General features: G+C 38.0%; 6 protein-coding genes and 1 pseudogene across 6 annotated transcripts; all 7 read left to right on the plus strand.

The window, feature by feature from the left end:
* The first annotated feature begins 9850 nt into the window (after window positions 1-9850).
* LOC136668747 (olfactory receptor 52D1-like) lies at window positions 9851-10773 on the plus strand (annotated as a pseudogene).
* Window positions 10774-25432: 14659 nt separating this feature from the next.
* On the plus strand, window positions 25433-32928 carry LOC136668748 (olfactory receptor 52D1-like). Its single transcript, XM_066646430.1, has 2 exons — window positions 25433-25682; window positions 32003-32928. The coding sequence occupies exons 1-2, from the start codon at window positions 25433-25435 to the stop codon at window positions 32926-32928; spliced, it is 1176 nt and encodes a 391-aa protein (XP_066502527.1).
* A 2504-nt stretch (window positions 32929-35432) lies between these two features.
* On the plus strand, window positions 35433-36658 carry LOC136668749 (olfactory receptor 52H1-like). The gene is made up of 2 exons (XM_066646431.1): window positions 35433-36325; window positions 36613-36658. Exons 1-2 carry the CDS (start codon window positions 35433-35435, stop codon window positions 36656-36658), a joined length of 939 nt encoding a protein of 312 aa, XP_066502528.1.
* Window positions 36659-37703: 1045 nt separating this feature from the next.
* On the plus strand, window positions 37704-38669 carry LOC136668752 (olfactory receptor 52D1-like). The gene has a single exon (XM_066646439.1). The coding sequence runs from the start codon at window positions 37704-37706 to the stop codon at window positions 38667-38669; it is 966 nt and encodes a 321-aa protein (XP_066502536.1).
* A 2690-nt stretch (window positions 38670-41359) lies between these two features.
* On the plus strand, window positions 41360-42313 carry LOC136668753 (olfactory receptor 4B13-like). Its single transcript, XM_066646440.1, has one exon. The coding sequence runs from the start codon at window positions 41360-41362 to the stop codon at window positions 42311-42313; it is 954 nt and encodes a 317-aa protein (XP_066502537.1).
* Window positions 42314-47874: 5561 nt separating this feature from the next.
* Window positions 47875-48804, plus strand: LOC136668754 (olfactory receptor 2K2-like). The gene has a single exon (XM_066646441.1). It carries the CDS (start codon window positions 47875-47877, stop codon window positions 48802-48804), a length of 930 nt encoding a protein of 309 aa, XP_066502538.1.
* Window positions 48805-54724: 5920 nt separating this feature from the next.
* On the plus strand, window positions 54725-60738 carry pold3 (polymerase (DNA-directed), delta 3, accessory subunit). Its single transcript, XM_066646077.1, has 12 exons — window positions 54725-54857; window positions 55434-55489; window positions 55568-55670; window positions 56172-56211; window positions 56376-56508; window positions 57252-57507; window positions 57879-57948; window positions 58038-58218; window positions 58460-58569; window positions 58764-58849; window positions 58959-59034; window positions 59796-60738. Exons 1-12 carry the CDS (start codon window positions 54801-54803, stop codon window positions 60005-60007), a joined length of 1380 nt encoding a protein of 459 aa, XP_066502174.1. The 5' UTR covers window positions 54725-54800; the 3' UTR covers window positions 60008-60738.
* Window positions 60739-65425: the final 4687 nt, after the last annotated feature.

Genomic DNA, 65425 nt, shown 5'->3' on the forward strand with positions numbered 1-65425 from the left:
TACTGCAGGTGTTCCTGCATCCATATATTATAAATATTTTTTAAACAAACAAAAGCCCGCTTGGTTCCGGAGCGGCCGCTGCCGCCAGCTTACAGAATGTGCTGGCAGCCTCTCTATGATGATCTGATGAACAAAATAAACATACGTTTTGTTCAAGGAATACCCGACTCTTTGTGTGATGATGAACTATTTCCACCACACAAAACAAATTTATTGGTAATTGATGATCTGATGGAATCAGCTAGCTAAGAACGATGAGGTAGAGAAGGCTTTTACAAAAGGTTGTATTACGTAAAGCTTCCTCAGATCTCATATTAGCCATCTGCGAATTAGCCCTAAATCTATTGAGAGGAAATATTCCTTTAACGTCTCGACAATATCATTAGTTTAAGACAGAAAAAATTAATTAAACTATTTGCTAATAAAAGAAAATCTTCGGAGGCTACAAGAAAATCTGTTAATCGATCCGGAGGTTTTCTTCTGCCTTTATTAAGTGTTGCAGTCCCCTTCATCAGCAGTTTAATATCATCTGTTCAGAGATAACATGGAAACCGCTGATAAGATATATTTGGTGCCTCAACACTAATTAGATAAACTTAAAAACATGACGAGTGGAAAAGAAACTGTAATGGTGGAAAATGATATAAATGATGTGATGCGTCATATATTGAACAGATCTGATTTGATTCCTTAGGAAAAGGCTAAACTTTATGCATCAGCCTTGCAAAGATTTTTAAACATTGTCAAACAGGGAGAAGAGGAAACATCTCAATTAACCCTTTCCCTACCTGCTGAAAATAAGTTGTTGACGGAGGCAACAGAGGATTTACAAACAACCAAAGATGAAATTATTAAAGAGGTTATAGCAAATGTTCCAGTCCGAACCCGAAAAAATGCTTCTTACATCATGGAGAAAATATTAAAGTCTAATGATGTAGCTTCATGGAATGATGAAGGAGAATTTATTTTCAAAGGTCAAACAGTCAAAGAATCACACGTTGGATTTAATTAAACATTTCACAGCTCCTCAAAAAGTAACAATGTTGTCTGCAACAAACAGATTCAAACCTCTGAACTTGTTCTGAGTTATGTATTTTTTCCAGACAGTTCTTTTAAAAAATAAATAAATAAATAGATTCAGGAAAGATGGGGGAATTGGGGTGATTTCCATATGAATCAAAAAATATCCTGTGACTTCATTGATGAGACATAAAGCCAACCAGTGTTCCTCAGGCATGTGACTCGGGTGAGTGTTTATGATGAATAACGCAGGAAACTGCGTCAATCTATTCTCAGGTAACTCATCTCTAGCAAAAACACAGTATAAGACTTTGCTTAGAGCAGGACAACTTCTCACCAACTCTGTAAGTTCTCCGGTATTCATGGTTATTGATAATCTATGAGAACATTTCGACAACTGTTGATTTCCAAAATTGAATCAAAACTGGCATACACAATTAGATTCACAGTCCTCGGAAGAGGGTTTTGAAATCTGAGTTCCAATCTCATATTACCCGACTTTATTTTAGATAGATGCTGCCCGCAGTCATCATCGGGGGTCAGGTTAAATGCGACCAGAGTGTAACCTTGGGTGTAGTCTTGTCTGTTTATAGACAACCCCTGATCTTTAAGTTGTATTCCTGAAGCTAAAATTAACAAATGAAACTCATGGATGACATTACCATTTTGAAAATCCGGCTGCAATGGCTTTGCAGGGTGTTGTGTTCCGTCTACATAGAGAGCTATAAACTCTGTATCGTAATGTTTAAAATTAAACGGATTTTTATTGTATGCCCCGCTGAAAGCGTCATAATCGATCATTCCAAAAATTAATGTTTTAGGAAGGGGTTCAAGGAACAGATTCTCTTGGGTACAGATACGTCTGCCAGCGGGTAGACTGAAGGTTTTCATAGAGACCCTCTCTAACGTATATTTAGCTGTAGCGTTAAGTAACGCCTGCACATGACCCAGTTTGACAGCCGGAGAAACTGTTACTTTTTTCACAAACAGTGATGCTGAGAGAATTTTCAGTTTGTAATTTCTCGGTCCTTCTTTCATTAGACAAAATTCCTCTTTACTTCGAACCATTTTAATTTTTAAATCAACTCCGTTTAGTAAAAGTTTATCTTGAAAATATATATCAGATTGGATGTGCCCGATTCAATCAAAGGTTTTACTTTCTGAGCTAAAAAGAGCCCTGTTTTTTAATCCATTATTACAACCTTGAGGGTTGGTTACATCCATCTGACTGGCTGTATCATTATAAAACATTCCGGTTGAAAATTGTGTTTGCAAGGCGTCTGCGCCATAATTCAAAACACACTCCATTATTGATCTGTAGGGGTAAGTATTGCTTGATTGACTGATGAGGCGATCCCGGAGCATAAGATCTATTTGTGCAAATAGAGATGCTATAGGGTAGTTAATAATTCCGACCTTGGCATCGTTAACAATATTTGACCCATCAGGATTTGTGATCTTACATCTTAGATGTAAAAAGGTGTTGTTCAGGTAATCTTCCCCATTTCCTGCTATGTAAAACTCCAAGGGTCCGACATCCGTCAAGGTGGAAAGTGGTGGTATTTCAACATAAGCATATTTTTCAATACCTGTTTGGGTGTAAGGTAACGTAAAAATGTCTAGTTCAGACTTGGTGCATTCAGTTGAAAGACTGTGTAAGAAAGCCATTGTGTTAGAAAATGTTCAAACTTCTTCACTTGATAGAGGAAGAGGAGGAGGAGGAGGAGGAAGCATGCTTGTTGTCTCTTCATTTGTTCTTTTTCACTCTGCCCTTGCTCTCTGTGAGCTTTCGCTTTTTATCTATAATTACAATATGCCTCCTAGGAGGCCTCTTAACATTCTTGCGCGCAATCGCAGCAATTCCTGATCCATCCTGTTTTTGATTCTTGCTAATAATGTTGCTCACGACGTCACTTATTATACCTTGTGCAGCTGTTTTAAAATGTGGTTTTACAATAGATATACCCCTTTTAATAACAGGCACAGCCATCCTAAAAAGCGCTTTGAAGATTCCGCCTAACCCAGAACCATACATAGTCTGTGTTCCTTCATACCCCGGCAGACCACTTCCTGCTTCATTTGTATAATATTCTATAAGATTTCTGGGGTCCGTGTAGCTTATACCGGTAATTTTTCAAACACGAAATGAATGTTTTGTGTAAAGTGTAAAATGTAAAGTGAAGTTCAGCAATGAATTTTCCGTAGAGAAAAGGAATATGTTGATTCTTGTCTGATTTAATTTCAATAACTATATCGGTTATAAAACTCTTAGTCACAGGTACATTATGTGGCTTGCCGTAAGTTATTGTGACAATTCCGTTGTTTATTTATTTATTTATTTATCTTTACACTTATATAGTGCCTTTCTAGACACCCAAGGACGCTTTTACAATCCACACTGCTCAGAACGCTCAATCCACACACACACTGGTGAGAAGCGGCAGCCAAACGCCCACAGCGTACTCTCGACCAGGAACGACCGTCCACCTGGAGGACGGCACTAGGGTTTAACCCAGGATAGAGCGCCAATCCATATCTGGGCACACACATACAGACATTCATTCACACACCAGGACATTTATTAGAGAAGCCAATTCACCTACCCTCCATGTTTTTGGACTGTGGGAGGAAACCGGAGACCCCGGAGGAAACCCACACAGACACGGGGAGAACATGGAAACTCCACCCAGATGGGACTTGAACCCAAGATCCCAGCGCTGGGAGGGATCTTGCCACCGTGCCGCCGTTGTTCTCACCAGTTATATGTACACATCTCAACAATGGTACAAAACTATCCCCTACCCTTTGATAATGAATAATATCTGTATACACGTTTTTGGTTCCAGACCTAATATAATTGATAGAATCCCCTGAGCCCCCAGCGAATAACTTTTCTCAGTTACCATACGTATTTTGTTGGTATTAACATTATATTGGATTTTTATTTCAAGAGCTAACTTTACCACTCTATTCATTTCCTGAACTAGAACATGTATGTTGCTGTAATACCCCAAACTCATTTGACAGGTATAAAATTCTTTTGTTATTTCCGTCACCGAATCGGACAAAAAATATGCTTTCTCACGCTGTCAATGAGTACCATGAATGAGGATATTGTACTTCCGTGAGGGCCACCTCCCAGTCACCTGTCAATTCAATAGGCTTGGCAAATTTGGTGGTGTAACATGAAATCTTGTTTTCAGGATAGATGTCTTTGGATGCGTTGCTCGGGAGAGTCGCATAGAACCCGGTCTCTTCCATGACTATATGATTATGATTTTCAATGTGTTCATATCAAATCTTTTTAAACTTTGATGTAAATCAAGTCCTTTGCAGGCCACCCATTTCACTAAACACACCTTTCTCCTATTTAGTTTTTCATCTAAAATGTTCTCAATTTTATAGGTTTATTTTTTCCAACTATAAATTTTGTAGCTCCTGTTCATAAAATGCCCCATCAATGTTTTCACCATCCATTTTTTGCAGCTTGTAAACTGGAGGATCTCTCGGTATCTGTTCCGAAACCATGAAATTTTCATTTATATAGTTACGCTCATATCTTTTTTCAAAATGTCTTTTCACACGTGAAATCTTTACAATGTCACTGATCTTAAACTTAAAACGTAGTTTCTTGGTTCTTGAAGGAATCAACCCGTACTTTTTAAAAACTTTGAATGAATTTGTTTCATTAACGGCGGCGCAGCAGGAGAAATCAAAATTATATTTACCAGTCAACTGCCATTATGTGGATCAACTACAGACAAACTTTATGGTGATGACTGGTCTTTTGTAAAGCTGTCCTGTATTTCAGCCACAACAGTCAATGGCGTTATGCTTCTCTCCATATTTATGGCACATTCTGTAATTGTGCTGTTTTCCTATCAGATGTTAAAAGTTGCTTGTAGAAATTCTAGTGACAACAAAAAGACGTTCATACAAACCTGCAGCCCACATATAGTGTCGCTACTAAATTTTACTATAGCTGTGCTTTTTGATTGTTGTTCAGTAGTTATGGGTTGAAAGACTTTCCAGAGCATCTATGAAATGCTTTTCAGTTTGAGATTCTTTTCATTCCACCTCTTCTTAACCCTCTTATGTATGGTCTTAAACTTTCAGCAATTCTGAAGTGTAACTTTTTCTGAAGTGTAAGAAACATAAGAATGAGTTTTCTGTACATTCAAATACCTGCTGTAGAATACTGGGTTAAAAAGTTAATTGTGACTTTTTCACTATTTTTCTATAAGAAAATAATTCAGTTTTGCATAACCTGCTTGTGAGTGAGCATTTGTTTCCTTAATATTATACATGCAGATATTATATAAACAATAAAACTATATAATAAACACCAAATCAGTCACTTTAAAAACTCACGTTTAAAATAATGGTGTATATAAATAAAAATAGTATAAAAATACTTTGCATCAGTAATCATTGCAATCTTTTCAATTTAAACATATTCTGTGACACTGATTATTATTATTCCTTTTCTTATCTTATTCCAGGTCAGCTGGTTATTGTCTTGAGTGGGAATTCCACTGAATATATATTCTAAAATATCTACATAAATAAATTATGTGATAAATTAATTAATTAATAGTTTATTTGATGTGAAATGTCCCATTCAGGGTAAGACAATTTCAAGAAAATTTCACAAATACATGGTACAGGTTTATTATTACATCCTCAAGACTGTAAACTGTAGTCTATCACCAGCTTTATAAAACACTCTGATACATTTCTGTACAACACATAATTGTGACATCAAATTCCTCTTCATAATCATCATCATTTTCTTTTCCGCTTCTCCATTTCAGGGTCACTGTGGCAACAGGGCGAGCAAAGAAGCCCAGACGTCTCTGTCCCTTGCAACTTCCACCAATTCCTCCTGGGCGATCCCAAGGCGTTCCCAGGAGAGCCGGGAGATATAATCCCTCCAGCATGTCCTGGGTCTACCTCGGGGCCTCCTTCCAGTTGGACGTGCCTGGTATACCTCCAGTGGGAGGCGTCCAGGAGGCATCCTGATCAAATGCCCAAACCACCTCAATTGACTTCTCTCAATGCGAAGGAGCAGCGACTCTACTCCGAGCTCCTCCCTAGTCACTGAGCTCCTCACCCGATCACGGAGAGTATGCCCAGTGACCCGTCGGAGAAAGCTCATTTCGGCCGCTTGTATCCGCGATCTTGTTCTTTCGGTCATTACCCAAAGCTCATGACCATAGGTGAGAGTGGGGACGTAGACTGACCGGTAAATTGAGAGTTTTGCTTTATGGCTCAGCTCTCTCTTCACCACAACGGTGCGGTACAGTGACCGCATTACTGCAGACGCTGCACTTATCCTATGGTCAATCTCACCATCCCTCTTCCCATCACTCGTGAACAAGAACCCAAGATACTTGCACTCCTTCACTTGGGGCAGGTTCTCACCCCTTACCTGAAGGGAGCATGCCATCTGTTTCCGGGAGATAACCATGGCCTCAGACTTGGAGGTGCTTATCCGCATACCGACCACTTTACACTCAGCTGCAAACTGCTCAAGTGAACGCTGGAGGCCTCCGTGCGAAGAAGCCAGAAGAACAACATCGTCCGCAAAAAGCAGAGATGCCACCTCCTGAGGTCCTCGACGGAAGCCCTCCTGCCCCAGGCTATGCCGCGCCACCCTGTCCATGAATATCAGGAACAGGAGTGGAGATAAGGCACAGCCCTGACGGAGTCCAATGCCCACACCGAACAAGCTTGACTTACTACCAAGGATGCAAACACAACTCAAACTCTGAGAGTACAAGGACCGTACGGCTCGCCGGAGCGACCCTGGCACCCCATACTCCCGGAGCACCTCCCACAGAATCTCTCGGGGAACACATATGCCTTCTCCTAATCCACAAAGCATGTGTAGAGTGGAGTAGCAAATTCCCACGCCCACTCAAACATCTGTGCAAAAGTAAAGAGTTGGTCCATAGTTCCATGGCCAGGACGAAATCCTCATTGTTCCTCCAAAATCCTAGGTTCGACTATCGGATGGATTCTCCTTTCCAGCACCTTGGCATAGACTTTCCCCGGGAGGCTAAGAAGTATAATGCCACGATAATTGGCACACTTTCTCCAGTCCCCTTTTTTTAAAATATCCCTGAATAAAACAATATCCATATGCAACAGTGAGAGAAGTAACAGCATATTCTCCTCCCTTAAAACATATCTGAAGTACCCTTGAGCAAGACTTTTAACCACGAACTGCCCCCAGAGTGCCAATGTGGCTGCCCACCACCCCAGGTGTCTGTGTTCACTGCCCCACATCACTAGCAGGGGCATAGCTGGTGGGCCTTTGTGGGCCACTGGACCTAACTGCATGCAGTCAGAGAGTATGTAAGGTCATGCATGCGAACACACTCTCTTACCTTGCTGCTCAGTACACATCCACTGGCTACTGAACTGTCAAATGTCTGTTGTAGCTAGTGCTATGAGAGTGTCATAGATTGAAATAGAGCTCATTAAGTCAATAGACCTTCTGAAGAAGGTATGTATCTGTTGCCAAACCAGAGCAGATAGAGCTTTAAAACTTTTGTTGGCTCTATATTTTCTACTAGTTAAAAAGCCCATTGCTCATGTTTAGAGTCAGTGATGTATCTAAGCATTCAGAAGGCCTTCTGTTAGACTCCCGAAGTCGTAATCTTGAAATGAGCTTAATTCGCTGCATATACTGAATGATAATATCTAAATTAATAATCTTCCTTTTGTCATTATAAGACTTTGATTACAATTGTAACAAATTGTAAGATAGGGTACAGATTTGGATATCAAAATATTTACTCAAGATATTTCTTAGATTTTAGAACCCATCAGTTGTAAGAGGCAGAGGTATTATAATTGAATATGATAATAATAACAAGGTGTTCTCTCCGTGTCCGCGTGGGTTTCCTCCCGGTGCTCCGGTTTCCTCCCACAGTCCAAAAACACACGTTGGTAGGTGGATTGGCGACTCAAAAGTGTCCGTAGGTGTGAGTGTGTGAGTGAATGTGTGTGTGTGTCTGTGTTGCCCTGTGAAGGACTGACGCCCCCTCCAGAGTGTATTCCCGCCTTGCGCCCAATGATTCCAGGTAGGCTCTGGACCCACCTCGACCCTGAACTGGATAAGAGGTTACAAATAATGAATGAATTAATGAAAAATAACAAGGGATTTTGCAAGGGTTATAGAGGATGCAAGATATGCAAGAATCCCAGTTAGACAAGGTTACAGTATGAGCTGTTCTAATAACAAATGGCTGTTTCTCTGCATAGTTCTGACATACAAAAGGCTAAAAGTCAGCATTTTTTTCCAAATGAAAAATTATTTTTACTGATTTAATTGATTGCGTTTTGTAAATATAAGCAAATTTAGAATTTGCTACCTGCAGTACACAAAAAGTTGGGACTTCAACTGTTCAAACGTAAGTGGTCATTTTTGTGTGATTCTTCTCTGTGTGAGACTCGTTGATATGACTCAAGACATTGTTTTTCATCATTTATCTGCGATAGATGTGGACTGCAGGCAAACTAGTCAAGCACAGATATTCTGTGTCTTCAAATCCTCACTGTCTTAGCACATACAGAATGAGGCCCAACATTGTTTTGCTGAAATAACCATCGAGTTCCCAGGAATTACCTGAATGGCAGCTTATGTCTCTCTAAAATCCCAATAAATACCTCCACACGAATGGTACCTTCCTAAATATGTAGGTCATACACATTCAGCAGCTGTTTTGACCATTTGAGTTGAACTTAGGGCTGAGATCTCTGCAGTATATAGTTGGCTTTCTCCTAATATATTTCCAGGTCAAACTTCTTGAAGTAGCAGTGGACTGCATTAAGTGACAGAAGTTTTCCAAACTACCCATAAGTCAATGTGACTATAATTATCACAGTAGCAAGATACAATATTATATCAAACAGATTGACAAATAGCTGTTAGCCACAACTTTGCTAACATGTGAAGGAAGCTTTGGTGAATGCTTATTTATACCTTTTATATTCACCCATTAATATAGGATAAAAAAATCTAATTTTTCCAAATGGTGTAACCTGTTTGATTTCACATGATGTTTTTGTCCCTTTATTGTACCGTTAAGCCCAATTTTATTTCAAAAATACAGTTAACTCTGTCAATAAAAACATAAATGTTCTCTTTGTACTTTTTCAGTTAAATAATTGTTCACTAGAACAAACAAATAGTACATTCTTGTTTCTATTGCATTCTACAAAATATCCTAGCTTTTCCAAAAGAGGATTAGTACATGAGTAAGTAACCTTATGCTTATGTCACATTTAAGTCCTCCAACAATGTGCTGGTGTGCTTAAAATGATTAACAAAAGAGATGTAAAAAGAGGTGTCTCTATGTGCTACTTCCTAAACCATCAATAGAGAATGTACATGAAATAAAAGATTATCCTGCCTTCTTCATTTGTCTGTAAGAAACACAAAGCTGTAGTGTCCCATTTTGTTTTCAGAAAATGCTCAGTATTTTTTTAAGTACAAATGAGGACCAGTCCGAACAGATGGTTTTGTTTACAGCTGTCTGACCAACCTGGCACAGAAGAATATATTCAGATATGAGTTAAAATGCAGTTAATTAATTATTTAATAACTTGTCACTAAGCAAGCAGAGTCATGTGTCACTGGTTTGACATGGCATTTACGTATATAAGGAGTCAAGAAGCAAGAGAAGAACATTTACTGATGCCATCGCACACACACATGATGAAGCTTTTTTTCCCCCCACACTTTCTAAAATCAATCATTTAGAAAAGAAGGTATTATGTTAAGTATTTTATGATTGTTTTTTTTCGTCAACTTTCAGTGATGACTTCAGTGTATGAGAACACATCATACAGTTTAATGTTGACCTTGACTGGAATGAAGGATTTGAAATTTAAATATGTGCTTATTTTTTTATCTTTTTCTGTTTACCTCTTAATAATTCTTTTAAATATCATGTTGATTGTAACCATTATACTGGACAAGTCACTGCATACACCAATGTATATATTTGTCTGTAATTTGTGTTTTAATGAAGTTTATGGAACAACAGGGTTTTATCCTAAATTTATCCATGATTTATTTTCATCATCAAATGAAATTTCATACAGTGAGTGTATGACACAGGTGACTATTATATATTCATCTTTCATGTGTGAGTACACAATGTTAGTGATAATGGCTTATGACAGATATGTGGCCATATGCAAACCTTTAGAATATCACAGTATTATAAAAACCAACACAGTGACTAAAGCTCTGATATACTCCTGGGCTTTTCCTTTTATTATAGGGCTCCCAACTCTTTTGCTCACCATTCAAATGCCATTATGTGGATCAACTATAGACAAACTGTATTGTGATAACTGGTCTATAGTCAAGTTGTCTTGCATACCCAGTACAGCACTCAATATATATGCCTTTTTTCAATTTGTGTATTTATGGCACATGCTTTGGTTGTTCTGCTTTCCTATCAAAGACTGGTTGTTGCTTGTAGAAATTCTCGTGATAACAAAAGGAAATTTATTCAAACCTGTGGCCCACATTTACTGTCTCTGCTGAATTTTACTACAGCTGTGCTGTTTGACTTAATGTTCAGTCGCTATGGATCAAAGGATTTTCCAGAGTCTCTGCGCAATTTTTTTCAAGTTGAAGTCTTTGTCATCCCACCTCTTCTTAATCCACTTATGTATGGTCTTAAGCTGTCGGAGGTGCGCAGGAGACTTTTTAAAGGCATAAAAAACTGACTTCATTTTAAAGGTTGTGAAGTTCTGCATTGCTATAAACTTATTTTTTTTATATCAGCAGGGTCATTCCCAATCACTGTGTATGTCTTGTACCTGTAAAATCCCATGTGTGATTATCTGTCCTTGTCCAGAACGTAGTCCCTGTACCTATGCCTGTTAATGTTCCTTGTTGCTGTACAGCTAGATCTCTTTCAGGGGCAAATAAAACAATGTGACAATGCTCAGATAAATAATCAATTTGTTTCATGTTCCATATATAATGTATATTTGAATAATTTCTTTCCTGATATCACTGAACAACAGCTGACAGAGGTCCATGACAGAAAACTTTAATGTGCTTCAAATCACATCAAACAAATTTACACCATAATTCACTGCAATCCTTATGTCTAAAGCACAAAATCATTGATCCCATTAAGATTATTCACTGGTGAGTGAAATATGCATTACTAAAAATTGCAAAAAACTATATAAAAACACTTTTAAGCATTCAGTATTAATGTATTTAAAACACAATAATTGAGTTAAACACTCAAATAAAAAGACATTATGTGACTGTGCTCAAATAGAACTAATATTTCATTATTTGTTTCAACACAGAGAGTCTGTGGCACTTAATTGGAGTTATATAATAACATAATTTTGGGAGTTGGGCCACGCCTGAACTCCTCCCTCTATATACCCCGCAAATTCACGTCATTTCTGCATTGGACAAACTTGCTTCATCTAGTTCAGGAGACGGATCTTGACTCAACTGCTTCACTACGTCAGCTTGCTCCTCCGTGCTGGGTCATTCCTGCTGATCCCCATATTCGGAGCCGTGCTCGGCCACTATTAAGCCCACCAAGCACCCTGTTTAAAACTTGCTCCGGCTAAACAGCTATGGGACTGCCTGGTATTTCAAGTTACGTATTAATCAATCAATCAATCAAATTTTATTTATATAGCGCTTTTCACAACAAAAAGTCGTCACAAACAGCTTTACAGAGATCCGGGTCCAAGCCTCCTTTGAGCAAGCCAGGGGCAACAGTGGCAAGGAAAAACTCCCTCAGCACACGAGGAAGAAACCTTGGAAGGAACCAAGACTCATACGGGGAACCCATCCTCCTCGGGTAGACACCGGAGAAACAACAGAGAACAGAAGTAAAAGTGAAATGATGACCGATGAAGGGGTTATAGTAATATAAATGTAGTATATTAGTGATGATGGAGAAGCAGAAAAGAAAATGATGAGAATGATGATATTAGTGATGTATGAGTCTGATGAAGGAGGAGGTGATCAGGGATTCTGTGTGAGTTAAAATTAGGTGCAGAGTTAACCTGAGATAAAACAGCATGGACAAGCATGATAGTGTAGATGAGACAAGGCCAGCATCTTGTACAGGACACGGGCTGGATCAGGGCAACACCTGGAGAGCAGCAGGACATCTCAAAGCATGAGAGAGAGACAGGAGAAAGAAAGCCAGACAAAGGGAACAAATAAAAATACAGAGGTTAGTAGGGTCATGGTAAAGAACGGGCAAATTTGTCCTGCGAAAAAAGCTTCCATTGGTCAGGCAAGAGAACCCAGCGACAGACAGCGTGTTGGCGGTTACTACAAAGCTAACTAAGAATGCTGTAGCTATGGTGATATGACAGGGTTAATACAGAACAGTGATAATATGAAAACCAGCCCGAACACCAATATAGAAGGAGTAACCTGAAAGTGAGTGATTAACCAAAAGCTTGTTTGAAAAGGTAGGTTTTTAATCTAGATTTAAAGATTGAGAGTGTGTCTGAGTCCCGAACAGTAACCGGAAGGCTATTCCAGAGTTGAGGAGCTTTGTGAGAAAAGGCTCTTCCTCCTGCTGAGTTTTTCTTAAAGCGAGGAACAAAGAGTAGATGGGCATCCTGTGAACGAAGTGTACGTGACGGGCGATAAGGTATGAGAAGTTCAGTAAGATACTGCGGGCCTAAACCATTTAGAGATTTATAAGCTAAGAGGAGTATTTTATAGTCAATGCGAAATTTTACAGGTAGCCAGTGTAGGGACGAGAGAACTGGGGTGATATGTTCGAATTTTCTAGCTCTAGTGAGCACCCTGGCTGCTGCATTTTGAACTAACTGAAGCTTGTGTAACGCTTTGCACGAGCTCCCTGCCAGGAGTGCATTGCATTAGTCTAGACGTGAAGTTATAAAAGCATGCACTAGTTTCTCTGCATCTTTTAATGATAAAATATGCCGAATTTTGGCAATATTGCGTAGGTGGAAGAAGGCGGTTTTGACTGTATTGGATATGTGGGTATCAAATGTGAGAGTCGAATCAAAGGCTACCCCTAAGTTTTTAATGATGGCATTGTGTTTTACTGTTGAATTATCAAGGTTAATAGCAGCATTTCTGAGTGAATGTATCTGAGTATCTGCACCTAGTAACAAGACCTCAGTTTTATCAGAATTTAACATGAGAAAATTTTGAATCATCCAGTCTTTAATTTCAGTTAGACATTCTGTTATTTTATGTAGACAAGCAACATCTGGTATGGTCATTGTCGCGCCTGCAAACCACTTCGACTGTTCTGTGCTCTGCGGTCTTTCCTGCTCTGCATCAGTGCTCCTCTCTCCTGCTTCTCCTCCCACTGTTACTGACCTCCTGAGTGACCCCCGCATCTGCATCAGATGCTGGCGCACGGCTTTGAGCCTCCCCTTACCTTCATCTCCGGCTACACTGCTACGGGACTGCTCGTGTTTGGTAACGCAATCTACCATAGTCATGGCTGCTGCTCCACTGCTACGAGCTCTACAGCGCCTTGAGACTCCCATTTTCCTCCTCTCTGGCAGAACAGCCTCTGTGTTATATGCTCCCTGCTGGAGCATTCTTCGTCTTCCTGTTACCCTTCCTGATCGTGTCTAAGCTGGAGGCATTAGCCTCAATGTCTTATAGTCTTTGCTGTCTCACAAGTCTGTGCCTTAGAGGGCTGTTTTGATAATAATATAATAATTATCGATCAAATCCAAAGGTGCTGAAGAGCTCAAGCAGGGGGGTAAGGTAGAAAGTTGACTCAAAGATAGCTAAGATGCCTAGATGGTGATGAAAAACAGGTGCCAGAGAAGAGGCAGCATGTAAGATGGTGAATTGAATTTGAGGTTGTGTCAAGTGCCTGGGTGCTGGTCCAAGGTAGCACCTGAGGAGAGAGCATAGGCTGGAACGTAGGGGCTAGAAGCAGCATGGTTGTGAAGAAGACAGATTGAAGGCCTACAGTGCCTGGAGGAATCAGTGCAAACGGTACCATAGGAGGCAGGGTGAAGTGCATTTGCTAGCAGAGAGATGAAAGATGAAGGTCCTCAGTGGCACGAGCTGGAAAGTTAGAAGCTGAGATCAATGTGGCTGCCAAGAGGAGAGAATGGGACGAAGGTCCATGGCAGTACCTGATACAGAGTAAGAGCTGAAAAAGATAGTTGCAGCATAATCGGAAAGAAGAGAGGCTGGGCCAAAGGTCTGCAGTAGGAGAAAGCACGAGCTGCAAAGCTAGAGCTGTGAGAAGCTTAACTGCAAGCAGAGAGGCACAAAGTAAGATCCAGCAGGAGAGAGTGCGAACCGTACAGTGGGTGCAGGGAGCTGTTTGTTTCTGAGAGGAAGGCATATGAATGAGAGTCCACAGCAGTTTCTGGGGAGAGAGCGCAAGCTGTGAAGTTGGAGGAGGGAGGTGCGGCAGCAAAGCTAGGGGTTGGGACGAAAATCCGCGGGATGAGAGAGGAGGGCTGTAAAGGAAGAGGCAGGATGCAGCGAAACCGCAAGGTGAAGGGGATTAGGATGAAGGTCCATATCAGGAGAGAGGGTGTGCTGTAAAGGAAGAGGCGGGGTGTGGGACAGCCGCAAAGGGTTTAGGACATGGCCCGTAACAGCACCCGAGAACACGATGAGCTGGAAAGTCAGAGACTGGGAGTAGTGCAGCAGCAAACAAAGTGGGGGATAGAGGACCACCGAAGCACCTGAAAACAGAGCAGGAGCTGGAAGCTGTAGAGTGTGAGCAGCAAGGTAACACAGGAGAGGGTCCTGTAGATAGTCCACAGCAGCATCTGAAAAGAGTATAAACTGGAAGCCGGAGTGTGGGAGGAGCACAGCAGCAGAGGAGTCAGGATGAGGGTCTGCAGCAGCACCTGAATAGAAAAGTGAGAATTGTAAAGTTAGAGGCAGGGTAATGCACGGCCGCAAATGGAAGAGATTGGGATGAGCAGCCACAAAGTACACAAGCTGCTGATGTAGAGGCTGGGAGAATGAGATGATAGGATGAGAGCAAATCTAGGATGAGGAAGCTGTGCAGCAAGGAGATTGCATAAAGTGCCCAGAGGGCTGGGCAGGAGGCAGGCCAGGCAACAGTAACCTGTAGAGGGGGTGCGAGCTGGAACGTATAATGCATAGAGAGGCAGCTGAATATAGCTCAATATGAGCTGTTCTAATAACAAATGTCTGAAGTTTCTCTGCATAGTTCTGACAAACAAAAGGCTGAAAGTCAGCATTTTTTTTCCAAAGAAAAATTATTTTTACTGATTTAATTGATTGCATTTTGTAAATATAAAAAGGAAATTTAGAATTTGCTACCTGCAGTACACAAAATGTTGGACGTCCACTGCTCAACAGTCAGTGGTCACTTTTGTGTGATTCTTCTCTGTGTGAGACTCGTAGACATGACTCAAGATATTGTTTTTCATCATTTATCTGTGATAGATGTGGACTGCAGGAAAACTAGTCAAGCACAGAGCAGTGTAGCAGAATGTAGCAGTGTGATGCTATTACACTAGATTATTCTGTTCTGGGATTTTGATATCAGCATGAACTTTTAATTGCTGGAGCAATTCACAGAGGACAGAGAAGGGTCGGATTAGTTTGTGTGAAAATATATTTATTTTTGTTGTATTTTTTTATTGATTTATTTGTTTATTTTATTTATTGTAATTTATTTAATTTAAGAAATGTTTCCTCTTTAGAAATGTGCCATTGTCAGAGAAGGTATGTGCTGGCGCAGCTCCGTAATGGTAGCTCAAAAGATAAATGTTTCACTTTTTGGATAACTCAGTCATTTGGTAGTTAATCATACACTTGTTATGTTTGTGGTAAAACACTCTTCTATGTGTTTTTAATATGAGCTGCCCACTGTTGGGCCTGAGTTATGTGCAGATGGGATTTTAAGGTGGAATGCTAATTAAAACAACATGTTCGGGAGGCATATATATCTTTTTCTTACTACGACAGAATTCAGAGATGCATGTGATGGTTTTAAAAGAAATAATGTAACTTTTTCACAATTTTAGGATTTAGTTCGTAGTTAGTAGTTTATGCAGTGTAATGGTGTTGATATAATAGTGCCTGGTGTCTAACAGGTGCTGTTGAGAGCAAGAGGGAGAAATAAAATCTAATGAAGCCTGTTTATTCATCTTTTGTGCACTTTGTGCATGTATATTGAATTATACTTAAGTTAAATTGTCAAATATATGCATTTTTTACAATTATTATTGTCATTGTTCTTTTTCCAATATGCAATTAATGAATTGCTCGCTCTTTGGAAATGTGCCATTGTCAGAGAAGGTGCAGCTGAGAGCAAGAGGGAGAAAAAAATCTAATGAAGCCTGTCAACTTTTGTGCACTTTATGCAGGAAGATGAAATAAATACCCCTTCATGTTAGCTGGTGCGTTGGTATCTTTCTTTCCATCATCCTGTATTCTTACACAACGCAGATATAAAGATGTTACGAGTGTTGCCATGACCGTGTTCGATAATTGGTCAGCAGACAGCCGACCACCGTGTGTGCTGCCAAGTGATGACTGCTCTGTCTCAAACTTCGCAGATGAGGAATGAAGATCCACGAGGCTTCTAAAGTTATGGTTCAAACTTTGCGGTCATAGGGACTTTTAAAAAAATAAATCAATTATTTGGACAGTAACATTTTCTTTCCTGTCTCTTGCTCATTTGAGAAATTATATTGCATTGGTAGCAAGTGTTTATTTATTTATTTTGTTTTCTTTCTTTATCTCCAATTTTTACTACAGTTACTAAGTTGATTGTGGTTAACTAAGAATGGAAGGCAGAAGAGGTGAAGAGTCTAGGGTGATGCTAGCAGGCTGAGTGGTGGGCGGGGCAGAGGGTTACTATTTTCGACACCATGCACTGAGAAAAATGTCATATTTGCTAGCCCTGAGCTCACAAGTAGAAGAAGGGGGAAATTACCTGATTTATCTGCGAAAACTGCTTCTTTTAGCACTAGCCCAGAAAATGCACATGATCAATATTAATCTGATCACAGTTTGTCTAGCAATCATATTATAGACCTAATCCAACAGATAGGTTCTGAGATTGGTGCATCCATTTGAGCAAGTCTGTCAAGTAGATCAAAAATTGATCCAGTCTTAACGACTCATTATGAGCCAGGCACACCAGCTCCTAGCGCTGATCAGCTGAGTGCTACTGTTATTGATGCATCCAAGCTAAATTTGGTGCTCAAGTCAGATATCTGTGCACCACCATATTTCCTTGGTGATGGCATAGATAGGTGCACCATATTCAAATGGGAAGAGTTAATGAGAGCTTACCTCAACAAACGTGATTGCCCTGAATTGGAGTGCATGGGAGAAATACTGAATAGGCTCATGGGTCATGCAAGAGACATAACAAAGATCTGGATGCGAAATAACTAGGGTGTTACTGATGCAAATGAAGTTTTTTAGATTTTGAGGCAACATTTCAGTTAATCTATCAGCTCAGGATTACGTCTAGCTGATTTTTATGCAATAAAACCACATGCTAATGAGAACCCATTAAATTATTGGATATGATTGAATCAAGCCACAGTAGTGGCTGAGCAATGTGTTAAAAGTGAAGGGAGGGCTATGTTTAATCAGAGTTTGGAACTAGCAGTTATGTTCATTCAAAACTGTCTGGACAAAGATCTTGCCATAGTGTTTAAGAGGAAATCTTTGCATTCTTGGACAGCCTGTGAAGTACAAAAGTGCTTGGATGAATTCCTGAGGCAGCGCAAGGTGAAGAAGTGTCACCTAAAACTAAATGTGATGGATGTCTCAGAGGAGTCTTGAGGGGGAGAAAGTAATAATAGTCAGATGGACTTGGTGCACAATAGTGACAACTGTGATTTACAGCAAGTGTTCTGTGTTGCAAAAGAAAACCACCCTTGATAGAGTCTTGAATATGCTGGAAAAAGCCCTTATGAGTAATTCCCAGTCTGCCTGTCATACACTCCCTAAAACCCCAGTTAAATGATCCAGAGAGTGCAAGGTCTGTAATAGTTCAGTACACAACACAAATGCTCACTGCAGAATGTGTAGCGTGGTAACAGTATTTGAAATATTTCTGCTTAGTTGTGATTATCAATTATAAATTATTATTATTATTATTATTATTATTATTATTATTATTATTATTACTAATTTTAGATAATAACAATATTAATAATTTATCAGAAATTGGGATACTATTCATGCTAGGGAGTGAGTTTCAGGATTTTCAGACTTTATGAATAAACTCTACGCAGTATTATTTCAAATCAAATAATACTTTATTGAAAAGGAATAATAATTATTTGATACATAGCATAGTTATCAAATCTTAACGGGGATCAACAAAGGTGAAGCCCATCTTATGACTTAATAAATGGCTAGGCTATATGACTTGTGACTAATATGTGTTGCTAAATGAAGTTAATTGATATGTAAATTTACCAAGAGACTTAATTAGACAGAGTGTTGTGACATTAGTTGAAGTATTTCCTCTGGCTCGCTGTCCTGGTTGGGATTCCCCAAAATGAGGGTGCGTCGAAGTAAGCGCTGTCTGTTTTTTATAATTTTCAGAAGAACTAAATATTCACCAATCTCAGAGGTGGTATGTTATTCTGGCCAAAAATAAGTTTCACCTGCTTTGATCAGTCGTAAAATTAAGCTTTGATTGGGCTAAAAAAAAAAAAAAAAAACAACGAACACAAAATAAATTGAGACTCACTGACGGAGTTATTTCTACAGGCTTTTATCAGACTCAATCACTATTAAGCAATGCTAACTGACACAAGGCGTCCCTTGTTTGGTTGCATAAAATTTGGTCCTTTAGAGTCAGAGTCTCATTGATGGTGGAGAGTCGGCTCTGTTCAGCTGTTCCGAAGTGACTCTTTTCTTCTGAAGTGACTCCTTTATTCTGCAGCGACTCTTTCCTTCCGAAGCAAATTCACGCCCTTTCAGCCGTACCTCTGTTTTCTATGTGGTGCTGTTACGCCCACTTGGGAGGTAGCCATTCTCTGATTGGCTATTGGGTTTGGGAAGTACACATGACCGTCTCAAGTTTCCCAGAGAACAAAATGCTTAATGCTGCTTGGGCGAATAGAACATTCTTGAATTAATACCTCGTATATACTTGAATATTACATATTGAGTATACTGATGTAATTACACCAACTATTCTGGTTATTAGAGATTAATTAACATTCTTTTAAATTGAGAAAGGAATTGGTCTTCGTGATTTGGAAATGCATGTTAATTCATGTCACTCAATTCATGTTAGCATACATTCACCCGAGAATAATATATTATCACACGATTCCACAATAATAATGATAATAATACATTTGACAATAAATAACTGGATTCAGAAAAGCATAGTGTCAAAGATTACTTTTGGGACAGAGATAATAAGAGAGAGAAAGAGAGAGAGAGAGAGCTTTTGGTGGCATATGCTTTCACAAATGTCCACTTGGAGGCACTGTTGGTCCATGCTGTTCCAGCTGGGTTGAACTCCGATTGGAGAGAACAATATTAGCGGCATTACCTTGGGGCCATCTGGTGATTTCCTGATAAGACTAAGCTCGAAGCTGAGTGATAAATGCCCCAGGAGGTCTTGGGTCTCCTCACGTGGTGAATTTTATCACAGTTCCCAAGGCTGTTTGCATTATCGTTGATTTAATGATGTTTCCTGGTCATCATAAAAATGGAAGAACCACACAATGTCAGTATCCTTCTGTCCAGAAGAGTCCTTCTGTGAGCCTCTCAGGTTCACTGGAAAAGGAGGTTTTACAGCCTTTCATTCTCCAGCAGAGTATGTGGGTGTGTGGAATGTGAGGTTTTGATAAAAGTTTGAATCTTAAAATTTCTCCATTTCTTGATCTAGATCCAGAGTCTTAAAAAAAGGTTCCACATACATGGGCCTTCCTCCACTACAAATGTACAAGCTTTGTTTTAAATGCTTTTCTCCTGAACATGTCAGCTATAACTGTGTTTCTGACGCCAGCCAAACCAAAGATTCGAAGCAGACTGAACAACCTCAGGAAAACTAGAGAGCCTCCTGTTGGGGGAGGTAAATACGGGGTTCATTAGCAACACCTCCACTGATGATATTGAATCTGTTTATTCATGCTACTATGGAACGGTGTCAAGAGACAAGGCAGTGATTTTTCAGAATTCATTGAGGACGGCTCAAAGTGACAAATTATTCTACACCACAGTTCTAGTGCAAGATAAAGTTGAAATGCAAGGGATGTTGGATAGTTGGTCAATGGGTACCACCTTACGTGCAGATATCATCCCACAGCTAAGAAGCGCAGGTGTGTTATAGATGACTTTTGCCTCCTTCAGATGTTGTCTTGGTGGGCTGCGGTGGAAAACAGACTAAGCCAGAGGGTATCTGTAACCTGAAGCTTGAGCTATATGGATTCAGCTTTGTTGTCCCTGTTCTTATTGTGGATGGGCAGGTTGACAAGTAAATTTAGGCACTAATGTTTTGAAACCTTTCATTAGACAATTCAAGATAAATTATAGTTACTGGAGAGTCATGAGTAAACCTGATATTTCATGTCAAGCTGCTAACCATCAGTTTCTATGGCTGTTGTCCAATCTTGAGAGGCGAGACTATTCCAAATAAAATTGGAACAGTGAAACTGAAGAGTGCAGTAACTCTTAAGCCATTGAGTGAACATCTGGTATGGGCTCGCTTGCCACCAAGGTCCATACTCTCTATTGGTAGTACTGTGGTTGTAGAGGCTCGCTCTGTGCATCGCAAAATACTGGTTGGTAGAGTATTTTCATCTATTTGGGGGGATGGTTGGCTGCCAGTAAAAATAGTAAATCCAACAGCAACCAAAATCACTCTAAGGAGGAATGATAAGGTTGCAGATGTCTTCCCTTGTATCGCTTTGGAAGATTTTGGCTTGAATGACTCAACTCACCAGAATGTGGTATTTCTGCATTGTGGCACTTCAGAGGCAAGCCTTACAGCTGAAAGCTCTGTGAAAGATCTCAGTAACAACCACATCAGTAAGTTGACCAGTCTTGGTCTTCAGGACATAAATATTGATGATTGTCAAGTGTCACTATTCTGGAAAAGTAAACTTGTTGACCTTATTGTTAAATATGAATTTTCCAGACATGGATTGTGGGGAAGCACAGGGTTTTAGTCACAGGATATGTCTGATTGATGATAGACCATTTCGACATCCATATCGGGGGCTTTCCCTAGCTAACTACCAAAAGCTACGACAAACATTAGATGAAATGGAGGACAAGGAGATCATTAGAAAGTCATGTAGTGAATTCGCATCACCGTTAGTTTTGGTATGGAAGAAAAATGGCGAGTTAAGGATTTGCACCGACTTCCGATGGTTGAATGCACGCACAGTGAAGAATGCACACCTACTTCCTCATCAAGCTGATGTTCTTGCCACACTGGGGGGTAATTCGTACTTTAGTACCATGGATCTGACATCAGGATATTACAAAGTCCCCTTACATGAAGATGATAGGAAATACACAGCATTTTCCTCACCTTTAGGATTGCACGACTACAATCGTTTACCGCAAGGGTTGTGTAATAGTCCTGCCTTCTTTATGAGAATGATGTTGACGATTTTTATTCATTCATTCATTATCTGTAACCGCTTATCCAATTCAGGGTCACGGTGGGTCCAGAGCCTACTTGGAATCATTGGGTGCAAGGCGGGAATACACCCTGGAGGGTGCGCCAGTCCTTCACAGGGCAACACAGACACACACACACATTCGCTCACACACTCACACCTACGGACATTTTTGAGTCGCCAATCCACCTACCAACGTGTGTTTTTGGACTGTGGGAGGAAACCGGAGCACCCGGAGGAAACCCACGCAGACACGGGGAGAACACACCAACTCCTCACAGACAGTCACCCGGAGCGGGAATCGAACCCACAACCTCCAGGTCCCTGGAGCTGTGTGACTGCGACACTACCTGCTGCGCCACCGTGCCGCCGTTGACGATTTTTTTCGTGATCAAAATTTTTTGAGTCTCCTCTGTTACTTAGATGATTTGCTGGTTTTTGGAAAGTCAGAGGAAGAAAGTTTGCAGAGACTTGAGATGGTGTTTCAGCATCTTGGGGAACACAATTTGTAACTATCTTCATCTAAGTGACAGTTTTTGAGGAAGTCAGTACAATTTTTAGGTCAGTGTCTGAAGATGGTATGAGAGGTGATTGTGAATGTGACAGAACAGCAGCTTATGGAGAATGATGGCTTCACTCCTTTGGCAAGAAAGATAAGATCGTTTTTGGGAATGGTTATGTATTATCAACATTTTATTGAGCACTCTTCCATATTAGCAAGACCATTATTTCAGCTGTTGGATGGTCAGAAAAAGCCTCAGAAGGGCAAGGGCGGCAAGAAATCTACCCAAACTCATAAACTAACTCCAGCTGACTGGACCATTGAGTGTGAACAAGCTCTATTAAATCTGAAGGAAGCCTTACTTAATCAAGTCTTGTTTGCTCATGTTGCCAGCGCCAGGTCTAGGGGTGGCAGGGCCAGCAGCAAAGGATACACAGACCAAGCAGCACTGTGCATCCTTAGAGTCTATGGATCTGTGAATCAGTGAAGAAACACGACCGCAGTGAAAAGCTTAGTCGAAGACAGCGCAAGTTTATTTCTGAACTGCGTATGCTCAGAGTCTAAATGTTAGTGTGTTCTCCATGCAACTCAGTGGGATGAAGCACCATCTAGGGGTTGCGTGGTGTAACACTATATAAAACAAACAAGAATGGCTTCAAAAGCTTTTAGAATATGATGATTTAGAATTCTGATGATTAAAATAATAAAAATAAAAAAAATGTGTGAGGAGGGGGTTGCCTGTTGTAGTGGAGTATGGATCAAATCGAGAAATGAAGAATTCTGAGTGAGGAACTCTCCACTCTAATTTGTAACAGAATCCCACATTCTTTTGTGTATGTGTGTGCGCAGACCCGTTTTAACACACACACACAAACTCACATCAAAGACTGAGCAGGACACTTTCCAGCAAACTCCTCATCTCCGCCATAAATGAAAGATGACAAACCCAGTTGATTATGCTTTTAGGAAAAAAGGAACTTCAAACAAAGTGAGGAATAACTATGAGTAACAATCCCGTTTTATGACGAGTGGCGCCTAAACGACTGAATGTTATCTCCTGCCAAATAAACAGATGGCCCCAGAATTGACCTTGCACTGAACTCCTGGAAACTCACTCGCAAAGGACGAACGGCATTGACCAACAGCAACCCCAAGTGGACGTTGGCGAAATCACGTCTCGCCTGAGGTCGCCTAGGTACATAACGGAAATAATCAAATTCTAATAATATGTGTATACGATATGTATGAGTGTCACTCTTTGCTGTCCTCAGATGAACATCTACCAACCAATGCAGTGATGTGTATTACTGTTTCAATCATGAAAGAAAGTTTCTGTCTCTAATTAAGAAAACGAATTAATATCTTCTAACATGATATTGTAGTGGGACGTAATCATAACGTACCCAAGATACATATATATATACGTAGATGTTTGATATTAATAATCCAGGACACTCATTGTGATATGTCACAAACATGTGTAAGGAATTTTGGGTATACACGAATTTTTCCTCTCTCTCTCTCTCTCTCTCTCCTTTTCTCTCTCTGAAACGTGAAGCAAGTCACGTGAGCCTCGGACCCAGGATCCAATCAAAGGAAGGACACCTCCCAATAGGGCGTGACCGCGCTACCTTTGAAAAGAGGGTGCCGACTCATTTTCGTTCTCTTTTTTTTGACTCTTCCTTTCGACTCATTTTTCACTCTCTTACTTCTGAACGCTCTTACGTGTTCTCTTTGTTTTACACTCTCTCTCTAATTTTCAACCTCTCCAAGCGAGACGTTTTTCTTTTCTTTACGCCGATGAACAAAGACTTTAAAAGGACCTCACTCAGCTCCCCAGGAGACGTCTTGCGCTAGCTAGAGTGTAAAAGATAATTTACCAATAACGTCGAGCGACTTGAATACCTTCTTTTCTTTTTATTGTGTTTATGTTTTATCGCCCAATTTAAGTTTAATCTCACGACGGATCAAAGCAGGTGAACTTATTCGTGGCCAGAGTAAGAAACACCGCTGAGATAGAAGAAAGTCGTAGAATAAGTATAAGCCTATTGAATCGATTTTCAGTTCTGGATCTGCAGGAACTAGCAAAACTTTTGTCCAAAACGTCCATGTGGTTGGACCCTCCTGCTCAGGACAGTGAGCCAAAGAGAGAAACCTGTCGTCTGCGTCACCACGCTCCGAGTACGCCCGAGGCGACTCGACCAACGAGGAAATAACTCCACGCTGACCCAGCCTGGAAACTTCCACGGGAGAACTGCGGAACCAAGCGAGACGCCATCACTTCCAGGACCTCAAAGAGCCTCTGTACCCGTCGAGTGGTGGAGAATCGACGAAAAAGTAAGCTAAACCTACGCATTTCCAGAGCTGAAAATTGAATTAAGTCTCTTGATATGTTTATAGGTTAATTAAATCTCAATTAGCATCATATTCATATTGCCTAGCTTATCTTTAAATTCGAATCGGCTTCACCTGCATTGATGCCATGAGATTTGAAGATTATGCTATGTTAAGTAAATATTCTTTTTCTTTTTAATAAATATTTCCATTATTTGAAATCACAGTGTGTGGAGTCTGTTCATTAAAAGTCTGAAGATCCTGAAGAACTCACTTAGCTTGGCCATTATTCATTCTCAAACTAATTGCTAACGTTTTAATTACTTAAGTCAATTATAAAATTTTAACTATTATCATTAGTCAAATATCAGTAATCACAAGAGTTTGGATAAGGTCAATGCTACAAACACAATATATATATATATATATATATATATATATATATATATATATATCACAGTGTATACACAACATACACTACACTGTGTTAAATTGACTGTAGATGGAGGCAATTTTCTAACCCTCTACATTCATCCAGATTTTTCAAAGCCGTTTTTACTTTTGGTTAATGCCTCTTCCAGTGGCCTTGGAGCTGTACTTTCGCAGCTTCAGGATGGTTGTGACAGGTTGTTGTAAGGCCTATAGTCTTTGCCAGCAAATCTCTTAATCATGCACAGTCAAAGTATCCAGTGCACAGCCTTGAGTTTTTGGCCATGAAGTGAGCCATACATCACAAATTCAGTCATTGGTTACATGGACACAAATTTTCAGTCTGGACAGATAATAATCAAGTATATGCTGACAAAGGCAAAACTTGATGCTTGTGAGCAAAGGTGGGTAGCAAAGTTAGCCCCCTTTAACTTTGACATTCAAAACATTCCTGGAGTTAGGAATGTTGTTGCAGATGCACTGAGTTTAGAGCCATTTGTTGAATCAGAAAACATGAACAGACTGACTAGAACTCTTTATGATGTGCTGCTATATGAAGCAGGGTCGCTGATGGTGGATGTTCAAAACATGTTCCGATTATCCTGTGAGCTACCTGAAGAAAAAGAGATTTTTGAGGCCTCGATATGTGATGTAATGGTGGCATCTAACCTGGTGCTGGGTAATGCTTTTGGGAGGTTCCCAGAAGAGGTGTCTGCAGTGTTACAATCACAGACCCGCTGGGAGGAAGGTGTCAATGAGAGCTGTTTGTCATGTGCAACATTTAGAGGAATTGATGGCGGTGGGGACAAACACACTGCCTGTCTTTTCACATGAGGAATTACTTGATAACCGGTGTCAAGACCATGTCATTAGTAGAGTGAAGTTTTTTGTGGAGCGAGGGAGGCAGCCTTCCAGGAGAGAAGCGATCCATGAGTCTAAGGAAACCATGCATACTTTGAGACAGTGGGGAAAACTTGTGATGCGCATGGGTATATTGTATGGTTTGTCAAAACACCCAGCATCTAAAAAGAACATGTTTCAATATGTTGTCCCTACAGCTCTGAGAAATCATGTCATGAAGGGGATACATGATGAGGCTGGTCATCAAGAGCAACAGCGTACATTGTGGCTTGGAAAACAAAGGTTTTATTGGGCTTCCATCGAGAAAGATGTTAAATAGTATGTTTCTCATTGTAAGAGGTGTATTCTGGGGAAAACACCAGAACCAGAGGCTAGGGCACCGCTTGTTTCTGTGACAACATCCGTTCCATTGGAGTTGGTCTGTGTCGACCTTTGGTGTGCAGAGGGTATAAATAACAAGTCTATTGATGTACTTGTGATAACTGATCACTTCACAAAGCTTGAGTGTGCATTCCTCTGCCCAAACCAGTCTGCAAAGACAGTTGCCCGGCTGTTGTGGAATAATTTCTTTTGCGTATATGGCTTCCCAATTCAGACAGGGGTGCAAATTTTGAAGGCTCTTTCATAGCGGAGTTACTACAGCTGGCAAGAGTAAACAAATCGCACACCACACCATACCATCCTATAGGCAATGGTCAAGCAGAGCGTTTTAACCGAACGGTGGGAAATTTGATTCAAACCCTCCCACCTAGGTCCAAAGCCAAATGGCCCCAGTTGTTGAATACTCTGACTTTTGTGTATAACTGCACTGTGCATGAGACTACCGGCTTTCCTCCTTTCTTTCTCATGTTTGGGCATACTCTTTGGTTGCTCATTGACGTTATGTTTGGGAGCGTCCTCTTGGATGCCTGAGTCGATGTGGATAAGTATGTTCAATCTTTGGGGAAAGATCTAAAAGAAGTGATGTCCCTGGCCCAGCAACATGCAGAGCAACAACAGAACAAACAAGTGGAAAATTACAATAGTAACTCTAAAGGCCAATCACTTGAGGTGGGAGATCAAGTACTTATAGCAAATAAAGGAGAGAGAGGCAAGAAGAAATTAGCTGATCAGTGGGAGAGTACAGTTTATGTAGAAGTAAGTAAGAACAACTCACTGAATGTTTATAGGATTCATAACACTAACACAGGACAAATAAAAACTGTTCATTGAAATTTACTAATGCCAGTAAATTTCCTACCTTCTTGGGGCAAGTCTGATAGTCAGGACTCTTATGTCACTGATTCTGTCAGTTATAACCTGTCCATATTTGATGATCAGACTGATGGATGTGATGACAGGACAAGTCAATGGGTCACTGATTTGCAAGAGATTCCAGAGGCGAAACTAATTGGAGACATTTGTATAAGGAGAAAGAGAGGGGAAACCTTGATTTTGGAGAAGGGGGAGGAACACGGCTAGAGAGTGATCAAGTTGACCCCAGGGTTGATTCAGCTGAAACAGCTTCTTGGTTTGCAAAGATCTCTCAGGATCAGCCTCAGTCTTTGTCACACCATGATGACTCTGAGCATGCTGAAGTTAGTGCTAAGAGCAGTGGGTCCGGTGAAAATGTGATATCTACAGTCCCTGTATTAGAACTCTCGCCTTCAAATATTTCAGAACCAACCATTGTTTCTTCTAAGGGTACCCAAACAAATAAGATGTTCACTAGGCTAGGAAGAATTATTAAACCAGTGAATAGACTCATTCAAATTTTGGCTGCACAACGTTTTACACAAATAGTCAACCGTTATTAATGGGGTGTTGAAATTATTTATATATTTTATTTTAATTAATTAATTAATTAATTTATTTATTTTGTTCTTTTTTTCTTTTTTTCTCTCCACATAGTAGCCTACTTAGAGTGTTCTTTGAGATGGAAAAGTCTTATTTAGACTGTAGTGTGTGAAATATTGGACACACAATCTCATCTAGTACTGTAGTCTACATCTAGAACTATGTACATCGCACTGTTTTCTACAGTCAAATTGGGAGTCAGCTACCCCTGGTGTGTCTTAATCCCTCATGGGATAGCTTTGTGGCTGAGTAACCACTTTTGGTTTCGTACTAAGGGATTACAATCTAGTTTTGAGGAATTTATGGATTTTATTTATTATATTTTTATTTATTTATTTGTTTTTGCTTATGTATTTTGAATATTGAAGGGTGCTGTGGAACACTAGTTCATAATCTAGTGTTTTAACAATAGGAGAGAATGTAGCAGTGTGATGTTATTACACTAGATTATTCTGTTCTGGGATTTTGATATCAGCATGAACTTTTAATTGCTGGAGCAATTCGTAGAGGACAAAGAAGGGTCGGATTAGTATGTGTGAAAATATATTTATTTTTGTTGTAATTTTTTAATTGATTTAATTGTTTCTTTTATTTATTGTAATTTATTTAATTTGAGAAATGTTAAAAAAATAGTTAGATTTTTCCTGAGTAATTTACATATGGGTGGAGTTTTAGCAGCCAGGAGTGAAGTAAGCTGTGCTCCTGCCTTTCGTCCTCTTTGGAAATGCGCCATTGTCAGAGAAGGTATGTGCTGGCACCGCTCCGTAATGGTAGCTCAAAAGATACATGTTCCAATTTTTGGATAACTCAGTCATTTGATAGTTAATCATATACTTGTTATGTTTGTGGTAAAACACTGTTCTATGTGTTTTTAATATGAGCTGCCACTGTTGGGCCTGAGTTATGTGCAGGTGGGATTTTAAGGTGGAATGCTAATTAAGACAATGTGTTCGGGAGGCATACATATCTTTTTCTTACTATGACAGAATTCAGAGATGCATGTGATGCAGTGGCGGATGCTGGTCTTTCAAGGAGGGGAAGCTTAATTTCGGCCAACATCATAAAATGTGTCGGTTTATTTATACATAAATTCTACCCTCCGTTCCTTTTCAAGAAAATGATCTGTGATCCTGTCGTACCAACAAGGCATCTTTTCCAGGGACTTGACGAGTGTCCTCTCAATGGCCAGCAGAGCTAGGCTGCTTAAACGGCCTTGGCCCATGTGAAGTGTGTCCGCCTGTTAGTGCTTTTTGACGGTGCAGGGACTCGCTCGTCAGAAACTGCGATAGAAGTCAGAAAGAGTGATAGAAGTCAGTCTCCAAACACAAGCAGCTACAAAAAAAAACACCAGAAATAGAAGCTTGATTTTTCGCTAGTCGTTTTTAACAAAGAAAATGCCACTAAGAGGTTTAAGAAAGTGTCCGGTTCAACTCAGAACAGAATGAAAATGTAATACTCCCATGGATCTTTACACCAAAGGATCGCTGATTCACTCATTTCGCTGTCAATCAAAAAGGTATTCAGCCTCAGACAGATCATCCAATCATCATGCAGAAGCTGAGCTGCCCCATAGACCCCCAGAGACACTGAGCGTCCGATGTGCGGGACAAAGCCCAGCATTTATCCAATGACTCGTCTCGTTTTGCTGCCCTTCACTGCTTCGCTATTGAACTCTGTGGACGCTCAGCATCCACACTGTTTAAAGCACTGTGAGGCTGCGGGAATGATTGAGAGGAAAGCCGTGTCTTTACCAGTGATAAGAAGCTGATTCTGAACAAAAGTTGAGTGCATTGTAGTGCATATTTATTCAATGACATGTACACACATAAGTATATATTTGATCATAAAACGGGAAAACTCCAGCCACACAATGTCAGGCAAACCTCTAAAATGAGCAGCCAAAGCAAAAGGATGACAGTCCAGGAGGCTCTGGAAGTCATCATTTATCATGACAGTGAAATAGAGGAGGATGTATCTGAAGACAAAGACTATCTTGAGCTAAATTCTGATTCTAAAGATTCTGATATCGGGGCAGCACAGTGGTGCAGCAGATAGTGTCTCAGTCACATAGTTCCAGGGTTCTGGAGGTTGTGTGTTCGATTGTTGTGTGTTCGATTCCCGCTCCGGGTGACTGTCTGTGAGGAGTATAGTGTGTTCTCCCTGTGTCTGCGTGGGTTTCTTCCGGGTGACTGTCTGTAAGGAGTGTGGTGTGTTCTCTCTGTGTCTGCGTGGGTTTCTTCCGGGTGACTGTCTGTGAGGAGTGTGGTGTGTTCTCCCTGTGTCTGTGTGGGTTTCCTCTGGGTGACTGTCTGTGAGGAGTGTGGTGTATTCTCCCTGTGTCTGCGTGGGTTTCCTCCGAGTGACTGTCTGTGAGGAGTGTGGTGTGTTCTCCCAGTGTCTGCGTGGGTTTTCTCCGGGTGACTGTCTGTGTGGAGTGTGGTGTGTTCTCCCTGTGTCTGAGTGGGTTTTCTCCGGGTGACTGTCTGTGAGGAGTGTGGTGTGTTTTCCCCGTGTCCACGTGGGTTTCCTCCGGGGGACTGTCTGTGAGGAGTATGGTGTGTTCTCCCTGTGTCTGCGTGGGTTTCCTCCAGGTGACTGTCTGTGAGGAGTATGGTGTGTTCTCCCTGTGTCTGCGTGGGTTTCCTCCTGGTGCTCCGGTTTCCTCCCATGGTCCAAAAGCACACGGTGGTAGGTAGATTAAGTGTCGATAGGTGTGAATATGTGTGTGTGTGTGTGTGTGTTGCCCTGTGAAGGACTGGTGCTCCCTCCAGGGTGTGTTCCCACCTTGTGCCCAGTGATTCCAGGTAGGCTCCAGACCCACCGCGACCCTGAATTGGATAAGCGGTTACAGACAATGAATGAATGACAAATCCTCTGGGGTCTCTGGTTCCCTCCCACAGTCCAAAAACATGGAGTTTAGGTGAAATGGCTTCTCTCATAACTGTCCTGATGTGTGAGTGAATGAGTGTGTATGTGAAAGAATGTCTGTATGTGTTAGCCAATGTGGATGTGCCCAGATATGGACAGCGCTCTGTCCTGAGTGAAACCCTATTGCCAGACGCAGTCCTCCAGGTGGGCGGTCATTCCTGGTTGAAAGTACACTGCGCGTTTGGCTTCCACTTCTCGCCAGTGTGTGTGAGGAATGAATGTTGAATGAGTGTTGATTGTAAAGCGTCCATGGGTTTCTACAAAAGCACTATATAAGTGTAAAGTTAAATAAAAGATATTTAGATGCATATTTGGGGATCATCATCCTAGCTGGGGTCTATAAGTCAAAGGATTAATGGACAGCCTGTCTTTTAAAAGTAATAAAGTGGTGAAACATTAAAAAAGTTATAATTTTTATGTAAAACGTGAATTATTCAACCATTACTTTGAACGATTACCTGTTAGAGGTAAGGATTACCACTGCACTAAATATTGATTGAATAATTAGTAATGGAGTTAGTAATGACATATTCACACTGCTTGTTAGGATTTTTTTGGTTTCAGACAACTTTTGGATAATTAAACATGCACTGGGTCAAACTGGGAACCCGGGAACACCTGGGAACACCATTGCTGTTCCAAAAAACGAACATAACAGGAGGGTTAATAGAGGATAAAAAAAAATAAAAAATTTCCAAATGGTGTAACTTGTTTGATTTCACATTATGTTTTTGTCCCTTTATTGTAGTGTTAAGCCCAATTGTATTTCAAAAATGCAGTTAATAAAAACATAAATGTTCTCTTTGTACTTTTTCAGTTAAATAATTGTTCACTAGAACAAACAAATTGCACATTCTTGTTTTTATTGCATTCTACAAAATATCCTAGCTTTTCCAAAAGAGGGTTAGTACATGAGTAAGTAACCTTATGCTTATGTCACATTTAAATCCTCTAACAATATGCTGGTGTGCTTAAAATGATTAACAAAAGAGATGTAAAAAGAGTCTCTATGTGCTACTTCCTAAACCATCAATAGAGAACGTACATAAAATAAAAGATTATCCTGCCTCCTTCATTTGTCTGTAAGAAACACAAAGCTGTAGTGTCCCATTTTTCTATTTTGGTTTTCACAAAATGCTCAGTATACTTTTAAGTACAAATGAGGACCAGTCAGAACAGATGGTTTTGTTTACAGCTGTCTGACCAACCTGGCACAGAAGAATATATTCAGCTATGAGCTAAAATGTAGTTTATTAATTATTTCATAAATTGTCACTAAGCAAGCAGAGTCACGTGACACTGGATTGACATGGCATTTACGTATTTAAGGAGTCAAGAAGCAAGAGAAGAGCACTTGCCATCTCACACATATGATGACGCTTTTTCCCGCCACACGAGTCATTTAGAAAGGAAGGTATTCTGTTAAGTATTTTATGATTGTTTTTCTTCAACTTTCAGTGATGACTTCAGTATATGAGAACACATCATACAGTTTAATGTTGACCTTGTCTGGAATGAAGGATTTGAAATTTAAATATGTGCTTCTTTTTATGTCTTTTTCTGTTTACCTCTTAATTATTCTTTTAAACATCATGTTGATTGTAACCATTTTACTGGACAAATCACTCCATGAACCAATGTATATTTTTGTCTGTAATTTGTGTTTTAATGAAATTTATGGGACAACAGGGTTTTACCCTAAATTTATCCATGATTTATTTTCATCATCAAATGAAATTTCATACAGTGTGTGTATGACACAGTCGGCTATTATATATTCATCTTTTATGTGTGAGTACACAACTTTAGTGCTAATGGCTTATGACAGATATGTGGCCATATGCAGACCTTTAGAATATCACAGTATTATAAAAACCAACACAGTGGCTAAAGCTCTGATATACTCCTGGGCTTTTCCTTTTATTATAGGGCTCCCAAATATTATACTCACCAGTCAAATGCCATTATGTGGATCAACTATAGACAAACTGTATTGTGATAACTGGTCTATAGTCAAGTTGTCTTGCATACCCAGTACAGCAAACAATGCATATGGCTTTTTTGCAATTTGTGTATTTATGGCACATGCTTTGGTTGTTCTGCTTTCCTATCAAAGACTGGTTGTTGCTTGTAGAAATTCTCGTGATAACAAAAAGAAATTTATTCAGACCTGTGGCCCACATTTACTGTCTCTGCTGAATTTTACTACAGCTGTGCTGTTTGACTTAATGTTCAGTCGCTATGGATCAAAGGATTTTCCAGAGTCTCTGCGCAATTTTTTTCAAGTTGAAGTCTTTGTCATTCCACCTCTTCTTAATCCAATTATGTATGGTCTTAAGCTGTCGGAGGTGCGCAGGAGACTTTTTAAAGGCATAAAAAACTGACTTCATTTTAAAGGTTGTGAACTTCTGCACTGTTATAAACTTAATTTTTTTTATTTATCACCAGGGTCATTTCCAATCACTGTGTATGTCTTGTATCTGTAAAATCCCATGTGTGATTATCTGTCCTTGTCCAGACTCCTATAGTCGCAGTTCCTATCCCTGTTTATGCTTCTTGCTGCTCGTGTTTCTCCCTCTGTGTGTGGCGGAGGTCATGGTCTGTCACAGTGTTCTTTTTCAGGTTCCACTGTTATATACTCATTCATCTCTTTTGTTATATCTATCTATTTCACAGAACCAAAACCATCCAAGTAATAATTTCAATAGAGGATCTTGCATAAAGGAACCATTATGCAAACAACCATAGGCATGATATGATGAACATGTGTGTCATTTGATAGAGGATGACTATAATTTACCAGAAATGTGCTGAGTCGAACTTAACAATAAGTAACATGGTGTGAATAGTGCAATGCATCTCTAAGAGCCATTGTATTAGAGTGATTAATAAAAACTCCTATCTACCACTGGAACAGAGAGGATCCTTTCATGATCCATATATTAAATAATAATATAATGCACTATGTAACTTTTGAGGGCGGCACGGTGGCGCAGCAGGTAGTGTCGCAGTCACACAGCTCCAGGGGCCAGGAGGTTGTGGGTTCGATTCCAGCTCTGGGTGACTGTCTGTGAGGAGTTGGTGTGTTGTCCGCGTGGGTTTCCTCCGGGTGCTCCGGTTTCCTCCCACAGTCCAAAAAAAACACACGTTGCAGGTGGATTGGCGACTCCAAAGTGTCCGTAGGTGTGAGTGAATGTGTGTGTGTCTGTGTTGCCCTGTGAAGGACTGACGTCCCCTCCAGGGTGTATTCCCGCCTTGCGCCCAATGATTCCAGGTAGGCTCTGGACCCCCCGCGACCCTAAATTGGATAAGCGGTTACAAATAATGGATGGATGGATGGATGGATGTAACTTTTGGAGGAGGGTCCACTTTTTTATTTTTTGCTGCATTTTCAGAAAATGTTCCAACTTTTCTGGAAATCGAATTGGTACAACAGGTTTGCTCAATTAAATGTGAACTCAACCAATTCTTTAAAGGAAAATACCAGTCCTTTGATGAATTTAGTGACCACGTGTTGATCAAACTGGCCAGCTGAAGACACTTAATAAAAGCCTGCATGATAAAGATGGACTCATGTCTCAAATGTGCATACCACTGTACAGCTAGGTCTCTTTCAGGGGCAAATAAAACAATGTGACAATGCTCAAAAAATAATCGATTTGTTTTGTTCCATATATACTGTATATTTGAACACATTTTTTTTCCTGATATCACTGAACAACAGCTGACAGAGACCATGATAACAAACTGCACTGTGCTTCAAACACCACCAACCAAATTTACACCCTAATTCACAGCAGTTCTTATGTCTAAGGCACAAAATCATTGATCCCATTAGAATTATTAACTGGTGAGTGAAATATACATATCTAAAATGTAATTAATTCCTTGTCTGCAACCACTTGTCCAGTTAGTCAGTTGGGTCCTGAGCCTACTTGGAACCACTGCAAGCCAGTCATTTGCAGGGGCGACACAAACTCACACATTCACTGAAACACTCACACCCATAGACACTCTTGGGTAGTCAATCCACCTACCAACATCTGTTTTTGGACCATAGAAGGAAAACCGGAGCACACAGTGGAATCTCACATGGACACAGGGAGAATACATCAAACTCCTCGACAGTCATCCAGAGTGGGGCTCGAACCCACAAACCCAGGACCCTGGAGCTGTGTAATAGCAACACTACCTGTTGCACCACCGTGATGCCGATATTTAAAATTTGCCAAAACAATATAAATCACTGTCAAGCATTCAGTATTAATGTATTTAAAACACAGTAATTAAGTTAATCACTCAAATAGAACTAATATTTCTTTATTTGTTTTAACACAAAGAGTCTGTGGCACTTAGTAGCATTTATATTTTTTTCCATCTTGTCCATAACAAGAAAAGATATTGTCATCCCTTATTTGCACCCATTAGGGATATAACCAGCAGAGACATTTTGATAGCATATAAACACAGAGCAGGGAGTTATAGGGAGTTAGGGTTAACACTGTTAGGGAGTTATAATCAGCCGAAACATACTGGTACCATATAAAGGCAGACGTAGTGCTAATCTCTGAACTTCTGGTGGTGAAGGAAAAACCCTGATTCTAATGATTTTTCTGCACTCAATTCAATTCATTCAGCACTGTATAAAGGGATTCTCCAAACAGCACCCAGAAGAATCAACCTGTCATGAAGAGTTACAGAATAATTAGATAATTGCACTGAATCAAGAAACAAACATAAAAATTGCAACCAGCAAAAATCTGACTGTTTTTATGGAATCTCATCATGACAGTGCTTAGATCTTCTCTTCTGAAAATATTCAAAAGAAATGCAGTGTGATCTGTACTTGATTTTTGATTGTTTGCTTCTATATATTTAGTTTGTAACAATGGAAAACGCCACGTCACATACTTTTGTATTTGATTTGTCTGGAATGAAGGGTTTAACACCAAAATACCTTTTTGTTGTTTTGTCTCTGTTAGTTTATCTTTTAATCATTCTTTTAAACATGATGCTGATTTTAACAATTCTCTTAGAGAAGGCGTTGCATGAGCCTATGTATTTTTTTGTGTGCAATCTCTGTTTCAATGAAGTCTATGGGACAACAGGCTTTTATCCCAAATTTACTTATGATCTGTTATCAGCTTCATCTGTGATAACATATATTGGGTGTTCTACACAGTCATTTGTGATTTACACATCTTTTATGTGTGAGTATACAACTTTAGTGCTAATGGCTTATGACAGATATGTGGCCATATGCAGACCTTTAGAATATCACAGTATTATAAAAACCAACACAGTGGCTAAAGCTCTGATATACTCCTGGGCTTTTCCTTTTATTATAGGGCTCCCAAATATTATACTCACCAGTCAAATGCCATTATGTGGATCAACTATAGACAAACTGTATTGTGATAACTGGTCTATAGTCAAGTTGTCTTGCATACCCAGTACAGCAAATAATGTATATGGCTTTTTTGCAATTTGTGTATTTTTGGCACATGCTTTGGTTGTTCTGCTTTCCTATCAAAGACTGGTTGTTGCTTGTAGAAATTCTCGTGATAACAAAAGGAAATTCATGCAGACCTGTGGCCCACATTTACTATCTCTGCTGAATTTTACTACAGCTGTGCTGTTTGACTTAATGTTCAGTCGCTATGGATCAAAGGATTTTCCAGAGTCTCTGCGCAATTTTTTTCAAGTTGAAGTCCTTGTCATCCCACCTCTCCTTAATCCACTTATGTATGGTCTTAAGCTGTCGGAGGTGCGCAGGAGACTTTTTAAAAAATATAAGAAGTTGGCTTCATTGTAAAGGTGTCGTGAACTTCTGCAGTGGAACTTCACAATAAATGGCATAGTGTGAATACTGCAAGACATCTAACATATAGCCAATATATTAGAGTGATTAATAAAAACTCCTAACTACCACAGGAACATAGATGATCTTTTCATAAAGCAAACTTTGGAGAAGATTTCTAGTTTTTATTTTTTAATACATTTTAGAAAGTGTTTCAACTTTTCTGGAAATGGCGCTTGTACAACATTGTTTGCTCACTGAAATCTGAAATAAACTTATTCTTCAAAAAATATACCAGACCTTTGATGAACTGAATGAACCAGTATTGACCAAACTGGCCAGCTGAACACACTTAATAAAAACATACATGAGAAAGATTAACTCGTGATTCAAATATACATGCAAACACAATCATTACTGTACAGCTAGGTCTCTTTCAGGGGCAAATATGTGACCCTAATGTTCCTGCTTTGAGAGACATAACTCCAGTTTTCCAAATGTACTGAAATACAATGTGACGATACTCAAAAAAATGATCAGTTTGTTTTGTTCCATATATACTGTATATTTGAACAAATGTTTTTTCCTGATATCACCAAACAGCAGCTGAGAGAGGTCCATGACAGAAAACTGTAATGTGCTTCAAATCTCAACAAACAAATTTACACCATAGTTCACTGCAATCTTTGATCCCATTAGGATTATTAAATGGTGAGTGAAATATACTTTTCTAAAATTTGCAAAAACTATATAAAAACACTGTTAGGCATTCAGTATTAATATATTTCAAACACAGTAATTGAGTTAGTCACTCAAATTAAAAGGCAGTATGTAACTGTACTCAAGTAGAAATAATATTTCTTTATTCGTTTTCAACACAGAGAGTTTATGGCACTTAATTGCATATATTTTCTCCATCTTGCCCATAACAAGGAAAGATTTTGTCATCCCTTATTTGTGCCCATGAGGGATATAATCAGCAGAGACATACTGGTAGCATATAAAGGCAGACATAGTACTGATCTCTGAACTTCTGGTGGTGAAGTGAAAACCCTGATTCTAATGATTTTTCTTGTGAGGGACTTTATTATGTTGCTTATATTTAGGAAATTTGAAATTCATTCAGCACTGTATAAAGGGATTCTCCAAACAGCACCCAGAAGTATAAACCTGTCATGCAGAGTCACATAATAATTAGATAATTGCACTGAATCAAGAAACAAACAAATCTGACCATTTTTATGGAGTCTCCTAACATCATCATGAAGATCTTATCTCTTCTGAAAATATTAAGAAGAAATGCAGTGTGATCTGTACTTGATTTTTGATTGTTTGCTTCTATATATTTAGTTTGTAACAATGGACAATGCCACGTCACATACTTTTGTATTTGATTTGTCTGGAATGAAGGGTTTAACACCAATATACATTTTTGTTGCTTTATCTCTATTAGTTTATCTTTTAATCATTCTTTTAAACATGATGCTGATTTTAACAATTCTCTTTGAGAAGGCTCTGCATGAGCCTATGTATCTTTTTGTGTGCAATCTCTGTTTCAATGAAGTGTATGGAGCAACTGGATTTTATCCCAAATTTACTCATGATCTGTTATCAGCTTCATATGTGATAACATATGTTGGGTGTTCAACACAGTCGTTTGTGATTTACACATCTTTTATGTGTGAGTATACAACTTTAGTGATAATGGCTTATGACAGATATGTGGCTATATGCAGACCTTTAGAATATCACAAAACTATGGGAATGCAAACAGTGGCAAAAGCTATTCTTTACTCATGGGCTTTTCCTTTTACTGTTGTAATACCAAACATTATACTTACTGGCAGGCTGCCTTTATGTGGATCAACTATTGACAGACTTTATTGTGATAACTGGTCGATTGTAAAGCTGTCTTGTATTCCAACCCCAATCATTAATGCATTTGGCCTTACTATTGTCTCCCTATTTATGGCACATGCTTTGATCGTCCTGTTTTCCTATCAGAGGTTAATGGTTGCTTGCAGAATTTCTAGTGACAACAAAAAGAAATTTATACAAACCTGTGGTCCACATTTACTTTCTCTGATGAACTTTACTATAGCTGTGCTTTTTGATGTAACCTTCAGTCGTTATGGATCAAAAGATTTTCCAGAACATCTACGAAACGTTTTTCAGTTTGAGATTCTTGTCATTCCACCTCTTCTTAACCCTCTTATGTATGGTCTTAAAATTTCAGCAATTCGCAAAAGACTTTTTCTGAAGTGTAAGAAACATAAGAATGAGTTTTCTGTACATTCAAATAACTGTTGTAGATTACTAGGTTAAAAAGTTAATTGTGACATTTTCAACTGTATTTCTTTAAACAAAATAATTCAGTTGTGCATTTCCTGCTTGTGAGCGAGCATTTATTTGTTTCCTTAATATTATAAATGCAGATATTATATAAACAATAAAACAGTATATTAATCACCAAAAAGGGGTCGCGGTAGGTCCAATTAATTTTTTTCTTCAACACATAATTTGACACCATATTCCTCTTTGAATCCTTAATAAAATGTGTTTTTAAAACAGGTCAAATATAATTCCATAAAATATTACTACATGGTGCTTATATCTTAATTAAAAAATACACTGACTGAAATGCAGAGGCCCCACACAGCTCCAGGTTCCTGATTTCTAAACTCAGCTCTTATCACTGAATCTGAGGAGTTTAGTTGTGTTTTCCCATGTCTGAGTAGTCCTCCTCCAGGTGCTCTGGTATCCCATCACAGTACAAAAACTCATGTGAAATTATTGACAGGCTTCCTCCCAAATCATTAACTATATCTCTAACTCAGAGATTTCCAATCTCTGGGCCATGGATGGGTACCCAACTGTGGACGTATGGTACCGGATTGCAGCAACTGGCAGCTGCTGAATAGGGAAGTAGCAGCATGAATTATTAAATAGGTTTTAATAATATAACTTATTTTGTCATATATTTGCATGCAATGTTTTTCCATTAAAATATTCAAATGTGTTTATTAATACACTAATAAGCCACAAGATTAAAATAATCTCTTTCTTCTCCATGTTATTAGCTCCACTCTGCAAGTCAAATCAAATCAAGTCATGCCTACTGTCATATCCCATTAACACTGGTGTAGAGTTGAGTACAATACACACAATATTACAATATATTTTATTTTTTATTTTATAGGTACACTTAAATAGCACCTTTCTAGGTACCCAAGGGCACTTTACAATCAGCACTGCACAGAACGCTGCTCCAATCAACATTCAGTCCATGCATTGACTGGTGAGAACCAGCAGCCAAACACGCACAGTATGCTTTCAACCAGGAATGATCATCCACCTGGACACCTGGAACAGTGTCTAATAATATGCGAAACCTTATATGCTACTCACAATCAAGCAGCATGTTATGTAGTGTTCTTACTTACCAGAAAACCAGAATTAGTGTGAACACTTTGATCCATATCCAAAATATGACAACATCTAAATAATGGGAAACTATGCCAGACCACTCAGAACAACTGCATATAATGAAAAAAGGCAGCTTGTACTCCCAAGAAAAATTCATGCATTTCATATAATAAATAAATAATATTATTATAGTTCTGGTAAACAAATACATTTTTTCACCTAAAAAATATATTTAAAAATACAAGTTAACATTTTGTTAAAGTCATTTTGAAGCATTGTATTTGTGAATTCATCCATTATCTGTAACCCCTTATCCAGTTCAGGGTCACGGTGGGTCCAGAGCCTACCTGGAATCACTGGACGCAAGGCAGGAACATACCCTGGAGAGGCCGCAAGTCCATCACAGAGCAACACACACACTCACACATTCACTCACACTTGCAGACACTTTTGAGTCGCCTTTCCACCTACCAACGTGTGTTTTTGGACAGGAAGTTTTTGTGGGAAGAAGCCAGAGCACCCGGAGGAAACTCACGGGAACACAGGAAGAACACACCAACTCCTCGCAGACAGTCACCCGGAGCGGGAATCGAACCCACAACCTCCAGGTACCTGGAGCTGCGTGACTGCAACACTACCTGCTGCGCCACTGTGCCACCATTGCAATAATAACAATAATCAATTTTTCATCCCAAATTCATGAATGGGAGGCACAGTGATGCAGCAGGTAGTGTCACAGTTGCACAGCTCCAGGGACCTGGAGGTTGTGGGTTCGAGTCCAAATGTGTCCAAATGTGTGAGTGATTGTGTTGCCCGGTGAAGGACTGGCGCCCCAGCAGGTGTTGGTGCCCCAACACCTGCGCCTGGCAGGTGTGTTCCTGCCTTGCGCCCAATGATTCCATTTAGGCTCTGGACCTAAACTGGATAAGCGGTTACAGACAATGAATGAATAAATGAATGGATGATTGGGTTATTAAAGAGTGCTCGGAGTTTCATTTTCATTAAATGTTTTCAGATTATTTTCATTGTCTTTTATTGCAGTGCCAATTGTTGTTGTTCTGTAGTTAAATATTGTTCCCTAAAGTTGTTGTGTCAGTATATCTGTATATCTGAAAACAGACATATTGTTCTAAATTGTAAACAGGCTGTACAGAATGAATACAGTGCATATTATGTGTAAAATGTAATAAATATTGAATACACAGCCAGTGGTCGTTAAAATAACTGTAGGGATTAAGTAAGGTAGGTGTAATGTCTAATTTTCAGAGGACTGCCTCATATACTCTATAAAAAGGCTGCACAGACTGGCTTGACAGAAGAGACAAGACAGTGACTAGGAGAACAAAACAAACCCAGCATCCCTCCGTTTGACCTCGAACATTGTATGTAATCATGTTATTTACTAGTACTTTAGAATTTTTATTAAAGGTTTTCAGATTATTTTCATAGCCAATATGATTTTAATAGGTTGAAGTAGTGCATGTTATTTATATTAACACAACAAAAATTGTGGTAACTTATGTGGAAATACCTATCAATTTGAAATTGTCAATTTCTATGCCAATGGTTAATTTTTTTTTCAAGGTGGAATGGAAAATATCTCTTCTGCAACTATATTTACTCTCACTGCTCTTAATGAGACCAGCTGGATCAGCAAATTCTTCATATTTATTTTTACCCTTCCAGGATATATTGTCACTATTTTTCTCAATTCAAGTCTGGTTATGATCATTATTCTCGAGAAAACTTTACACCAACCTATGTATATTTTCCTGTGTAATTTATGTATTAATGAATCATATGGAGCAACAGGTTTTTACCCAAAGTTTCTATTTGATTTACTTGCAGAAATCAATATGATTTCATTCCAGGAATGTATCATTCAAAATTTTGTCATTTTCACTTATTCTTTGAGTGAGTTTACTAATCTTACTGTAATGGCAATTGATAGATACTTAGCAATATGCAGACCCCTATACTACCACACTATTATGACCACTGTAACAGTTTGGAAGTTTTTAGCTTTTATATGGATGTTCCCTTGCTGTGCAGCACTAATGACAATTTTAATGACACTCAGATTTCCTGTTTGTAAAACAGAGATTAACAAACTGATCTGTGACAACTGGTCCATGGAGAGAATTGCCTGTAACACTGATACTGCTCAGTTTGTGCTCAATGGATTATTCACATGCATATTCTGTGTTTTTGTGTATTTTATTTTTTATTCTTATGTTAAGATTATTATAGTGTGCAAACAATCCAAACAAATCCAAAATAAGTTTAAAAGCACATGCTTACCACATTTGATAGGGTTTCTGAACTTTGTGGTCTGCTCTCTTTTTGATTCTTTTTACACTCGCTTTGGCACAATATACCTCTCTCAGGAACTTAAAAACTTCATGTCAATCACATATTTGATTATTCCTCCACTTGTAAATCCCATTATATATGGAATTATTCTGACTCCAATAAGGAATAAAATTATTTACATTGTTAAGCAATTTAAATCTAAACCAACTAATAACATAGCATATGAATGATTTTGTTTTCATAGATGCTTTTGAGAGTATCACCAATGATAAAGTTGCATGTGCCATATTGACCAAACACTAGATTTAATTTATTAGAAATCTCAAAAAATATGAAATGATCATAAACCCCATACACGTTTTCCCCAGGGAATCAGAATAATTATCAAAATTTTAAATAAACAATATACCTTCTTTTTTTCCTGTATTGAACTGCTGGCTAAATGACAAATCTCACAATGTTTAAAATTTAAGAAATTTTGTCACTGGTGACAACTTTTTCTGTGTCTATGATGGTACCCTGAATTGTGCAAATTCTGTACTTATGAGAACAAAACTTCACCATATTCTATAATAATTGTTATTATTAATTTTTATTGAGTGTGGGTTTCATATGCCCCATTTCACCTGCAGGAGTTTTATACAGTTCTGTAATGAAAGCTTACAAATATTCACATCTCCTGGAGAAGAGAATGTAATGTACCTCTAAGGAACACATCTGGACTGTTGTACCTTTACTGGTTCATTTACAATGTTTGTACATTTAGTGACAATAACATACCTGCAAAGTAACTTTTTTTTCTGAGAGTGTACACATGATCTTAAAGCTTATCTAAGATTTCATTACACTTTTCTTTATATGCAAACTATGTCTTCTATTAAATTCTGTATTGATTATTCATACTTAGTAATAAAATTAGCCATTAAAAGTATTCAAACCTAATTTTCTTTCTCATATGTATACAAGGGCATATAGTTGCTGTCCAAAAATGTCCTTAACTTTAAACTACAGTAAAGAAATATAGTAAAGCAAATATGGTAATTTTGGAATTTGTCATTCTATATATTTTGACTGTTGCTTTGTTCAAATTATATGGAAAATAATTTTACAGGGACACCTCTACAGAAGCAATGCTTAATCATGTTCTTATATGAGGAAGACACTAATTCTATAGAATAAAGAATAATATAGTTAATATTGGGACAATGCATTTGCAATGCAAAACATTTTTTTAAATAACCTGAAACTGTTAAAAAAAAAACTTTCAAGTAGTGAGACTGAACATTTGAAAAATACTGTTTTAAAAAATAAAAAATCACTTTGGATGATTTTGTTCAGTTTAAATAGAAGTTTATAGTTTTAATATTTCACTTTCATGTATATTTTGATATTTTAAGTCATGTGTTTGAGATCACAGGTCGGAGCTGCCCTTGACACCCTACAATTTGTATACTGGGATGGCATTGGAGTAGATAATGCGATTATCCTGCTGGACAAAGTGTGCTCCCATCTGGACACAACAGGCAGCACAGTGTGGATCATATTCTTTGATTCCTCCAGTGCATTCAACACTCTACAGCCTGTGTTGCTTGTGTAGAAACTGCGACAGATGCAGGTGGATGAATCCATCATCGAACGATGGACTACCTGACTGGTATGACCTGAATCGTATGGAGCTCAACATAAGTAAGACAAAGGAGATGGTGGTGGACTTCAGGAAACTTAGACCTGTCCCGTCACCAGTTACCATTGATGGAGTGTAAGTGGAGGTGGCTGGTAGCTACAAGTACCTGGTCGTGCATTTAGACGACAGACCGGACTGGAGCTCTAACACTTGTGCAGTGTTCAAGAAAGGACAGGGCTGTCCTTTCTGAGAAAACTGAGGTCCTTTGAAGTGTCCACTAAACTCCTTTGGAATTTCAACTAGTCTGTCATTGCTACACGGTGCCTCTAAGGGCAAATAGTGTACATGAATAAACCAGAGCTTTGTGGAGGTGTTTTAATTTGAGGTGTAAAGCTGACTAAATGAACTGCACCTTTGCCAGTTTCATTATAAGTAGGTTGCTGTAGCATGTTTGGCAGTTTTAGGCTTCATTTAAGACTTTTATGGTGACAAGGCTGAATATATGTGGAGTGGAGGGCTGCCTTTATCAATAGCCACATTTATCCAAAAAAAACGAATACCTGGATCTCAAAATTATAAACCGAATTCCTACCCAACGATTGAATATTCAAATATTCATGGCCAGCCCTTTTATTGCAGAAACAGCCGTCGAATGGGGAAAAGATTACCATGGGCTAGCTTTCATGCTCAATAAATAATAAGGCAAGGCATGTCTGTTATCAATTTCATTCTGCAACACCATGAGCGTAGTCCTGATCACACAATTTAATTTGATGGAAATAGAGTGGAATTAAAGACTGGATTTAAATCAGAGACAGACCTTTGACGAGATACAAAGTAATAATAATAAAAAAAAATTTGGAGGCTGAAAGTAAGAGGCTGAAAGGTGTGATGATCTTACACTTTTTATAAGTAATACCCTGTCTTTGGCTGTAGGAAACCTAGCATTCAGGGTTTCATCAGACAAACTCTTTATCAAACAAATAATGGAAACTTACTAAATGAGATTTAAATTACTAATCTCAGAAAAATGCAACACATGCTTATTTCTCATTACACATGCTCATTGCCATCATCTCATTTTGCATAGTGCACACAGAATGAACTAAGAGACATAACAGAGACATAAGGTTGTAGAAGCATTAATAAAGTAAAAAAAAATTTCAAATTACACGGATACAGCAGTGTAACCTGCCTCACTGCTTACTTAGAAATTGAATTCTCTGAGGCTTTAGCAACAGTCCAAAGCATTGTTGATATAAATGAATGGTGAGACTATTCTGAAAGTGAAGAGACTGCAAAACAACAAGAGGTATCTCAGCAATGTAACTCCTGATGAACCCGTGGCAGTTGCACTGAAAAAACTTAAAGTCATTTACTTAAAAATTGTTTAAGCAGCTGATCCTGCTGTGAACTCCATGGTTGAGTGATTTAAAACATTCCACCGAAAAACATATATATATATATATATATATATATATATATATATATATATATATATATATGTGTGTGTATGTGTGTGTGTGTGTATAATATGTAGTGCAAAAAAAATGTTTTCAGTACATTAGCACATTCATTGAATCGGGTTCTCAATGATGGTGAAAAAGCAAAAAAGTCAGATATTTAAAGGAGAAATCTGTAAGATATTTACTGCATATAGTCATAAGATGTCTAGTGTGTGATCATACGTAGATTAAGGAGACAGTGAACTCTAAAACACTGCTGCCTCTCATAGCAGTACTGAAGCAGTATATTCTCTTTGAGAAATGCCCAGTCCGGAGCGGAGTTCCTATGATCCCACCATCTGAGTTCCTGCCTGTGATCCTACCCTCTGTCCAATCAGTTTACTGTCCAAATCCACTGCTACCAGGTCTACAATCATAGTGTCTTGCAGCCATGAAATTACCAACTGAACAGAGTTAATCTTATATTTTACCTGTCCCAAAAACCCCATTGCCCTTTTAAAAATCTCCATGACCAGAGACGGAGTAAGATGAGAGGAAATATTAGCCTTGTGTTTGAAAGTGGAGGCAATTTATAAGCAACAACACTACACAACAGAACCGGAGTTGGCTCCTGAATAGGTAACCGTCATTTCTGAAAAAAATGTAGATATACTGTAGTATATCTGTACAGTAAAATATAGTACAGATGCCTATGTGTAGATTAAAAGGATTAAACGTCATAAGTTTTGTGAAAGTGAGGAATAGCAACGTTTGAAAAGTGTCAGAAGTGTGTTTTGTGTGTTTTATATGAAGAAGGTGAATAACAAGATTGAAAGGTGTAAATACCATTCTTTGTTTGTTTTAAAGGAATCGGGGAAGATTCATGTGTGTTTTTCCATGGTGTGTGTGTTTTAAACAAATTAAACTTGGTAGTACACAACAAATATTTCACTAGTAGGTAGATAGTGACATGATATACACTTGGTCATGTGATTTAAATGCATATAATGGGAAATATGAAGTGTTTCATAGCCTAGTGGTTGCTTTAGCTTTGAGTAGCTGTTTAAGGTGTGTCACGAGTCACGGATGTCGGACGCACACGCTAATAACACAGACGTTTATTTTAACAAGATATAACAAAAGCAAAGACAAACAACGGTGGAGATAGACAATGTTTATTGACATCACATACAATTGGTATGTGTGATTTAAATGGATAAAGTGGAATAACAATTGCTTTAAAAAGTTTCATAAGCTATAGAGTCGGCTTCAGCTCTTAAGGTGCAACAGAGAATTCAAGAAGCTGATGAATAACGCCAATAAGACTTGTAAACCAACACATGTAAGGTGGAATGTAATGTTTGACTATGGAATTGTGAAAAAAAAGGGAAGTTCGATTGATAAGTAACACCAGCCTTGTATAAATATTTAAGGTGGGTTTGGACAGTAAAGACAAGTAGACAGCTCTCGCCACTGTTTTAAAACTGTTTTATAGCTCCTATTTTAAATACTTGATGTCAGTATTACAGATTGCTCCTTTAAGTAAATTCTACCACAATAGAAAAAACTTGTTCTGCAGAACTCATACTACTCTTTTCAACCATTTCCCACAAGATGAGCTTATCAGTCTTCTTCCAGAGGACTGGTAGAGTTTTCCCAATTTGCTGTTTGGCCCAGAGTAGATGGTAGATTTTTTTTTTATATTTATATATATATATATATATGCTTGAGTATATTTGTGAAGAAGAAGCTGTATTTTTACTCTGTTACATTGAGCTACGTTCTGCTCACTACATGCTACTTAGTTTTATCGAATCATCGATAAAATCTCTTTGTTTTGTTTTGTCAAGACTTCCAGCAGAGGTCACATGACTGCACCTCAACAATCAAATGTAGCCACTAGCGATGTTTGACCCCATTTCACCAATCAAACAGATTTGTGTTTGATTTAAGTCAAACAGCTGTCACATGACCACACACAAAATCCCAGCTGTATATACAGGCGGAAAAGAGCGCAGAAGAACAATACAATGGCAGAGACAACTGCATGCCTTTCACAACAACCTGAAGAGACACAGTACCCCTTTTTTATATTTTGTGCATTCATGTGTATTATGTGCCCTGATTATTAAATAAAGTGCTTACTCAGCAGTTACTCAGTACTCGAGTAGTTTTTTCACTAAATATTTTTTACTCTTACTGAAGTAATTAATTGGGTGACTACTTTTATCTTTTACTTGGGTCATAATATTCTAAAGTAACAATAACCTTACTTGTGTACAATTTTTGGCTTCTCTGCCCACCTCTGCTTAAAAGCTTGTCTAATTTTAACTTCTGAATTTATAGATATATTATTAACTGTTTCAGTGTATACAGAAATATGTATACATTGGTGATTGCGATTCATCACTCCATCAAGTCCTCACCACTGTCTTGTTTTCTTATGTACCAGTTATTAAATCGATTTACTGAATATCCCAAAAAAATCATCAGATGTTTTTTTTTTTTTTTTACAAATCATGACGTGGCAGCTGCAGACAGACCCACGGGTCATTAAACCTCTTGTAAGTTGTATAAAAATTGCAGACCCAAAGAACAGATAGATTTCTCAGTCTTTCTCAGCCTGCCATGAATAGATAGCAAGCTACTATCTGATATCTATTTTATTTCGCAATAATTTATTTTGTAAAATATATTATATTCTAATATTATTTAAGGTGGAATGGACAACATTTCTGCAGTCATTCTCACACTGACAGCACTGAACGAGACACATGCAACCAGCAAGCTTGTTATATTTGCTTTTACCTTTACCAGTTTTGTTCTAACAGTTTTTCTCAACTCTACACTGATTTTAATTATTGTTATTGAGAAGACACTGCATGAACCGATGTACATTTTTCTGTGTAATTTGTGTGTTAATGCTTTGTGTGGAACTGCAGGCTTTTATCCAAAGCTTTTATTTGACTTAATCACTCAAAATACTTCAATCTCACTTCAAGCATGCATTGTACAAAGTTATGTCATTTTCATTTATGGAGTTGGAGAATTTACAAATCTGTGTGTTATGGCACTTGATAGATATATAGCAATATGTAAACCTCTATATTATCACAGTCTTATGTGCCGAGCAGCAGTACTGAAACTGCTGACATTTATTTGGATGTTTCCTTGCTTTACTGTTTTAGTGCTTACAGTAATGGCAACCAGGACCCCCATATGTGGACAACACATAGACAAACTGTTCTGTGTGAACTTTGTACTTGAGAGAATTGCGTGCCAAGTACAAATTGTTGATGTAATAATCAAAGTAATATTTTTTTGGATGCTGAATGTTATAGTTGCATTTGTGTTTTACTCCTATGTGAAACTAATCATTGCCTGTAAAGAGTCTAAACTAAATCAGAAAAAATTTATGAGCACATGTTTACCACATCTAATAGCCTTTTCAAATTTCATGGCATTGTCACTGCTGGATTCTACACACTCACAGTTTAAAATAGACCTCCCTCAGACGTTACAAAATTTTAATTCAGCTTTGATTATGGTAATTCCCCCTTTCATCAATCCTATAATATATGGCATAAAACTAAGCCCAATCAGAACACATGCACTGTATTTTGTCCAAAAAATACGATTTAATGTTGCTTAAAGCTGTGCTGGCTTACATTCAAAAAGGATTCAAGATGGTCCTTTTTCTATTATATCATTATTTTAACCTTCACATATGTGTGCCTAATATTGTTCTACATTGAATTTAGTTTTAACAAACAGACACTGGTATGCTGTATTATTAGGATTGTTAAAATGAAATTATTAAGGCAGACAATATTTAACAATGTGCAAGATATAATTGTGTATGAAATATTTGATTCTTATAAACAGTTATAACACACATCTAATAGTAATAATATATAGTATATTCAAACAATATATTTGTATCCAACAAGTTATATATATTTTATTTTCCAATAAGGCACTGCTGACTGAGTGTATTAATATTTTAAGACTTGGGCCTTTTTTTTAAAAAGGTTTTTACTCAAAACATATCCATATCTGTGCTTTATTTTCACCTTGATAGCTTTCACCCAGATATTTGTGTCTTGAGTAATCAAGTCTCTATCACTGAAACAACAAACCACTATTTCTAGGTTCCAGTCCTGTTAACAGCATGCTTGGCACATTTTTGTGTTTCACAGGAACTGAGAAGGCCAGTGGGCTTTCATAAATTCCATCCATATCCACTATTTTTACAGTTGTTCGGAATGTTATATTGATGGATGTGATTTGTATATATACTAAGTGTAGATTTGTTGTATTAAACAGATTAAACAACCATATTTTAAAACCCTTACATTACACATAGATCATGATTCATGCAATATATTATACTTAATGAATCAAAAGCAAGACACTCATCACTGGGGTCAAGGTGGGAACACGTGTGTTTTGGGACCGTGGAAGGGAACCAGAGCACCCAGGGGAAACACCAAACCCCTTACAGACAATTACCCAGGGCAGGAATCAAGCCCACAAACCCAGGTCCCTGGAGCAGTGTGACAGCAACACTACCTGCTGTGCCACCATGCCGCCCTTTTAAAAATTTATATTTAAATGTAATATAAACCAATGTGTAGTCTATTGTACTGATTCCAATTTTTTCTGAAGTGATGAAAAATGTGGGTGAGAAAAAAATGGTCAGAAACCTTTAGTCCCATCATATGATAACATAATAGATATTAAATATTTTTGAATTTATGCTAAATGTAAGGTTTTTAAACTTTATTTTAATAATAAATTAATTTAATTGTTTAATTTTGGGCAGCATGGTGGCACAGCAGGTAGTGTCGCAGTCACACAGCTCCAGGGACCTGGAGGTTGTGGGTTGAAGTCCCGCTCTGGGTGATTGTCTGTGAGGAGTTTGGTATCACACAATGATAGGTGGATTGGCGAGTCAAAAGAGTCCATAGATGTGAATGTGTAAGTGAATGTGTGTTGCCCATTGAAGGACTGGTGCCGCCTCCAGGGTGTGTTCCTGCCTTGCGCCCAATGATTCTGGGTAGGCTCCAGACCCACTGCAACCAGACAATGAATGAAAGTTTAATATTATTTGACAAATTTAATTTATTCATAACCACTGCAACTCAAACATTAACATGTCCAGAAAATGTAATAAGGTGCCAAAAGTTAAAACTATGGAATTGAAGAGTGAGACAATAATTTTGAAGCTTGCAGTTTTAACATTAAGGACAATGTTAATCACTATCTTCTCTTTGCTCCTTTGAAGTAGGAGAATATTTTAAACGCAGTGATTTTCTGTGGGTTAGGTGTACTAATGTTAGTACACTAGTATTAAATAAGTAATAAGTTAACCTTGTATTAAAATAAATTCTATTACATGGGTAGCTGACATGAAATTATAATCTGACAAAACACATGGCCCTGTTTTACAAATAGTGCATTCTCTGATGGCCCAAAGTCATTAGGGGAAAGATAAAAGGCACATGCTCTATCCATAAAAAATAGGTAGTTAGAACAGAAACAGAAGAGAATAACATGATTATTTAGGAAGTTTGTAGTATATCACATTACACTCCTTATACTTGATTACAGTGTCAGTTCTTTTTAAAGGGACTTGCTTTTAGATTTTTGCTTTTAGAAGGGAAAATCTACGATTGTGAGCTATCACAGTTCCCTGTGGCTGTTTACATTCCAAATCTAAGTGTCTTTAAATGTGGAATATTGTGTTTGAGGGAAAAATATAACTGTTGTTTGTATATGTCTGACATTTAACTTGTCTGTAAGTTGTTATTAACTGTGTGAATTTGTAACTGGAGTTGTTTAATTTTGTAGCGCTTTCTGTAATGTAGTTAGCCATCTCCCGAAGTTGAAGACATTTCCACCTTAAGTGATCCGGAAGAGCAAAAATAATTCTATATTACCCACCTATGCAGTATGAATAGAGCAATATCCTCATGTTTTTCAGCATTTGGAATTCTGTTTGTTGTGGGAAAAAAAAGCTCCAGATCTCTTTCCTATGAGGAGAGAGAGAGATGGTGGGTGGGGTGGTGGACTAGCATACCAGACCAAGACACTGGGGCTTTGTAAAAAACATCAGATTTGTTTTCAGTATGTAGGAAGAGATTGGAGAGCTAGCAAATTGTGAGGAAACAATTGAATTTTAGGCCAAAGTGTTCCCCAAATTATCTATAAGGCACTGGACCAATCCCAGTAAATTCAAAATGCTACAATCTATAATGTAAATAACAGTCTACTGATTTTAAAAACTATAAATTTGCAGTGTTAAACTCTTGGAAACTCAGAGGTAAATTGAAACCATCAGGACTAGCATGTGTTCAAGATCATGTGAACCCCACCACCCCCACACTGATAATTTGCAGCAGATCAAATCATGTGACATACCCTACCATGAATACCCTTCACACTGAAACATATTCTAAATTAACCAAATGTGATTAAGAAGAGTATTGCTGTTCATACAGCCATATAATCCAATTTTGAGTCCAAATCAGAGTGACCTCATTGGATTCACTCCACCCTCTGGAACAAGCTGAAAATAAAACAGCAAGATCAGAAATTTGGTCCAAGTTCCTCAGGGTGTCACTATACCAAGAGCAAGCATGAAATTTCCACATGTATTTCTTCTGGTTCTACTGGTTGCTTTAGCCCTGTACTGTAAGTTTTTTTTGTTCGTATTCATTTCATAGGAAAAGATTTGTTTTATATTATTGTACTCTGGGAGGTGTAAGAGCTAAAACTGTTTGCAATGGTTTGAATGTTCTAAGTGCATATTTTCTTGATATTCTAAATGAAGATAAGTAGACAAGTTAGCATAATCTGTACAAAGAACACAACTGAATATGGATTATTTTTGCATGTTATAGTGCAATATTTCCTTTTTTCATTTTCTCTGCTTAATCTATTGTTATATTTTTTAACCAATGCTATAGTCAGCAAGTAAACAGTTTGCCTTACTTTGCCTTACAAAGTGCTAAAATTTGTTCCTTTGAAAATCAACAAAGCATGTTATTTCATCTGCACCCCAATTTTTGGTTATGATTTTATGCTGTTGTTGGTTAAGTTCAAGTTAACTGGAACATTTAAGTTGGCATTTCACTATAAAGGACCAAAATAATTTGGCATTTTGTTTAAGTTGAAGGGAATGAGGCTGCTTCATTCCCTTGGAGCTGTGCCAGCCTCAATGGAGTTTGTCGACAAGGAGTGTGTCTTCCTTCAGAGCTCTATTTTGGGCCATTTGGCTGCGGAAAGGAATCTTTGTAAGTTAAGTTCTTATAAAACACATACTTCATCACTGTTTCTTATGAATTGTTTTCATATATATATATATATATATATCCGATGTGCCAAATCTAATACCTGCTATAATAATTAATGCTATGTAGTAGATAAATGTAATTAATGTTTTTATGTATGTTTTTGCTTCTTTTCAGATGCTGTGTGTCACATTCCCTTTGACCACTGAAGACTAAATTGTAATGCAGCAGTGGTTTGTTGCTGAAGTGAAGTTTATCATGGGAATTCAGTAACTTTTATGTTTTGAGTTTTTTCCACACACCTCTACTCCACCAAGAGCAGAGAGTGAAGTCTGGAATTGTCTTTCGTTTTTAATGCACACACACACACACACACACACACATATGATTTAAGGAACATGAGCAACCATGATAAAAAAAACAGCAGTGTTGTTTATTTTTGGTTGTAACCTTCTTTTTGAATAAAGTAATTATATTCATTCTGGTCTGAAAACTGATTTATTATTATAATTTATTCAGATTCAGCAATATGGGATTTGAGACCAGTGTCGCTATGTAATATTTTCATGTACATATCTGATCTGATCCTATATTCACAACACCAGAATCACATAAATTATTGATGTTTGATATGTGTTTTACTAACCATGCATAACTAAGTCTCATCTCAGCTTCACAAATATTTTAGTCTAGGGTACAGGTCAATATTGTACATATTTGGTAAATGTTTAGAAGCATTTTTATAAAAATTAGATAACATTATGAGTAGACATTATGTAATTAATTTTAAATGATTGCTAATCAGGGTCATAGAAGGGCAAAGGAACATGAGGGTCAGGTGTGCTCTGTGGTCTCCACATTCAGTATGATAATGCTACCACACACTGTTAAAACAATGCAATTTTTTTTTCAAGAACAGCAAAATGAATGACCTTCACAATCACATCTCATGATACATTCCTTCATTCTTCATAAAACTGGAGGGATTTCTTCTTCAAGAAATTCTCAGTATTCAACTTCTCACAGTTCAGAACTTATATGATGACATTCCTGAAGCTCGGTATATGTCATTGAACAATCCTTGTGGTTACACAGTGGAGCAGGTAGAGTCACTGCCACACGGCTCCAGGATCCTGGGGTTTTGGGTTCAATCCTTGCCTTGGATCTGTGAGAAGTTTAGTGTAGGTTTGACAAATGTCTTGTAAAATACATAATCATACATTATGTGGACACTAAAAGACAGGTTCCATATTGAATGTAAATAGCATTCACAGTGGTCGGCAGCTAAGCTGAAAATCTGTCCATATAACACACAATAATACCCAGGACAAATCTGATTGTTACTGCCTATCTAATGAGTACATTTGCACAGAGAGCGAGTGGTTTGCTCAACATTTTCAATGAATCTGTAACTGAACCTAGATTACCTACAGCTGGGGATCAACTAAATGTTTATAAAGAAAGGTATTTCTGTCTAAAATACTGGTCCCAACAATGCTCTAGTCTTTTATCAAGTGTAAATTACACATAGCTTATCATTATAAAGGTGCTTGTGTTTAGTAACATTACATATATTACAGTTAAAAACATATTGTTGTCATTATTTAAGTGTGCAAACAAGTTGTTTGAATGTCATTACAATACTGTAGTTTGGTCTAAACAGACAATTGCAGGATTTCCATGACAACAAACTCTTATGAACTGCCTGAGGGTTATATAACAAAATCTTATTGGTTTCTGTGAGGAATGTCACAGGTTTGTTGATGGGTAATTCTCTTGACGAATATGCCATCTGATGCAGATTTGGGATACCATGCAACCTTGCACTCTTCAGCAGGCACATGCAAACAAGCAGTGTACTACGCATGAAACTGTTGCATAACATGAATGAATGACTGGATGGAAGAACTAATTAATTAATTAATTAATTAACACTTAAAATTGCTGAATCACTGAGTCATCCATGTGCATTGTAAAATGTCTATCATTAATTTCCATTGTACTTAGTTTTTAAATACACAGTGTTGTAGAATTAAAATGTTAAAGATAAGTATATTTAACTTGGTATAAAACATTGAAGGGACATTCTGCCTTTTTTCAAGTTAAACTTGAAGAAGAGGGTTTTCCTGGGTTTAAAGCATATACGTGCCAATACTGTGGGGTATTACAGGAGGCGTGTGGGCATTTTTACATCAGATGAAGCAAAATTAAAATTCTTTACTTTTGCCGTAATGTCACTTTAAGCATAACCGCGGCGCCGGACCAGAGCGGGCTCTACGTCTGAGCACGTGACCGGAAGAAAATAAAGTTCCCGCGTTTCACACAGAGCAGGGGCTCGTGTCTCCGCGGAAACATGGACGAGCTCTACTTAGAAAACATAGACGAGTATGTCAATGACCAAAACAAAATTGTAAGTTGTTCTTCGACGTGGTACTGTTTTATGAGTACGCTTGCTGTTTTGTATCGTTTCTGTTTATTCTCACCTATCGCTGGAGTGAAGGCAGCTAGCTATTTATTCCAGCCTTCTGTTCCACCTGAGCTTACACCGTTACACACACATTTAACGTGGAATGGAATATACAAATAAAATAAATCCAGTCTTCTATGTCTTGAATACCGCCAGTTTATGATGTATCGGGTTGTGTGAATAAATGTAGAGTAAGGAAATTACAGCAGTAAAATGCGCAGATCAGTTTTGCTATTCAACTGTGTAACCAGATATCTGAAATTATTTGGTCTAAACTAAATAAAATATCAAATTTACGTATTTTTGGAGTGCATACCTGGTGAAGCGGTACATGAACGGTGTTGTGTGTGTGTGTGTGTGTGTGTGTGAGAGAGAGAGAGAGTGAGAGTGTGAGTATAGGTATAATGCTATTATTAAACCTGTATGAATATATTAAGCAAATATCTGCTGACTCTGAACTTAACAATCTTATGCATTTTATAGGATACTAAACGTATTGTATTATTTTTATGTAAACAGGTCACCTACAAATGGCTCAGTCTTACTCTTGGAGTCCATGTCAACACGGCTAAACAGTGAGTCTTATCACAGTGGTCTTCAAATATAATTAATTCATTTTGAGATTCACAAACATTGCTGTTCATTTGTTACAGGATGCTTTATCACTACCTAGAACAGAGACGCAAGGAGAGGTCTGGAAGTACACTTCATGCCACTTACCTTGTGTCTGGAAAGAGCATTGAGAATGGCTGCGTGGTGAGTTTAAACCCTTTGGCCCTTCAGGCTTTTGAATGAGGAGTTATCACTTTTATGTGATCTGACTGACAGTAACTCCTGTGTTCATGTGAGAATTATGTAATTTTCATTTAAAAGTTTCTCATAATAAATAATGGTAAAACCATGAAAAAACAAAATTCGACAAATTAGTAAACATAATGATAAAAAAAATTATACTTAATACCAGTGCCCTCCAACAATGGGATCATGCGATCTTTAAGGAAAATCATGGTACAGTCTCCTTACCACTTTAAGTAATTTATTATTTGGTGAGTAATGTAATTATTTTGTTCTTTATATATATTTTTAAATGACATATAGTGCTATTTCAGATCTGGAGATTATAAAGTTGTGTAAAATGCAAGGTGACTGTATTTGCTTTCCCAGTTTACTTTTGTAGCTCTACATGAGGTCACTGAGTTTCTGTTTGAGTACTTTTATATTTTATCTTTTTTGGTAAAACTTTGTCCTTCATTTCAGTGTCATAAGGTGTCAGTGGTGCGTGAAGACCAACTTCAGGGTATGTATATATTTTTAAAAAATCTAAATTATGTATATTATTTTTGAACATGCAGTGGTTTTCAGTGCAATTCAGTGCACTGATTAACAGCTGGAATTATGAAATGAAGACTAATGGATTTTATTATCTATTTCCTTTGAATTTGCTTGTCCAATCTTTTCCAGATACGAAATCCAAGTTGGAAAAGACAGTTAGCATTCATGTATACAGCATCCAGAGAGCTGAACTGAAGGACAGTGGTCCATTATATAGTACAGATTATGATGCTGTTAAGGAGAACCTGAAAAACTGCAACAAGTATGTGGTTTTAACAACTCTTATGACAATATTTCTGTTAAAGACAAGGTCATGCTAACAACATATTAAAGATGATGCTAAAAAAGATGTTAAACAGCACATCCTGCTAACATCATATTGCTGTTATATAAGGGGAATTATGCATATTACTTAATGCATAATAATGCATAATTTTTTAATTAGATTTATAAATTATTGATACTGAGCCACAGTCACACAGCTCCAGGGACCTGGAGGTTGTAGGTTCAAGTCCCTCTCCGGGTGACTGACTGTGAGGAGTTTGGTGTGTTCTCCCTGTGTCCGTGTGGGAATCCTCTGGGTGCTCCAGTTTCCTCCCATGGTCCAAAAACACACATTGGTAGGTGGATTGGCGACTCAAAAATGTCCATAGGTGTAAGTGAATGTGTGTGTGTCACCCTGTGAAGGACTGGTGCCCCCTCCAGGGTGTGTTCCCGCCTTGCACCCAATGATTCTGGGTAGGCTCTGGACCCAACCGCGACCCTGTACTGGATAAGCGGTTTCAGACAACGAATGAATTTTTGACACTGAACTGAATTATACTATTGTGAGTGTAAATATATTGACATAAGCTGTCTCTTGAGGTATATCACACTGAAATAATATTATAATCTATTAAAGATGCATTAAAATGAATATGTAGTAGGGTTTGCTTTGCTCATTTAATTTCATTAGATGGAAATTTTCAGTAATGTACTCTTAACAGAATATTTTGTCTTTTGCAGGTACAGTGCTATCCACTGTGCAGCTGCAATTCCTATGTCCACAGCAGAGCTGCAGAAAGCCCAGGAAAGAGTTCTGGCCACAGCACTGGAAAAGGAGGCCAGAAAACCACCAATGAATGACCACACGACTGCTGTCACTAAACACAGTATTAAACAGCCTAAAGGAATCATGGGGATGTTTTCAAATAAAGCTGCTCCTAAAAATCAAGAGTACAGCAAAGAGGTGAAAACAGAACTGAAGGATGATACATCTCTAGTAAGTGTGTTTTGATTGACATTTTAAAGGAATAAAATGGACCTAAATCAGAAATGACAAATCTGCTCATATTTGCTCTTGTATTTAGCAGCTGCATTCAGTTACTGATTTTGAAAGAAAATAATATTTTTTTTACAATTTGGCATAATTCACTGGAGATTTAAACAGTCTTTTAAAGTGATTTTATGTTACTGTCTGTCATTGTACAGAAATACAGACAGATTTCTTTACAGTGGTGATGATAGAAACTAGGTTTAAGCTATTTCAGTGCAAGAGATATAGTTAGCAATTGGTGTACTACTACTTGGTGTAGTAATATTTCTTGTTTGAAATGTGGATGAAGAGCTGATATTTATGTGTTAATGTTTCAGTCTGAAGAACCAAAAACTAAAGTGTCTTCCAAGCCTAATGTTATGAACTTTTTTGGGAAATCAGCAGATAGTGAGTATTCCTAAGAATACCTTTTGTAAGCGTCTAAAACTAGACTCGGACTCATATTTTAAATGTATATTTTTATTTGTTTTATACAGAAAAGGTTAACACTGACAAACCAGACAGAAATATCAAAGAGGAGATGGAAGGATCCCAGCAATTATCTGCTGCAGTGAGTACTGAGCCTTCTCAGTCTTTACCCAAAACAAAGGAGGACATAAAACAGGAAATAGCCAAGGAGTCTAAAGGAGTGAGAGAGGACTCAAAAGAGACACGGAAGTAAGATTTACATCCTTACCCCCCTTTCAGGTCAAATCACACTTGATTCTTAAATGAATACCAACACCAACACTCAGTTTCCCTAGCTTTTTTCTTCCCACTTGTCACTTTTTCCACTCTCGAGGTTTCATGTGTGGATTTCACTGAACTGTTTAGTAAGACTTTATACAAGTGATTTCTGTGTGTTAATTATATTTGAAGGCTTGGATGCTTTTACATTATCAATATATTCTTGAAACAGTAAAACAAAGCGTGTCCAGCACTCAGACAGTGATGACGAAAGAGCAGATGGTCAGAAGAAGAAGAGACGGAGAATAAAAAAACCTCAGCCTGACAGTAGCGATGATGATGGTAGGAAAAATAGCCATGCGGTTTCAAGCCTGGCTTTTATGAACTAGTCCAGATAATGATCTATATGATAGCATGTATCTGAAAATTATTCCTAACAAACAAATGATTCCCCTTGCAGGGAGAGAAGATGCACTGAAATACTACGATTGCTCTCTGTGCTAACAAGCTAAATGGTAACATTAATTCTGTCTTAGTAATTCCAGATTCTCCACCTGTGCCTGAAGTTCAGACTCCAAGCCCTGAAAAACAAGTGAAAAAGGAACCTGTCCCACTGCAAGAGGTGAGAGTTCTCCAACACCAATTCTTAAATTATCAGACTTAATAATTGGTAACATGCTGATGGAATATCTTTTCTTTTTTTCTTGAACACCTTATCTTGGATTTTCCAGGGCTCAGAAGGCAGGAGAAGGAAGAGGAGACGAGTTTTGAAGTCCAATATGTTTGTTGATAGTGAAGGCTGTATGGGTAAGAATATCTACATTGTACAGTGTGCTTAGAAAACAGTCAACATGGTTTAAATGAAGTTTGCGGAGGCTGAGTAAGAACTTGAACTCATTCACATCTCTGAGTGAGTAAGACCTTCCTGGCATTGGTGAAAAGATTTATTGGTGTGATGTTGTCTAGCATCAGTGAAAACATGCAGCATTGTTTTGTCTAGTCATTAAAATGCAGTGTATATTTCTTTTGGCAAGATTATTAAGTTTAAACATGATGGTAAGAGCAGTTGATTTCAAGCTGTATTATATATTCATCTGAAGGAAAGCTCTGGGAGTGAGACCACAAAAGAAATGTGTTATTTTTCTTGTATATATTTTTTTCTGGAAAGCTTGATCTCAAGTGCTAGTGTAAAATGTTTTTATGTTTTGAAAAAAGAGTTTGTTTAATGTGGTCTGGTTGCTCATGCTATTTCTCAGGGTTCATTAACAGAATCCTAAGTCATTCAGAGATGCTTTAAACAATTCCTTATGAAAAAGTATTGCACTGCAGGAATTGAACACTTACAGGATTGAGTCACTATAAATTGATGCAAAATGCCATCTGTCTTTGATACTGTGTGAAAAGTGGTCTTTAAAAATGAATGCTTTTTCTGTTATGCATGCTGTGACTGAATGTATGAAAAACTGTATTAAGCTGGGCTTTTTTCAGGAAAACCTACTGCAACTTGAACCATAACATAACTACCAAATTGTGTTATATAAATTAACTCAGATTTTTTTTACCCCTAGTTACAGAGAAAGGCTATGTGACAGAGTCATACTCTGAGAATGAAGATGATATCAAAGCTGACAGCCGGCCGTCTGAGGATTTAGTCAAACAATCGCTTGGAAAGAGAGAAGAGATGAAACCGAAAGAGACAAGTCAGAAAAAGGCTTCTGCTGCTGCAGCCAATAAAGCAACTAAACAGGCATCCATCATGGGATTCTTCCAGAAGAAATGAACTTACCATGGGTTACTTGTATTTGCTGCATTGCAGGGGTTTTTGATCACCATTGAAATGCAGTGGACATAATCATTTGCTGGACATAAGTAGTACCTCTTATGTTTATAGCTCTTCAGAAGCAAATAGATAACCTCTGGCACTTACATAAACATGGAAGACTCCAGTACACTACTCCTCCAGTAGATGTCCCTACAGTGCTTGTTAGGAGTTTTGGTCATTTGCTGAAGTTAGGCCTTTTCCATTAAATACGGAATTTGGAGCTGGAAAAATATTCAGAATTTTCTTTTTAAATAATGATTAGAAAAAAAAAGGATCAGGCATTGTACTGTTAGTCATTCTTCACTGATCCAGGTGGAGTAGTGTTTTCTTATCCTGAATGGCATTCTGTTGTTTCATTGTAATAGAATAATAAACTTCTCTTTGTAGTAACACCTCTCCTAGCTGTCATCTTAACACTAATGTTCTCCAGAACACTTTCCAAGTTCTTTAAAGCCTTTGTGAGTCATTAATTGTCATATGTAAATACTTGAAGATATTTTTGGGAAAAAAAAACAGGATATGATAAATTCTGAAAACATGCTTACACTTTGGTTCTTGTAACTTGGGTACTTGCTGAGAGTGAATGTTTTCCCCTTTGTATAAGTTTACATTTCGACATGACATCAGTTTCTGGCTCCATGGTTGGCCTGATCTCTGAGGTTTTATTTTATTAAAACAAAACGGACTGCTCAGGATGGCATGTCTCTGGAAATGTGAACTGAACTCAGGCGAAACTTCTCTGATCTCCTGCCACAGACATGAAATTGAGCTTTTTTTTTTTGGGCCAAACCACATTATTCCCCATTACCGCACTCCACCCCACCCCCCGCAGACGTCTGTGCTCTTTTGCATTTTGTCAGGGTTTCATCATTGAGCAACACTGACGACAGTAATGATTAGTTTCATGTTGTCATAAAACCAAGGTTTGGGGAAAATGGATCATTTCTGTTTTGAGTCCATTTCCTTCCGAAATGTTGGCCTTTGAACTTAAATAACAGAATTGGATCAACTGTAATAATGAAAAGCACTACTGCAACAGTTAAGTGACATGTACAGCATGCTTTTGGCAAATGCTATAGGTGTAAGTTTGCAGATGTTCAAAAAAAATTTATTTTTTTTATAGTGATTTTTGCAACTGTTTTTGTTACAAAGCAGCTTCACAGAATTCTGTTAAGACGGAATGTAATGTTTTGACATGAAATGTAAAAATGTAAAGAATGTAAAAATCCCCCAGGAGAGCAAACCAAGGGAGACAGTGGCAAGGAAATACTCCCTGAGAATTTCACTACCTCAAGATGTATCTTTTGCCGATTTGTCACTGAAATGAATTGACACTAAAATGGGATGCTCTGTAGCAGCTACCCTTGTGCCTAAGATTCCCACAATGTCAACTGTCAAAAGCTGTGTGTAAAACCCCTAATATCAGTCTGTGGAGCAGTGGAACTTCCTTCTCTGCAGTTCTGGAGTTTTGTACCTTTGGGATGAGTTGGAGTGGTGTGTGATCCAGAACTAACAAATGCATGTTTACCATTGATTTCAGGAATACCCAAAACAAGTTGGTTGTATAAAATCTTTTTGGCCATAAAATGTATGTTCATCCATTGCTTCCAGAGCATTTATGACCCAATGCAGGCCTCCCCAGCTGCATCCAGTGGTAGCAGAAATGTGAGTGAGGTGCCTGCCCTGGATCACATATCGTTTTATTGTTTAAAATACTAGGTGCCGCTGTGTCTGAGCAAATCTTGAGCTCAACTGCAAGGCTATCTTCGGAAAAATAAGCCAAGCTACTTCAAAGTGCTCTGGACTTGGCGTTGTGGAGCAAGAGCATGATTAACTGTTTACAGGTCCATCTTCAAAGGTGGACTCTCCTTAGAGAATGAGCTGAGCTACCTCACAACATATCCTGCTCCCAAATTAATAAAGCCTACTCAGACATAAGAACAAAAACACAAGCCTAAAGTCATTATAACATGACCCAGTTTCCTGTCAGACAATCCAGGTAACAAGTAAATGCTTTGTATTTATGGAATGAATGTATTGGCCCCATTTAACATAAACCTTCAAATGTCATTTAAGGTGTCTAACGGATGAAATGCAACGCTAGACAAAACATTAAACAAAACATTAGCAATGCTTATAGTAGTACAAGCAGGCTTAAACATATCTGGTTTAAAGTCATAACAGAGTCTTGTTTATATTCAGTGATTGCATCTAAAAACAAATAATGAAAAAAAAAGACAAACCCAAAACAGTCTGAACGTCCTTATCTCACTCCTTCCATTCAGTGTCATGGTTCTACCCAGCGTACGATTTCAATTATATTCCTCTTGCACAGCTACACAGATGTGGAATGCATTTTTCAGCCCAGGTGGTATAAATCAATAGGCATTTTCAAAATATATCAAGTGAATCCACATTAAATTCAAACTGGCCTTGGGCAGTCTGTAAAGCCATTAAATATGAAATTGTCTCAGATCTTCAGATTTTACTAAAATGCAAGTTTGTCTCTTTTTCCTGGATGAAAATACACAGCTCATCCAGAATCAACACTCTTCGAGCAGGTTTTCAGAAGCCTTGTCCAGACAGAAAAACCTTTAAAACCCTGACAACTGAAAGCTATGGATAATATTGTTATTTTCAGTGGTTTGAAAATAAATCACAGAAACCCTAACACCTTTGGATATTCTTTTTTTTTAAATGTCTGTTTCTTGTTATGAAAAACACAGACTTGAATTCCTTGTAAATGAAGATAACTATTACAATAATACAGTTACTACCTCTACTAATACTATTATAATGATGACGATGATAACACGGTGGCGCAGCAGGTAGTGTTTTAGGTAGTCTATTATTGCATATTTAACTATAAAATATGGTTTTACATTGGAAGTACACGAGAACGTGTATTTTCCCAATAATAAGCTGCTAAACCTGTTTAATATGATTTATATTATCCATGTATAACTGGCATAGTGTGTGTAAAACTGCTCCTAGCTAAGAAACATTTTTGATTCTCTGTCAAGTTAACCACACAATGCTGCACTTAGAAACTGGGCAAGACTCCTAACTCTACATTCAAATACATCTGTAACATGTGCAAGTTGCTCTGGATAAGCGCTTCTGAAAGATGCCTTAAATGTTATGTAAATGTAGTAGGTCATTCAGCATGGTCTATTTAAATTCACGGAATTGAGAAAATTTCTTATAATTGTTTTGATTTTAAGAGAATCCACAAAACTTTACATAGTTAATGTACAAAATATCAGTGACGCTTTGTAGACATCCCTTATAATAAATGATCTCCACAATTTTAAGGCGCACATACACATAATGTTTAATCACTATAGAAAAGCATGAAATGAAATAGGATGCACAAAAAAGCCATGCATGAGCTAACGTCTGCATGCTCAATGCCAAGTGTGAGCTAGAGAGGTATAAAATACCCAGTCATTGGGTTGTGGAGCAGTGAATCAATGTTCTCTGGGGTGTTGGAGCTAATGATCAAATCCTCACAGAAATGTGTGCTTATGGCTGTCCCCAAAAAAGCCTTCAGTAAAGAAACTATTACTGCAGCAATAGGTGCAATCTGCCTTTACCTTTCATTTCAGAAGAAATTTGGATAAGAAGGTATTGAACATTTTGGTTGTTTAGTGTAGATTTATAGTATGTTTAGAGAAACAAAATATATTATGTCTGTTTGTTCCATTGTTTTTTTATTTTATTCTGAGTAATAAACAGAAGTGTTAAGCCACCCAAATTATTTCAAAGGCTTAACATCTATAAAACTGTGTCTGACCCATGATTTTATGAGGCAAAAAAAATCCAAAATCTTGTTTTCATTTGGAAGCCATGCTTTTTTAAATTAATAGAAAAAAGCACAAAACCCCAGAAACTCCACTTCAGTTCTGATTTATTCCTATAATCCCCCTTGTACTATGCAAGCAGAACCCAGCAAGAGTAAATCACTGTGTATTAACTGATACCAGATTTTTACACATGCTCTTCTGACTGGGTGATATAATTGTAGTTGGCTGGTGGAAGATTTCTCTCCAAACTGGAAAAATGCAAGACACTGTTGAAAATTAGGCAGCGTACATTAATTCTCCTGGAAATCTTTCTGTGTTGCCTCAAGGACTATTTTGGGGTGTGTGTGTAGGTTTGTATTTGCACATCTGGAATGATCTTTGCAATCAAACCAGGGAGAAGTTTGTACTTTACCATTTTGGATTTGGAAAGTCAGGTCTTTGACACATTTTAAGAATATTATTAGTGTGCATGCACGTTCCTGATTGTACCTCAAACACTTCAGCTCTCATTCATCAATGTGTCATGTTAGTTGACTGGGCAGTGGATTGGCCATTCATCATAATCCATTTGATATGACATTTGTGTGGAAACTGTGGCTTGATTACCCTGTTTTCCATGGCAAAGACTAAGCAATCTGCTTTTACTCATTTCAGCAAGCTGGAGCCACTAATGTTCAGAATTTTTGGTTTACTCTCCTACTGGCAGCCAGCTGACACTTGTGTTAGCTGTAGAACAAACTAAGGGAAGTTCTTCAATCAATTATACAGTTAAGTGCAAAATGTTGGGGTACGGATGATCAAGTCATTTGTTTGTTGGCTTTTTAAGTAAAAACATGTACGAACCCCCAAAAGACAACTTTTCAATGCACAGGTAAGGTTTTTTGAGAACGAAACCCTTGGTCTGTGTAAACATTTGGACACGTGTATTTTTAATGTTTAATAATAACAACACATAATAATATTAATAATAATACTTAATAATATTTAATGTTTTCCAATATGTCAGACTCCAATAGAACACCAACAATCCATAAAAATATGCACACTAATCTGGCAGGAAAAGGCTAACCATATTTAAGTGGTTAGTGGATGTATATACATATTTTTACTTAGAAAATCTAAAATCTTTTGGCCACTTTGTGCAAGAATCCCAATGCTATTCTTCACTCTAGAGAAAATCAAATACATGGTGCAAGTGTAAAATGATTAGGTCTTGTTCTGGAATCTGTGTGTGTTTTATATACTGTAAAGTTTTACAGTTCTTTTGTTATTTCACATCTGCTATTCAGTAGTCTGTGTTTTGTACTGTCTTGGTAATTATTTAAATAATTTGTTAAACTACAGACTCTTATCTCTAAAACCTGCCAAAAGCAATAAAAAGTAACCTTACTCAAAACAATATATAAACATAAATAAATAAATAAAAAACACCTAACTAAACATGTAACTATACCTAGAAGAGTGTCCAAATCTCTGCAAAAGACTAGAGTTTGCCAAATCTGTGAGCATCTTCCATCTGTCACTCTATTAACTGTGAGTGTTTTTCCTGTTTGAACCTCAAACAGTGGGG

This window comes from Hoplias malabaricus, chromosome 15 (genome assembly GCF_029633855.1).
Source record: "Hoplias malabaricus isolate fHopMal1 chromosome 15, fHopMal1.hap1, whole genome shotgun sequence".
NCBI classification, from domain to species: Eukaryota; Metazoa; Chordata; class Actinopteri; order Characiformes; family Erythrinidae; genus Hoplias; species Hoplias malabaricus.

Coding starts and splice junctions, on each gene's coding strand:
- LOC136668748 (XM_066646430.1), top strand. CDS start 25,433: ATGAACAGACTGACTAGAACTCTTTATGATGTGCTGCTATATGAAGCA. Junction 25,683..32,002: donor GGAAGGTGTCAATGAGAGCT/GTTTGTCATGTG, acceptor TTCAACTTTCAG/TGATGACTTCAGTATATGAG.
- LOC136668749 (XM_066646431.1), top strand. CDS start 35,433: ATGGAAAACGCCACGTCACATACTTTTGTATTTGATTTGTCTGGAATG. Junction 36,326..36,612: donor TCGGAGGTGCGCAGGAGACT/TTTTAAAAAATA, acceptor ACTGAAATCTGA/AATAAACTTATTCTTCAAAA.
- LOC136668752 (XM_066646439.1), top strand. CDS start 37,704: ATGGACAATGCCACGTCACATACTTTTGTATTTGATTTGTCTGGAATG.
- LOC136668753 (XM_066646440.1), top strand. CDS start 41,360: ATGGAAAATATCTCTTCTGCAACTATATTTACTCTCACTGCTCTTAAT.
- LOC136668754 (XM_066646441.1), top strand. CDS start 47,875: ATGGACAACATTTCTGCAGTCATTCTCACACTGACAGCACTGAACGAG.
- pold3 (XM_066646077.1), top strand. CDS start 54,801: ATGGACGAGCTCTACTTAGAAAACATAGACGAGTATGTCAATGACCAA. Junction 55,671..56,171: donor GCATTGAGAATGGCTGCGTG/GTGAGTTTAAAC, acceptor CCTTCATTTCAG/TGTCATAAGGTGTCAGTGGT. Junction 59,035..59,795: donor TGATAGTGAAGGCTGTATGG/GTAAGAATATCT, acceptor TTTTACCCCTAG/TTACAGAGAAAGGCTATGTG.